Here is a 72089-nt window from a genome sequence, read left to right as displayed (position 1 = left end):
TGAAGAGACGTTGAGTATCACGAGGTTCTCAGTCTAGGTCTTTCTCTTTCCAGTAAAGCATGCGCGGTAGTTGCTGATCGCTTGCCTGCTTCACGAAGTTCTGAAAAAGTCTGGAATCGCAGATTCTCCGGCAAGGCTCTGTAGATTGGGATCATTCCGTTGTGTTCATTCTCTCCTCATACCTCCATGAATCGACAAACTGTTCTCGAGCGTTCCTTGTTCCGTTGTAGTGTGGACGTTGGGTAAGTGTATCCCTTCGGGAGAGGAATTCTTTGTGTAGCAGCAAGATATGGAAGTTGATGACGACGAATCGGTGTCTTGTCTTTTCATCGATCCTCCATAAAGCATTCCAGGACTTCATGGGTGATGAATCCTGCAGGTTCCTTCATTGGTGGATTGTCTGCAGCCTTGTGGACTTCATCATCGTCTATTACATGGATCGGAGTGGCTTCAGGACCAGCAGTCGAAGATGTTTCTTCGGATTTTCTCTTCTCCTGAGTTTTCTCTGACATCTTATCAGTGAGAGTTTTGAGATGATTGCACATCTCTTTTTGTGTTGCAGCCATGTCAATCTGGTTTTTGGCGAGAGTCTCTTGCACCTTCATGAGATAAGCTTTCCTCTGGTTTCTTCAGGAGATTTGCTAGGAGGTGAATTGTTGATAGTGCTAGTAGCATTGCTTGCAGCATTGACAAGAGTGATCACTGGAGCACCAACACTCGTAAGAGTGGTAGTAACATGTGGCGTGACATTGCTGTCCTGAGGAATGGTATTAGCGGTACTACTGGAGCCTGCAACGTTGAGAGCATTAGTACTTGCGGTGGCAGTACCACTAGAACTTGCGATGTTAGAGTCGGGTGTTGAACCCGGATTGGTAACTGAAACAGACCTAAGATCGACCATCTTTGTGAGAATTGAGATTGCAACCGATAGAATGATCTCCCACTGTGGTCGCCAATCTGTGGATGGGGAAAAACAATTTGCTGGTTTTTAGGGAAGCGAAGAGCCGAGCGTGAGTCGAGACTCCTCAACCGAGCAAAATGTTAATCCTCACACAGATGCACCGCTTCAAAGGGGGTGCTTAGATTCGGGAAATCAATTTGTATAACTCCGGCTTAAACCAAGACAATGGTTGTTCCAGAGTCAATTCGGTCGCAAAGAGGGAAATGGGTTGATCTGTAGGAGGGAAGCTGAAAATTGTGTGGGATCAATGATGATCAAGGATTGTGAGTGCGTTGAAGGTTTCTGTAATATTGATGAACTGGTAAGTTCGAATAAGTTCTGATGGATTGATGAATTCTTGAGAGTAGTTACTCGAGAAATTCTGTGTAGACAATTGCTGATAGCTGATGATCATTCGTTGTCTGTTGTTCTCAATCATGGATTCAGAGACTTATTTATATTGTCAAAGTAGTGAACACATTGATCCCTGTAAGTGTGACGGTTTCTTGAGTGAAAGAGTGGGAAAGTGGAAGATCGTGGTAAATTCAGTTCCATGCTGTGTGGAGACTTGACTGATCGTGCACCCACTACTTTGCTAACTCCTTCAACCGTTTGCATGACTTACGCACATTTCTCGTCGTGGATGAATCCACGTGTCGTAGACCGCCATACCAAAACCATGAGTCATATCCCCCATTTGTGACGTGATTGATGTCTCACGAATCGTGGAGTCTGAGTGGCAGACGTGTATTTAGTTAGTCAGTTGTTGACTGATTAGACAGTGAGTCTAGGTTTTGTTGAATCGATCATAAGTGATAAATGCTCAGCGATTCAAGGATCGAACATGTAGTTCTCTGAAATGGTGTCAATATTATAAGTTCAGTGATGAATTACTGACCCGACTAAGCAAGTATTTCTCAATTCGTCGAATTGCTGAATATTAGGAATTTGATAAGAAACTGAGGAAGTATTGCTCAATTCGACAAATTGATAATTTTGACGTGCAACTGAGCAAGTATTGCTCAATTAGACAAATTACTGATAAATTATTAAATATTGAAAACTGAACATTATTTTAGCAACTGAGCAAGTATTGCTCGATTCGACGAAATATTTATTGGTGGCGTGACCCAATAAAATATTACAATATTGGTAGAATACCAAATATTATATGATTAATTCATATGTTAGTTGCTGAATTAATACAAATCCATTAGTTCTTGAATCTTGCTCAAAATGATGATTTGTAGAACATTTATTTGAAACCCTGATTTCAGATCATGGTTGATGAATAGCTGAAAATAGGTTATGAGTGATAGAGGGACCGAACACATGGGATGATGGGCGTCCATGTGGTGCCCGGTGCTCGAGTGAGCACGCACAGGTTCTCAGTTTGATAGTTGGTGAAAGAATGATGATTAAATGTCGGTTTAATCATTTACTGAAATATTGTTGGGTTCAGTATTAGGTGATAAAACCTAGGTATGAAAGATGGGGACCGACCAAGAGAGCATGGGACCGGCTCTTTGTGGGCACGTGACCAGTTGTTGGCCGTTTGAGCAATCCACAGGTTGGTTGGAGAGAGTTTGGGCCTAATATGAGCAATTGAGCAAATTAGGTCAGAATTATGAAAACGTATGGGACCGGCTTTGTGCAAGCCCTAGGGATGACTCTGGTCGGTTATGAAGGCATGCACATGTTGTCGTGGTGTCAGTGTCTCCGTACTGAGAGTTTCAGTATTTTCTGATGTGCGTTCGAGCAACATTGTGAATTTTCAGAAGAGTTTCATCTTGACTGAAATTCTTGATTTTTGTTGGAATGAGCATGTATGCTCAATTCATCAATATTTTGAAAATATTAAAATAAAAGTGTTTTAATATTAAAAATTGTCGTGAGAGGCTAGCCAGTCGTGTAACCATGTTGGCTTTTGGATTTCATGATTTGAGCAATATATGAGAAAATATGAAGAAATCATGAATTTTGCTCAAACCCAGGAGTTTCATGAATTGAGGAAAGAATAATTATGAAAAGTTAGGGTTTGCAAGGTGTGGGACCGGCCACGGCTTGGGCATGGCCGGCCGGCTAGGTTGCCCGGTCCCTCACACCTTTCCCTATTTTATAATATTATTCTTCATGGATCCTTGAAATTATGGAGAATCTTTGAAGTTATGGAGAATCCATGAGTTTTTGTTGAAACAAGGGAGTTTCATGAGTTAAGGGAAATAATAATTATGAAAAGTTAAGGTTTGCAAGGTGTGGGACCGGCCACGGCTTGGGCATGGCCAGCCGGCTATGTTGCCCGGTCCCGCACACCTTTCCCTAATTTTATATTATTTTCCATGTGTTCATCAAAATATGGAGAAACCGTGAGTTTTGCTCAAACAAGGAAAGTTGCTGGGATGAGGGAGTTTTCATGAGTTCATGAATATGATAAAATAAGAAAAATAATGGGAGAGGCATGGGACCGGCCATGGCTAGGGCACGGCCGGACGGCCGGTGTGCTCGGCCCATGGGCGCCTTTCCATTATTTTATTATTATTATTTGTTTATCTCTCCTGTTTTGTGTAGGATTCCTCGTTTTCCATATTTTTGAATACTCGTTTGTGCATCCGGGTGCTCAGTCATGCATCATTGTCGAGTACACTTGCACCATTTTATGGGGCTTACTCAGTGGTGGTCCAGATGCCCGATTGTTGAGTATTTATCACTAATTTGTGAAATTCAGTGGAGAATGATTCATGAAACTGAGTAATAAAAGTGAGTAGTTTTTTATTATCAATCCATAGGATCAGCCGTGGATTCGACCATGAATTCAGAATAATAAAATAGGTATTACCATTCAATGAGATCGTGGATTCGACCATGAAATCGGAGTAATAAAATAAGTGGTGATATTACCATTTTATGAGACCAGCCGTGGGTTCGACCATGAAATCGGAGTAATATCTATTACCATTTCATGAGATCAGCCGCGGATTCGATCATGAAATCGGAGTAATACATTTATCTATCACCATTTCGATCATGAAATAAGAGTAATGAGATAAGATAGATTATCTTCTAGGAACTCAGTGGTGAATATGACATAGAATTTAATCTCTTGCGTATAGTCAGTGAATCAACGAGTGTTGCCAATGTCCCGAAGACGTTTTGCCCTCTCAACATTTCATGTATGGAGGACCGCCTGAGTCTATACACGGACACTCTACATAGTCAGGGAACAGTGAGTGTCACCGGCCTCCTGAAGGCGTTGTTGCTCTCAATCTTACGGAGAACCGCCCAATCGTTCTTCTATGTAGAGGCGAATTCCTCTATGTAGTCAGGGAACAGTGAGTGTCACCGACATCCTGAAGGCGTTAAGCTCTCAATCTTACGGAGAACCGCCCAATTACATTATTCTACATAGAGGCTATGATGACATGCCCGGTGTCGAACGCTCCGGAGAGGCCTTTCAAGCGGCATATGCATCATACTTCGTAAAACACGAATCGTCACATGGATTTCTGAAGCCGTGTCAGAAACATGCAGTATCATGATTTTACGGTTTTGACCTTTGTTGAAAATCCACCATCAACACCGTCGACCCTCAAAAAAAAAAGTTTTTCTTTCTAGATGGTGATGTTCCCCTACCATTGGCTCTTTTTACATAACTATGTCCTTTTGCTGTCAATATTTTTTTACAGTTGGGTTTCATATTAGGTCCTAGAGCCGGAACCGAATCAACCGATTCGGGTTTGGTTGGAAGATATACCGAACGACAACTAATCCCATGTCAAAATGATAAAAATGCCCTTAATTTTCCTTGGGCAAAACCTCCATAACAAGATCGAGTCGGCAATAATCGTCTCTCTCTCAAAAGGTAAAGAAAAAAAATGGCACCACCACCAAAGGGTGTAATGATTTCAGTACCAGTCTTGGTAGCTTCAGTAGCTGCCTCCGCCATTTTCATCTTCTTCCTCATTCCTTTCCTCTCATCTTGCTCCACCACCCCCTGCAATTGTCCCACTTCTACCATAAAAACAATCACCACCGCCCCTACCAGTACCAATAACTACCAGAGATCATCAACCAATCAAATCTCTCCTACTCAAGAAGACATCGACTGGTGGAAAAATCAAATCCAAAAGAACCAATTACAGGATTACATGGAAACACGTAATAAGCTTCGTAAAGGGATTAATCCTCGTACTCGTGCTCAACAACTCCAAGATCTCATCCAGTAAGTGCAAGATCTAGGTTTTTTTTTAAATAAAATGGCCAAACATACCCTTGATTCTAACACTCTTGTTTTTGTGTGTGTGTGTTTTCCTCGTAGGTTTAAAGGAATTTCACATTATGAAGGTGAGGAATCTGAGAATCACACTGTTTTATCATGTCCTGGTGAGTTACTAGTAGAGGAACACCATAGTAATTATGGAGAACCGTGGGCAGGTGGTAGAGATGTATTTGAATTTCTAGCTGAATCGAGTAAGTTAATTCCGGGTTCTCGAGTTCTTGAAATTGGGTGTGGTACTCTTCGTGTTGGTTTACATTTTATTAGGTACTTAGATTCCCAACATTTTCATTGTTTAGAAAGAGATGAATTGTCATTGATAGCTGCATTTAGGTATGAACTACCATCCCAAGGTTTATTACACAAACGGCCCTTAATTTTGAAAGGGGAAGATATGGATTTTACTAGATTTGGATCGGATGTTGTTTACGACTTAATTTATGCTAGTGCTGTTTTCTTACATATGCCGGATAATCTTGTGTGGATTGGATTAGAGAGATTAAGTGGTAAATTGAAACCATCTGATGGAAGGATTTTTGTTTCACATAACATTAAGTTTTGTTCGAGATTAGGTAGTGATGAATGTACTAAACGGTTGTCGCGTTTAGGTCTTGAATATGTTGGAAAACATACTCATGATAGTTTGTTGTTTAATCATTATGAGATATGGTTCGAGTTTAGAAGATCTATGCTGTAGGATTGTAGGTAATTTGTCATTTGTGAATATAATTGGAGTTGTAACTCGGAAAAACATGGGAAGAAACTCAAGTAACTTCAATGTGCTTGTTGTGTTGCGGCTCGGCCTGTGTTCTTGCAAGATCTACAAGGGTGAACTGTTCCACGAGTGATGTTTATTTTCTTTATGAGGAAGAGAGGGACAATTTTGAAGATCACTCTGCCAATGTGTTGTGAATTTGGAAGAATCGAAAACCTTCTGTGTATTATCAGGAATTTGGACGGTTTTGCCACTTGGGTATAGAAGGTTGGAATGATTTTTTTGAAGTGTCATTTGCTTTGTGAAAGAAGTACTCATTTGTTCTGTAAAAACTGATTATATATCGATTCTATTTTAATTTTTAAATTGATTGCTACACTTCCCATGTTCAAGTGCAGCAAGTGAATGTGAAGTGTAATAGCCATTTTAAACTTAAAGCTGGTTGACTAGCCTCTGTGCTAGGATAGAAGACATGGTGAGCATTTTTAACTGGCAACTGTTGTGGAACATCTAACATAGACTGATTGCTATTGATAAAAATAACTGTGTGCGACACTTCAGTTTTGACTTGTAGTGATAGTCCATGACAAACTTGATAACATCCCTTTAGCCTTTAGGCCTTAAGAATCCATGTTTACAGCACTTTGTTCTATCTACAGTAGTCATCTTGACACTGGGTTTTGAGTTATAAGGGACTAGATAGGTTACTCGTATTGGACGAAGTCTTTAATATTGTCAGGAACTTGAACCGTGTTGATGCTTTATTTCTCTGAACAATTATGTCATGAACTAATTGTTAACATATTTTTCAATGATTGTTTTTTATGTATATGCTGGTCTTTCTGCAATTGAGTATGAAATATGAAAGCCATATATTAAGTATTCGATCAAGTTTTCAGTTTTTATGTGAGCAGAATGTTTGGTTGCCGATGAGTAGGACCGGATTCTTCTTGGTTTGGTTGTCTTCCTTCAAGCTTGTTTGGACATATTCTTTTAGTCAGTCACTTTATGCCTTATATCTGTGCGTTGGCTCTAGGCTCAGGGCTAGCCTTAATGTACAGCCTATACCGTATTTGGTTGATTTATTCATAAGGACAATGATGCCCATATGTTCGGAGAAGCTAGTAAGACCTGTCTACCACCAAAATCGAATGACAAGCCACTCTTACTCTTATCTGTTATGCAGGTTCAGTCAGAATCACTTCCTTCATTCAAAATGTATGAAACAAGGGTTTGGTGCCCTTTGAATGCCTTGGCTTGGACGATTGGACCATCCTTTCCTTGCTCTTCATAACAACTCTCTGTATCACAATGGCCATTTTGATCATTTCTTTTCACGATTGCTGAAGGTGGTTACTAATATTGCTAGGGTGGGTACCAAGATCCAGTGGTCGGGTTTGTTTGTAAGGATAGTACCGTCCCAAGGAATACAAGTACCCGGCCTTTAACAATCATGTTTCTTTTCATTTTGACTATATTTTCTTTTTCAGTTGCATATAATCCAAATTTCCTATTTGGAGCACATAACTGCAGGCTATGCTTCAGAGGCAAACATAGTCTAGTGGCTGGTTTCTCCAAGCGGATGATATCAGATGTGCACACCCTCGAAATCTTTATTTATTTTCTCTTCTTTTTGTAGGAAATAGATTTTATTAAAAACTTCAAAATTGCATTTGTCCGATGGAAAGTAGTTAAAATGGCCATCCATTTACAAGTGCCTTTTATTTAATCGTAAGTTCCCAAGCAGTGGAAGGATCCTGGGTTCTGACCGCGTGCCTGTTGAAGAATGCTCATATCTCTCATCAAAAGGTGCTATTATGTCTGTCTAGCAAATCCAAGTGCCTTTTACAGAAATTAGTTGTTTTATCTGTTATCTATAATCATGTTAGATTATTTATTGAAAAGAATTTATTTGTCAAATTATTCTGGACTTTGAAACAGAAGCCCAGAGAACATGAGCTTTTATATACATGGGAAATCATTTTGTAAATACCAATCCATTGTCAAATTATAACGTGTAATCTGAATAATCTTACAAGTTTATCTCTAAGTTTATCTATTAAGATAAAATCAAAATTCTATTTCCACAAAGTCTAAACAAATAGAAACGAAAAAATAGGTTCTTGAGAAAATCTCACCTTTCTAGGCCAAAAAGTTGTGAATAGATTGAAACTCCGAATAGCCAAATTTTCATAATCTAACTAATCACAAGATACAGGCACCCCTAAATTCAAACCATGATGTAATTTTAATCAATAAGGTTATCTTTGAAAATGTACACTTCAGCTTAATATACAACAAATGGTATTTAAGAAAATGATGGAAACCCTAAAAATATGAAACAATGTAAAAAAGAAAGGATTTTCTCAAATGTTGTTAGCTCAGAGTAGTTTAACTGGATGGATGAAGACTGAGAGAAAATTGAAAGAAGATTGAGCGGAACTATGCTCTTGGATTTGAGTTTTTTTTCTCTTCGCAATCTATCTCCCTTCCCAACTTTATTTCTGATTTTCGTTTTTTCCAAAGTAAGGAATTATAGTTTTCAAATCCACTCATCCTACCAAATGTGAGCTAGAAATCAATTGTTCAGTTTTTTGGGAAGGTAGGTTTGTTATTTCAATTGATCAATTTTTTCCATTTTGATTTAGACTTTTGAGATGGAAATAAGAGAATATGTAATGAATTTTTCTCAACTAAAGCATGTATTCATGGGATCGACCGAAACTACGAATTTACCAATTGGGAGGAAAAATCAGGACTTGTCTTTATCTTTGCTAACTTAGCAAATCTTCATTTTTATAATACAGTACAAAGAAATAGGCAAAAAAGTATGCATAGCTAGGGTACAACCCTTACCATAACGACACATCTCAATAATAAGTAATTTTTTTGTATTGATTTTGAGTTGTGCCTGTTTGTTTGTAATAATTATATAACGTCACATTTTGTGGTTTATTTTATTTTTTTGATCTTTCATGTATTTTAACCAGGTTTATGCTACTAATAAGACGATCAACCACAACTTTTAATTTATAATGTTACCCATTTTGTAGCGACAGAAAATTAACATAACCTATTGCTACTCATCAACCGTCACCACCCTACAAAGCCGTCTAATACCATTTATTTTTCCATCACAACCGTCACCTATCTCCCGTTGGCCGTTTGTCATACTTCTAATTTTGAATCACAAACATCATGAGTAAAGTTTTGGCTGAACCACAAAATTAATATAGCCTATTGCTACTCACCAACCGTCGCCACCACTACAAAGCCATCTAATACCATTTATTTTTCCACCACAACCGCTACCTACCTCCCGTTGGTTGTCTGCCATTAATTAATTTATTCCATTATATTTTTTATTGTTATAATCGGTTGTATTGCAATCAATTTTATTTTAGTGATTAAAAGCATGATTTATACAACCGGGTACTAAAGGTATGAGGTTACCGTTTAGGTGATCCGACAGTTATGATCATTTTTTTCTAAATGGTATGGTATCATCCTCAAAATATGATATACGTTTTTTTCAATCGTGATGAATAAATACATCTTTCATGGTACAATGTTGCCAGTGTTTCAAATATACAGAACTAACAATGTCCACGACTATTCACCAACATCACCATCATAAAACCACCATCGACATTATTTTTTCTATCACCACTGGTATTATCGCCTCCACCGCCACCGCTTCTAACAACCACTACTTCTTCCACTACTAACCACTAATTTCTATCTTATATACTAATATAAAGAAAAGAGCTCTTTTTGGTAAGAGAACCCCTAAATTACTTAGTTGTCCCTATTTTTTACATATTTGCATAAATACCATTGTTTTAAAAATAGATCAAAAATTTTAAAAACTTAATATCTTCCAAAATATACACCGGATTTTTAGAAAATTTATATATTTGAAAATTGCTTTCAATTATCTGCATAATGAGTACAAATAAGAATAGTAAATTTTTGTTTTAGGAAAAAAAATTCATGGCTTTCAAATTTAGTATTGCTGGATTAGTAAAAATTCAAGCATGTGCATTGCACATGTGTCCTTACTAGTTGATATAATTAAAATTATTTATTAGCGTCAAAATACATATTTATTTGATTAATTAAGAGGACATTTAATGATGAAAACCTAATAAATTATTCATTATGAGAGATTAATGAGATACTAATTAATAAAACACTCATAATGATTAATTTTAATTAGAGCAAACCACAACCATGGATTTAGCATTCCTCTGAATGCATCCTGACCGCTCTTTATCTAGGCTAAGTTGTCCATGCTATGCTTTATAAACTAGACTAGGGCTTAACCTGTGCCGTAACGGCAAAAACATGAATTTAAGTTGAACTCGATCTTCCTATATTGTTCAAGAGTCGTCTATTCTGAGGAAATCACCCACTTTTTGAGTTTACACGGTGCCTAAATTATCTGCTGGATTTTCCTTCCATCTAACATATATAGTCAAAGTTTAAAATTTTAGTTGTCCTATTTGATAGGAATAATATAAATTCCAATGTGATTTTTTCCGGAAAAATGTCGTTATTTACTACATATAGGTGATTTTGTTAAGAATAAAATAGCGAAAATAGGCTATTTATGGAATCAAGAAGATATTTTAATCTAAAGATTATAATTCTTCCTATATATATTGGACGGAAGGAGTAATATATTTCGGTAATATTTTTTATTATTATTGCGGACAAACTTGTCGATTGGTAAGCTCTTCATAATCAAATAGTCAGAGTAATTATGTCACATGTCTCCAAACTTTAAATTACGTAGCATGTTTTCATATTTTTTCCCAAAAAAACTTGTACATAGTTTCTAAATGATGCTCTCAGGTAATGTTTTTCTTCTTATTGATTTAAACTAAGTGGTTGTGTTAAAGTTTTATATTAACTGGGCCAAAAACTTAGCACCTATCAAATCATAAGGGTAATCAGTATGTCATAGAGGATCCTCATATGTCATAGAGAATCTCCATGGTGGTTGTTTATTCACATAGATAAAACTTGGCGAGAAATCTTAATTATAAATAAGCGTTCACAATCCAAAATGCTTGCTCGAATGAATCGAACGGCTTGCTTAATAATACGAAATAAAGTCGACATAAGAAACATTTATTTTATGAGCAAGGAGAATACAACAGCCGAATACCAAACACATACACCTAACACACGGGAACCATCAAAATGTAAAACACTGTCCAACCAAAGAAAAATTCATAATTTTATTAACTCGACATGACACGGAATTATAAAAAAAACCCAGCTCTAAAATAAGATGTCATTTCCTTCTCCATATCCCGGTGTCAGTCAAAGTCCTCCCATTGATTCTGGGACCAGAGCATCCGTTTCATTTACATTTGTATATTTGGTTAAACTTATGAGCCACAATTTCAATTTCAATTTCAATTTATTTATTTTTTTGAAAATCATTGCTTACATTTTTTTTGTTTTGTTTTGCAGTATGTTATCATTTCCAGGCTTCATGTTTTTCTATTCCAATTAGAGTACCTTGTAATTTATAATGCTCCCTTATTTGGAAGGGAGTTGAATTTTCCTAGTTATCCAAATGATCTTGCACCTATATAGTGATTTTAAAATTGGTCATGGAAGTTTCATTGGAATAGTAAAATAGACTCTATACATAACGTTCTTGCATAAGCTTAGTGATGAATGGGTAAAATAGACTCAATAAAATATGTACTTCACAAGATTGATTTCAATGTATTGTATGCATAAAAGGTCACAAATAAGTACCCATATATTTAAAAGATATCCAAACATCTTAAGAAATATAATAATCAAACAAAAATTGTATTTTCTTTTTTCATGACTTTATGCTAGAATTTTAAATGTAAGATGACCATATATAGATGGCATTTTTCAATGTTAACATCTTAGATATATCATATCTCATTTCAAGTAAACATAACTACGCTAGAAACATATTCCATGGATAGGAAAAAAAACACGAAGTGGATGTACCAAAATAAGTATTGGCTTTGCAACAGATATAATTTATTCATCTATGTCTAGGCTATTAAATATTAATGGATATGAAATTGAATGAGTATAAGTAAAAATATCAATTACACTTTCGGATCTCTTGAGAAAATTTCGAAAACGTATGATTCTGATGAAAAAGTTTCCTCTCCGAAAATGCTCCGTCCGGAAAAAATAAAAGAAAAAGAGTTCGTATAAAAAATTTCCACATAAATTATTAAATTAGGAATCACTGAGAAAAAATAGAGTTAGGGTTTGGTTTTCCTCCATGAAACATCGATGGATACTTAGAAACACCCAAATATATAAAAATATAAAAGGAAAAACGTAAAACAGTGTTATACCGAGAAACTAAAAATAGATGGGAATTCCATTTCTCAACATTATACGAACTTTTTTATGGTTCTTAAAAAAATGTGAGTCAAAATTTAGTGAACTTAATTGAAATAGGTATTTTTAGCTTATCAATTAAAATTGTTTGGTCCCGGATTACTTATCAGAATAGTTGGGTAACGATACAAACGGCTGAAAGTGAAAACCTTCTTCTAGCGGGAAACTCAAGAAATTGTGAATAGATTGAAACCCTGACGACCTGTGATAGCCAAATTTTCATAATCTGGCTCATCATAGAATACATGCACCCCTAAATTCAAACCACGAGATTATTGTAATCAATAAGGTCATCTTTGAAAATGTATATTTCCGCTGAATATACAACAAATGATATTTAAGAAAATTATGGAAACCCCAAAAATATGAAACAATGTAAAAAAAAAAAAGACAGGATGTTTTCAGATGTTGTTAGCTCAGAGTAGTTTAACTGATCACAGATGTACATTTTGGTGGATGAAGATTAAGAGAAAATTGAAAGAAGATTGAACAGAACTATACTCTTGGATTTGAGTTTTTCCTCTCCGCAATCTATCTCTCTTCCCAACTTTATTTCTGATTTTTGTTTGCTCCAAAGTAAGGAATTAGAGTTATCAAACCCACTCATCCTACCGAATGCGAGTGAGAGAATCAATTGTTCAGTTTTACGGGAAGGTAGGTTTGTTATTTTCAGTTGATCAGATTTTTCCATTTTGATTTAGACTTTTGAGATGGAAATAAGAGAATATGTAATGAATTTTTCTCAATTAAAGAATGTATCCATGAGATCGACCGAAACCGTGAATTTACCAATTGGGAAGAAAAATCAGGACTGGTTTTTATCTTTGCTAACTTAGCGAAGCTTCATTTTATAATACAGTACAAAGAAATAGGCAAAAAAAATTATACATAGCCAGGGTACAACCCTTACCATAACGACACATCTTGATAATAAGTAATTTTTGTATATTGATTTTAACTTGTGCCGGTTGTTAGTGATATTTTCGATGGATCAACTGAAGTTGTAGGTGGTAACCGTGAAATTCATCTCGGAATATGCAGAATGTTTGAAGGTTGTCCAGTGAGTTCTCATGCACTATAGGGCTTTGAAATGCCTTATCCTCACTGCTACTAACTTTTTTACTCTTTGTGATTGAAGGTCTACTTCAGCAACTTCTTTCTCTGAAATGGACTGAGCCAACACTTGCGGAATTACTTGCACAATATATAGAAGCATTGGGACCTTTCCTAAAATACTTCCCTGATGCAGTTGCTGGGGTCATCAATAAAATTTTTGAACTTCTGACTTCACTTCCTATTGTTCTTAAGGTGGTCCCTGGTTTTTCCTCTATTTCCTTACTGTTTTTCCTGCTTTGGTTTACGTTCCATCACATGCAAGTCAAAGCATTGCATTCTTATCTACTCTATCGTGATTATTATCTATTGCCTGATTGCTTAGCAGGAACCTTCAGTGAATAGTGCTCGGCATGCACGATTGCAAATTTGTACCTCATTTGTACGCATTGCCTTAACTGCTGACAAAGGTCTCCTTCCTCATATGAAGGTGAGATGGTATTTTCCATGCCAATATCCAGCAATGGACAATGTGAAGTTACTCTCGATAGTATGACGGCTTGATTGGTACTAAACAGTTGCACAGTGAATAGTAGAATTCATGGAGTATCATATATTTGTGAAATGATTAGGAATAATATGATGTCACAGATTCACAGTTGTGTGATTTATGAAAAAAAAAACTTTTCGAGTTCGATAATGTAAACCTATGACAACTGATGCAAATTTTGTTACGTAAACCTGTGGATTTAACCATTATTCCATTATCTATAAAGGTTATTGTTAGAAACTTGCTTTTGTTACATCGTCCATCAGTTTGATCAAAATGTAAGCAATCATTATACTCTGTTTTTTTTTTCTTCTTTAGGGAATTGCTGAAACCATGGATCATTTACAAAAAGAAGGGCGTCTGTTGCGTGGGGAGCATAATATTCTAGGTGAAGCACTACTTGTCATGGCTTCTGCTGCTGGGTTAGTACTAGATTGTGGAAACTTTAGAGTTTTAAGTTCATGTTGTGTGCTTTGCCTTTATTGGTAATTCCTGTTTTATCATGGAATTCGTTGGAGTTGATATTTTTTGGATTACTGATATCTGATGCAGGATCCAACAACAGCAAGAAGCATTGGTTTGGTTACTTGAACCTATGATGAAGCAGTGGACTCAGATGGAATGGCAAAGTGCTTATTTATCCGATCCTTCAGGTCTTGTCCGCCTGTGCTCTGATACACAATTTATGTGGTCGCTTTTTCATAGTGTGACATTCTTTGAGAAGGCTCTTAAAAGGAGTGGATCAAGAAAGAGCAGCTTGACTTTGCAAAATGGCTCCTTACAATGTGACAATCCCATGTCTTCACATCCTCTGGCATCTCATCTAGAATGGATGCTGCCTCCTCTCCTAAGGGTATGTAATCACATGTAGGGAGGGCCAGTAAGTTGTTTTTGTTTGTTGACAGTTGTGCTCCTTCCAAACTTGATTAAGTTGTATTGGGTTAGCGAAATGTGTGTATATATCTTTTAATTGACATGATAGATGAGTTTCATACTGCACCCACATCGTACTAATCTGGAGTTTTAATTTTTTGACTGTAGCTGCTCCGTGCTTTACATTCACTTTGGTCTCCACCTGTAATGCAACTGTTACCAGTGGAGTTGAAGGCAGCAATGAGTATAAGTGACGTAGAGCGAACTAGTCTTCTTGGGGAAGGAAACGTTAAGGTGTCAAAGGGAACATTGACTTTTACAGAGGGTGCTCAGAACGATGTGAATGAGAATGATGTTAGAAACTGGTTAAAGGGTATCAGAGATAGTGGGTAAGTACACCCTTAGAGATGATTATATGTCTATTCGTCAAACAACTAAGGCCATTCCCGCAGAGTACTGTTGTTAATTCTTTGGAATTAAACTTTCATCTGCGTCTATCACGTAAAGTAGATTTTGGAACAAGAATTTGGGTGCTCCTACTTCTACATCAATGTTCTGGTGTTTCTTCTCTACGATCTCATTATTTAGACCAAAATTTTTCTTTGTAATCAGCTTGCAGTTTTAGCAAAAGAAGCTTTGTGTCTAATGAATGTTTTAGCAGAATATTATTCTTTGTTTCCTACTCATATATTTTCCATGATGTTTTAAAGGTTTTCTCTGTTACTGACAATCAACATGTTTTCGTTGACTGAAGGTATAATGTCTTGGGCATGTCAATAACTCTCGGGGATTCCTTTTTTAAATGCGTGGAAAGTCAGTTTGTCGCTGAAGCTCTTCTAGAGAACATACAGTCAATGGAGTACAGGCATACAAGGCAGCTAATCCACTTGGTTCTTGTGCCCTTGGTCAAGTTTTGTCCTTCTAATTTGTGGGAGGTGTGGATAGATAAAATCCTGCATCCATTACTTCTCCATTGCCAGCAGGCTCTCAGTTGTTCGTGGTCTACCCTTCTACGTGAAGGTAGAGCAAATGTACCAGATATACCCAGAAATCTCTCCGGTTTAGACTTAAAGGTGGAAGTTATGGAGGAAAAGTTGCTTCGAGATCTAACTCGGGAAGTCAGTTATCTTCTTTCAGGTATAGCTTCTCCTGGATTAAATCATGGGATTCCTTCAATAGAACACCTTGGACATAGTAACCGTGGGGAGATGTCTACTCTCAATGACTTGGATGCATTCTCTAATGGGGTAAATCTGGAACACCCTGGACATCATATACTTCAGCCATAAATATTAACCTTTAACTTGATTTATTCTGGAGCCTCATTTCTCCTGTGAAATTTCCGTAGTCGATCAACAAAGAGGTTAGCAAATATGAAGATGATTTTCATGTTTACTTTATGCTTAATAACTTCGATTTTGTTTGCAGCTTTCTCTTAAAGCATCAAGGTCCAGCCCTTCCTGCCTTACAAATAAGCATAGAAGCGTTTAAGTGGACTGATGGGGAATCTGTGGTTAAAATTTCATCTTTCTGCGGAGCGCTGGTGCTTCTTGCTATATCATCAAATAATTCAGAACTCCTACAATTTGTTTCCAAAGATTTGTTTTGTGCAATTATTGAAGGCCATTAGCCCTCGAGTCAAATGCTTTTGCTAGTGCAGATCTTGTTGGTATCTGTCGCGAAATTTTTGTATTTCTTGCTGATAGAAATCCGTCTCCCAGACAGGTTAGCATCCAGAATGAAATTATTATGTCATATTACGTAAATTTTATTAGTACGAACCTTCTAACCATGCTTGTGAGCTGTACAGTATATTGGTTTCTAAAAAAATTTGCCGCTTTTACTTGGAATCTTACATAACACGAGTGCAAATTTGTGCACTCCCTAAAAAATGGGGTGCATAAGTACCCCTCTTTTCATTGGGTAGTTTATGTAGAAAACCACTATGTTGTTTTCATTTCTCCCATTTCCAATGCTAATACAAGTTAAAGCATGGTGATTTTTAAAATGAATTACCCAATTGAAAGATGAGTACTTGTGCACCCTAGTTTTTGAGGGTGCACAAATTTGGATTTATAGCATGTCAGGGGGTTTGTACTCTATAGCCTTTTACCATTGCTATGGTTTCCGTGGGTTCTCAGATGCATGAAATAAAATAACGACAACTTGGAGGTTACAGGAGGTTACCTGTAATTTTAGCAATCCCTGTTCGGTAGTCTTTACTTATTAACCTGACGTGCTTGAGAAAATGAACAAGATAAACTGATCTCAGTTTTATTTTAACTTCTAGATACATCTGAAAACCTAACAAACATGAGGAAAAATCAGTTGGTTGTGCCCATGACGTATTTATGTAACTAAGATGGTGCAGTGTTTTCATTTGTTACCCTCAAATGATGGGTTTTATCTCACTACTCGATTTGTATCGAAATAGAGGGAGCGGGGATAGTTTCAGCAGTATTGTCCGCATATGAAACAATATGTCCGCATTAATGGCTCTAAAGATATAGCTGTATTTGTCTCGGTTTTGGTGCTCAATTCTTTTCTATTGTTTACGACTGTCTGATATTCGACCTACTCATTTATTTTTTTATAATTATATTGACATAAAGAATAATTTTCTCGCTTACAAGATGTGTGAGCACACACAAATCACGAAGGCATCCGAATGCTCACAACCAATCATCGTAATCTAGAGTGATTTGTGTTGATGATATCCTAGTGTTGATTCCTTGGCTCAAAACCTTCGGGTTTATCATATCCTCATCTAACAATTCCATGCGAGGCGTTTGTGCACGGGATATAGGTAAAAACAAAGAAAGCAAAACGTACAAGTAAAGATCCATGGGGTTAGACAAGTATAAAGTGTTGAAATGTAAACAAGACCGAGGTTTACGTGGTTCAGCACTAAGGCCTACGTCCACGGGGTTTGTTGTTTCACTATATTCTTCACGGTTACAAGAGTAGTCGAATGACTTTTGGGTTTACATGTTTTTCTCTTCTAAAGGATTACCTTACACTCGCAATCTCTCTCTCTTTCCCTTCCTGATTTTTCCGATCCCCCTTCCTCTTGGTGGAGAGGGGGTATTTATAGGGTTAGAGTGTGGGACCCATCTCTGGAGGCCGTTGGAACCTTATCTTCTAGTTTCTTGTGTCCATCACGCAGAGGTCTGTGTTTGCCACTTGATCACGCAGAGACATCCTCGCTCGTCCCACGGGTTGATCGACACGTATACTGCTCAGAGTGTTTAATGAGGGTAGTTGAGATGCCTGCTCGTGTCATACAAGTGTCTTCTGCCCCTGTCACGTCCGTGTCAGCTAACTTTCTCTCCACCGTTGATCTTAGCTTCTTTTGGGATGAGATAAAGTAACTCCTTGGGGTTTATTTGGTGTTCCGTAGTGCATCGTATTTTGATGTCCTGGCCTGCATGCTTTCCACGTATTTTTCTATATACACGTGTCTGATGGTGAGATATATGTATACACAATTTGCCCCTTTTCTTCGGGCTTGAATGTTTTAATGGGTGCCCTGAAGAAAACAGTCGTTGCATATTCTTCTATCTCTCCTAATAACTTTTCCTAGATACTTGGGCACGTCTTTTATTTGTGCATTAACTGCTCATGTAACGGGCACGTTTCCCATTCCTTCATTAATTTCCTTCTCTTTATTTCGGGTATATTAAGGAGAGAGAATTAATTTCATTCTTCCTAAACATTCTCTCAATTTTAGTTCTTCGTTCTTCAGCCTTTAAATTCTCTGTCAGTCTTCATTCTTCAGCCCTTAAATTCTCTATCAGTCTTCATTCTTCAGCCCTTAAATTCTCTGTCAGTCTTCATTCTTCAGCCCTTAAATTCTTTCCATTGAGCATTAATCACGCTTGCCTCCTCTTTATTTCTGATTTGTTCTTTCTGCTGTTGTTCTTGCTGGTAAGTTTTTCTTTTCTTTGTTTCCATGGTTTTACGCTATGTTGATTTGTAAATTTTCTGCTACTGTTGTTCCTTGTTTGTGATGAAGAAGTTCTTTCAATGCTTGCATGCTAGTTTGTCCCTGTTCTTCGTCTTAAATCAAGGAGGCCATTGTTAGGGTAGGGATTTTATGGAATTTTGATCATGTATGCTAATTTTAGGGTTTCTGCGTTATCGTGTGTGGGTTTCTATTTATGTGTTTTTTTGATCGTTGGTAATGTCCTTGAGTTTGTTTTTGACTTGTTTATGATTAATCTTTTTGCAGCCATGTCTGACCGTCCGCGGCTTCCTTATCAGACTCCTGGTTCTGGTCTATCGAGATCTCCTCCGCATAGAGAGTCTCAAGATGATGTTCGTAGAAGTCGAGTTTCTTCTGGGGCGAAGGCCTCATCTTCTAGGGAAGAGGTTCCTTCGACCAATCTTTCTGGGTCTCGAAGGGTTGTTGATCGCGCGGTGTCTCGTCCGCGGGATGGTATTAGGAGTACGCAGTCACCGACCCGTGTTGTCTGTTTTGATGTTCCTCCCTTACGTTCTGTAGAGCCCGAGCGTCTGCCGCCCCCTCCTACAACTTCTTTTAAGGGAAGAATACAAAGGTGTGTTCCGAGGGTGAATCTTCAAAAATCCTTCTTTGAAGAGAAAGGCTTCCGAGGCGTTCATTGGTTCATCCTCCCCCGAGGAGGATGAGGCTGCCCCATTGATACGCAGCGTTTCGGTCAGCAAGAAAAAAGTAACGTTCAAGCATATTGATCTCGAGATTTTCAAGGAAAAGCATGAGCTTCAAGCCTTCGAGGTTCGTTTCTATGCCCCTGAGGATGATATTACTTATGAGCTTATCTCAAAGTATGAGTTCGATGAATTTCATTTGTTGACCACGGTTGGTGCGTTCGAAGCTGGTCTTATGCTGCCGTTGTACAAGTCAGGTGATTCCTTCTACTATGATGTGCTTGCTAGTCGTGAAGGCTCTTCCACCAATACTCACAGCCGTTCTGTATCGCAACTATCGGGGAATTATCTCCGCGCCCTGAAGGAATGCTATCTGCGGAGTAAGGGAGACGACAATGACTTGTTACGTTCCCAATCCCGCGGAGAAGGAATGGTATACTCCTGAGAATTTCAATAACTCCTTCGGTGATTACGTCAACAGTAGGAACCGTAAGCCGTGGAGTGTCAGCCTCCGGAATCTCGCTGCTCCTCGGGGCGAAATTCGTTTGTTAAATGAGGTCAGCGATGCCAAGCTGAAGTATGTTCCCGGCACGGAGGGGTCTAGTCAGCGGAAACTTTTCCCGGCCCGCGAGAGGATCAAGCGCGACCATGACTACGAGTGGCACGCTACCGTTATCGAAGTGGTTGGTCCATGGGCGTACGGTTGGATCCTGGTCCCCGCGGTTGGCGTCCTACTGAGAGTAGCAAGCCGCGTGAATCTCCTCCTGCTCGTTATGGAGATTTCTGTCCCTGGCGTTTAAACTTCGCAGGTATGAATTTTCCTTATGCCCTTGACGTTGTGGAGGGAGACGAGGAGGAAGGTTCTGGTGCTATACTTCCACCGAGGAGTGCCTCGACTGCTCAGGTACGCGGATTCTAGCTGCGCTTCTCTTCTTTAGAAATTCAACTGTTCGGGAAAAATAATTCTTTTTGTGTGTTTTAGGTGTCGAAGAAGAAAAAGATTAAGCCGAAGCAGTCTTCTACCATTGTGATGGGTGAGGCTGAGGCCCATGAAGAAGTTACAAGTCCGGTGAACGAAGAGTTTGCTGAGGATGAGGAGATTACAGATGGGGAGGAACGTACTGGTACTTCCCCTATCAATGTCGAAGAAGAGGTCTGTGGGGTCAAGATGGTGATGAAGGGAGAAACAACGCCGGTGTTATTGGTGATATTTCTGTCCCTGTTGGGGATGCCACGGAGACTCTCCCCACCCTTTCTCAAGAGTTTTCTTTTGATCGGCTGTATTCTACAGGGGAGTTTATGGATGATGCCCTCGATTTTCCTGAGGACTTCTCTCTACTGTCCCCCAATGATGATTGGGATGTCCTCGGGGTGCTAGTAACGGAGACGCTGCTGTTCAAGATGGTGGCGCGGAGGAGCATGGTGCGCATGTGGGTGCCGACATTTGTGCTGATGGGGCCGTGTCAGAAAAGGGGAAGTCGGTGATTGATTCGCCTGCTGCGGATCTCCCTCATTCGCCGACATCTGAGGGTGAGGACGCCATAATGGATTGGCTCAAGGAAAAGAATCTGCTATTTGTCCCTCATCCCGCCCCTGTTGTTGCTGGTGAAAAGGATTCTGATGCGTATACCCGTCGTATGATGGAAATGTCTTCCAAGGCGCGGGTGTCTGAGGCCTGGGGAAGAAATTTGAGTGTTCCCGAAGCTACCCTTGTGTCGGAGCCTCCTACTTCCGTTGCAGATATGATGGCCATAGCCGACGGGTATCAATATGGCTTTCCTCAGCAGCGTGTCTTGGAGGTAAATTTTCGTACGTACTTCTACGTGACGATCCAATTCTTCGGTGAAATAATGTTTTTCGTCTTGATGTGTAGATGATGAGGAGTGAGCATTGTAACCACGTGCTGTATCAGTTCTTCAAAGCGAAATCTCTGAAGCTCGAGGCTAAGCTTCGTCACAGAGAAAAGGAATTATCTGCGGCTGAGGTGGAAATAGAAGCTGAAGAAAAGCCTCAAGGAGAAAGAAAAGCTGGGTGAAGCGGAGGCCAGTCTTCGTTCAGAGCTTGTTGTGTTCGCGCTGAGTTAGAGCAAACTCGCGGCCAAGTTTCAGCTTTCACAGGTTTGGTTCTTTTTTTTCTCTTTTTCCCTCGCAGTGTGTCGTCATTCCTCTATTTCTTAGTTGTTCTGTCTGAGTCTCCCCACCCTATCTCCAGTGGGTGGTGTCCCCGAGCTGATATGGCTTCGAAACGAAAGGGCACGGCAGAAATCTCGTATTAAAGAACTTGTTCAGAAAATTAAAAGTGAAGCCAAGAAATGGGATGCTCGGGCTGAGGTATGGCGCGCAAGGCATGTTCAGATGGTCGACATGCAAAATCTGTATAACCATGACCGTGCTTTATTTAATGGTACGCTGCTGTGGACACGTGATAGTCTGCGGGAATCCCGTGAGCGTACTTCTTTGTTGGAGTCTAGGATACAACTTCTGGAAGAGGAATTACAAAAGGCTCGATCCCTCCCTTTTCCAGGAGTTGAGGATAGTGCGCGGTGTCTTCAGAGAAAGGGACAATGCCCGTGCCGAAGCCAATGCTCTAAGCAAGGCCCTTGCCGCGTCCCGCGTTGAAGTAGCTCGTCAGGCTGAGTCTGAGAGGAATCTTGAAGTGTGTATGTACAGATTGAGCAAGGGGGTATCAGAGATAAACAAAGAAGTCGACCACCTTCGTCACATGGATTCGATGAAGCAGGTAGAATTAGATGCCAGTCAATTTACTCTCACCAACCTTCAACTAGATTATAAGAAATTATCCGCGGAATATGATCATCTTGATGAAGCGCGAGATGCGGTTGTTAATGAGTATGAAGAGCTTCGGCTTGTGTCGAAGGTATAACCCTATTCCATCGAGTGTGATTGTGTCTTTTCTGTGCTAACTCCCTGGTGTTGTCTTTTTCAGAACTCGAGGGACAACTTCGCGTTGCAAATGAAAAACTTGAAAAGGCTCAATCTTCCTTAGCGCAGCAGGAAGAACAGACTAAGCATTTTAAGAGTTTGGCGGCATCCCGCGAAGAGGCCGTCGGTGCTGCTTCTAAAGAAGTGAGTCGTCTGTCTTCATTGTTATCCCAGCCCAACAGCGGACGACAGTTATTAAGCACAAGGCTCGGTGTCAATTGGCTGAGGAGACGAACAAGATGCTAGAGAAGATAGAACTTGGCCTAAAGAACGAGCATGGTCTTGTGAAGAATTATCCGCGTCGTCCAGTTCCTGCTGCCTTGCCTGGCTCCTCGGGACCCTCATCTGGTGGGAGCGTCCCTTCAAGTCTTCGGAACGATCCTGCTGATGGGGCGGCATCATCTAGGTAGAGACCGCTGCATTTTGTAGAGACCGCAGCGTCATTATCCTTCCACTTTTTGTAATCATGTAAAAAGAATATTTTTTGCTAGTATCATGTAAAAGGAATATTTTTTGATGTGTACTCTTCCTTGAATTGGCCTTCCACTTTTTGTAATCGTCCTTTATGAAATGGATCCTTTTCTTGATATACCTGCAATGTTGGTTTGTTTTTATTTTAAGCATTGTGATGAAAGACTCTAAAAATAAAAAAGGATTTTAAGTGTTTGGGTGCGATCCCGAAGGGAGGTACCTTCGTGATCGGCTTGAGACCTGTCTCCCCGCTGGCGAACCCTTGGCCAGAGGATTCCCAGACGGTGGGGGCCGAGGCAACGTTCTAGGATATGGGGTTAAAAAATTTACATACACCCATTCCGTCGACCCGTTGCCTTAAGATTGGTTGGGTATCTCTTTCTGCTGGGTGCCTTCCCCCTGGTCTTACACTTATGGACACTGACGGGGGAGCCCTGAGAGATTGTAGATTAACTACTTTCCCCAATATTGTCGATAGGTTTAGTGGATACATAGAAAGCTTGTTTGATTGATAGGTTGAGGCCTGCAATTCCTCGTCCAGAGATAGAAACATGTAGAGTGGTCACACTCCCTTCTTCTTCTGGTACCCTTCACGCAGTTGCAAGGCTGCGTTGCCCTATGGGAAGTATGGTTTGAGCCACTTAGCATTCCAAGGATGTCGGAGGACTTCGCCTTTCAGATTACGAAGGTAGTAGGAACCGCTTCCCGCAATATCATGTATTATAAAAGGTCCTCCCCACGTAGGTGCTAACTTTCCCCATCTCTTCTCTCGTTGATACTGTGGGATTGTTCTTAACACATACTGCCCTTCTACAAAATTCCGAGCTTTACCTTTTTGTTGTACTCCCTTGCAAGTCTTCGTTGGTAATTTTCCATCTTCTGCAATGCTGCTTCCCTTCTTTCTTCTAGGTCGTCCAATCTCTCTAACATCATGTCTGTTGTGAGATTTTTCTCCCACGCTTCGGTCTTTGTGGTTGGCATGAGTATCTCTGTAGGGATGACTGCTTCAGCTCCATAAGTGAGAAGAAACGGGGATTCCCCCGTGGCGGATCTTCGTGTTGTCCTGTATGCCCATAACACATTGTGCAGCTGTTCACACCATCTCCCTTTATGCTCGTCTAATTGTTTTTTGAGTATAAGGGCGAGGGTCTTATTGGTAGCTTCCGTGGCATGGATCATCACTCTCCAGTCATCTTCGTTGCTGAAGTCTTCGTCTTGATTTGCTCTTGCCAGGATATCTTCTTCGTCAAAGTCGTTATGGATGTCTTCTCCTACCTGGTCTTCGATATTTTCTTCCACTGTATCTTGATTGGTAGCGAAGGAGAATTGAGATGCAATCGAAGACTCATATACCCTTGCTATTTTAATAGCTTCGGCGCTTTTATCCCTCAGCATGGATGATATATATGCTAGGGCATCCGCGTGCCTGATGTCCCTTCTGCATAAGTGCCGGAACTTGATGTTCGGGATTTGTGATGCCAATGTTTGGACCAAGGCCATGTAAGCTGAGAGGGTGTCATCGTACACATTATACTCGAGCCCTATTTGCCGTATGACAAGCTGTGAATCACTTGTCAGTCTTACATCGGTTACCCCCATCTCTATTATTATACGGAGAGCATGTACGACAGCTTTGTATTCAACGATGTTGTTGGTAACCTAAGTGCCTGTATAATCCTTTCTCCGGTTGGGGTGATGATGACAATGCCTATTCCTGCTCCTTCCTTATTTTTGGATCCGTCGACGAAGACTTCCCATTGTCTTTGACTCGCAGGTTCGAGGATATCCATTGGATCCTTGTTTTCTTCCTCGGCTTCTGGTATTCCCTTAATCTCTTCGTCGTTGTCAAGGGGGAGGTATGCTAAGAAATCCTCCAGAACTTGGGACTTCCGAGAATGTTGAATTTCATGAATGATGTTGAATTGGTCCATATGGGTGTTCCATTTGGCTATTCGGCCCACTTTTCCCGTGCTTTTGAGGACTGCTTCCAATGGTGCTTTGCATGGGACCCTGACGAGTTGAGTTAGGAAGTAGGTTCTCAGCTTTTGAGTAGCCCATACCAATGCGAGGATGAGCTGTTCGATCTTGGTATAGTTCATTTCCGCAGAATTGAGGGTCTTGCTGACGTAATAAATGGGTTGTTCTATCTTTGTATTGGTTTTGACCAACACTGCGCTGACTGCGTCTTCTGTTGCTGCTATGTACAATGCCAAAACCTCACCAGGATCTGGCTTCTGCAGGATCGGGATTGAGGCTAGGTGTTCTTTGATTTTTTGGAATGATTCCTCGCATTCAGCGGTCCATTCGAACCTGCTCCCTTTTTTGAGAATATTGAAGAAATGTTTGCATTTGTCCGAGGATCGGGCAATAAATCTGCCCAAAGCTGCTATGGATCCATTGAGTTTCTGTACTTCCCTTAAATTCTTCGGGGACGGCATCTCTACTATGGCCTGAATCTTTGCTGGGTCTACCTCGATGCCCCTTTTTGTTACTAGATACCCGAGGAATTTCCCCGAGGTGACACCGAAAGTACATTTCTCCGGATTCACTTTCATGTGATGTTTTCTCATTGCTTCGAAGATATTTCTCAGATCCTGGTGGTGATCTTTGCGCAGCTTGCTTTTGACGAGCATGTCGTCAATGTAGACTTCTAAGGTTCCCCCAATCCATGGCTTGAAGATAGCATCGACCATTCTTTGGTAGGTTGCCCCTGCGTTTCGAAGTCCGAAGGGCATTCTAGTGTAGCAATACAGGCCATGTGGGGTGTAGAACGCTGTGTGTGGATGATCTTCTTCTGCCAGGGCCACTTGGTTGTAGCCAGAATGTCCATCCATGAATGACAGTTCTTCATATCCTTCTACTGCCTCTACCAGCTGATCTATGCTCGGCAGGGGATAGCTGTCCTTTGGACATGCCTTGTTGAGATTAGTAAAGTCGATGCATATTCTAACCCCTCCATTTTTCTTAGGAACAATGACCATGTTGGAGATCCAGGTAGGGTACTTGACTTTCTTGATAAATCCTGCATCTAGTAGCTTCCGAAGTTCTGTTTCTACCGCCTCATGATGTTCTTGAGCCACTTTTCGTATTTTCTGCCTGAACGGGGGCGTGCCCGGTTTGATGCGTAGTTCATGTTGGATTACTTTTGGGTCAATCCCCGGCATATCTCCTAACTTCCAGGCGAACACATCCGCATATTCCATGATGGTCCCAATTTTGACCATCTTCGGGTCTTCTTCCGTTCCTATGTTGATTTCCTTTATGGGTTCTACTGGTGTGAACACAGGCTTCGGGTTTCCGAGGACTGGGGCGCTCTTTAATTGCTATTTAGCGTGTTTCTGCTCTTCGCTGGTTGTTGAGGTACTTGTCTCTGTGCTTGGGACATTATCATCTTTCATCAAGCCCTTCCCTGTAGTTTCCTTGAGGAACAGGTCTATGGCTTTCTCTTTCGTGGTTTCTTTATTTTTTACTCTTCGGATTTTTCGCTGCTCTTCTTGCTCGTTGTTGATATGATCCTGAGTGGCCTGGCACTCTCTCGTAATGACCCGATCTCCCTTGATTTCCATTACTCCTTCAGGTGTTGGGAATCTAAGACATTGGTGGTACGTTGCCGCAACTCCTTTGAGTTTATGTATCCATTTTCTTCCAATGATGGCGTTGTAGGGGGATGGGGTGTCCACCACACTGAATCGGGTTTCTAGTTTCATGGGCCCTGCGTCGACCTGCAACACGATGTCTCCCAAGGGCTTCGTGGGTGTTCCATTGAATCCGTAGATGGTGTAATAAGAGGTCATTAATTGTTCATCATGGAGCTTCATCCGTTTGAAAGCATCGTAAAATAGGACGTTTACGGAGCTTGCCCCGTCTATGAGGATCTTTTTGAGGTTACATCCAGCTACTGGTAGTGTTAGGACCAAGGGATCGTTATGGTATTCCATATCTTCTTCGATATCTTCGGCATCGAAGATGATAGGAGAGTCCATCCACTCTTCGTGATCGTCCACTTCTATCCCATCGACCTTATACAATTCGCAGCGGTCTTCGAATTGCTTCCGTAACCTCTTTCCTATCTGCGCTGTAAGTGAGGGCCCGGTGGCTTCGGAACACGAGATGGTGTTGATTGTGCGGTTTCCTTCCGGAAGTTGGACTGGTTTGATTCGCTTGGATCTATCCTCGGTAATATCCTTTCGTACGTAATGTTTGAGCTCTCCCGCATCAATTAATTTTTGGATCATTATTTTAAGGTTCTTGCACTTTTCGGTTTGGTGTCCGTTGAAACAATGATATTCACAGTAATCTTTGGACTTCTCAGATCTCGGGGGCTGCTTTCCCTTAGACCATGGCCATTCCAGGTTTTCCCTCCCCTTGATCTCTCGTAGGATACGAGCATAGCTAGCGTGAGTTTCGTGTAAACTTGATCTTCGAATTTTCGGTCACCTGTTGTTTGTTCATCCCTTCGTTCCTTCCTATCTTCGTGAGGTCTCTCCAATGAGCCACTCCTTTTGGCCCCATTGGTTTGTTCCGCTGAATTGGTGCGGTGAGATCTCTGCGGATATGCCCTCGGGTTTTCCCGTTGAATTTCTTCAAGTCGAGCGTGCTTTTCGATAAAGATTCGAAGATCTCCCTCTGTCTTAGGCGCGCTTCCATGAATCTCAACAAATAGGGGACTCATTCGGTCTAATCCCCATTTGTAGCAATTGATGCTTACCACTGGGTCCACGCTCCCAATGGCTTGGCAGATCTTGTGCCATCTGTTAGTGTATTCCCTCGTGGTTTCCTTGTAGCCAATCGCTAGTGAAAAGAGCTTATCCATTCCGGTGTTTACAGTCTTGTTATACATGTATGTTCTTAAGAATTTCTCTGCGAGTTGGTCGTATGAGTGGATGGAGTCTGGTGGAAGATTATCAAACCATGATAATGCTGATCCCTTCAGGCTTGACGGGAAGTATCTGCAGAGTACGGCGTCGTTCTGACCCCATCTAGCTAAGACACGGTTGTAATACCGAATATGTGCAGCAGGGTCGCTGGATCCATCATAGCATTCGAACGTTGGGACAGGGAATTTCAGTGGAATAGGGGTGTTGGCCAAGCGCTGATTTAAAGGCGTAGAGTTAGCTTCTCTCATGACCTCTTCTAACCTCCCCCCGCCTTGTCTATTTTTTAATTGCCTGATCTCGGCCATCATCTCATCTCGTAGCTCTTCCATCGCGCGGTGGTGCCCTAAGTTCTTCTGCTCGTTACCGTCTGATTCTCCATCGTCATAATCCGGGTCGGATACGCTACTTCCCCTAGTCGCGTCTCCATTAACTGCTATGACGACTCTACGGTCTCGGTTGGGCTCTGGTGCTTTGGAATTTGCTTCATCAATTTGTTGGCTGGTCTTCGTGCTTAGAGCAATCCGCTCCTTTAAATCTTGATTTTCTCTGGCCAATAGGGCTACAGCATCTGCGTAAACCTGCTGGCTCTTCTTCAATTCTTCAAGCTCAGCCATCAGTCGATGTGATTGGTTGGACCCTTGATTGGGATTCCCAGCGCGTGCCACTACGGCCATGGTGCCACCTTCCTCTACGGTCTGCACTAAGGGTGGCAGAGGTTCGTCTTCGATTGCTGGCATTTCCAAATCGGGGTGAGTGCCCCTCTGCGGTGCTAGAGCCGCCGGTATGATTTGATTTTGATCATTTATTGGTGGCATTCCAAAAGTTGGAAGGTGCACGGGTTGGAATGTTCTGGATTCATCCACCCTTTCTCTTGGTTGATGAAGTTGATTCATAGCGCAAGTTTTGCTAGCCTCTGCAGCCTTCGGGACTACCGCAGCCGCACCGTACTTTGTCGCCGCTGCTCTGAGAGCCGCTGCTGCAACTGAATTAGCGTTCATAGGTGAAGTGATTTCCGCAGTATCTTGCCTTTGACTGGTCATTTTAGCTTTGTCTCCTTTCTGCTTGCTTCGGGTGATAACCGGGGTTGTCCTGGGTGTATCCTTTGACAAAGCTTTGGATTTTCCTGCCTCCTGCGTCTTTTCCATCACGGGTCCTTTTGTCGACAATGAAATCTCGCAGAAACTCGCCTTCTTTACTCACAATACGTTCTTTCTGCACAAGGAATTTCAAACAACGAAAAACGGGAATATCCGCGTGAATCGGGTTAGTTGGCGAAATATCTTCTTCCAGGAGAGGATTAATACATACGAGTTATAATACACGGGTTAAAGTTTTATTAAAAGAGATCCTTTTTAAAAATGCAAGTAGATTCTTTTTTTTAAAAAACTACGAAAACCCCCCCGAGAGACGGGTTCGCACGAGATCTAAAGAAAAACGTAAATCCACGGATCAAAACAATAAATCTTATCGAAGATAATTGGTGAGTTTTTGAATCTAATAAAGTTAACAAATGATCTATACGGTCCGAGCTAATAAATCAGAGCAATCATATGCCAATCTAAAATGAAATCACAGGACAAGATAAATCTTTTACCGGGACGAAGTCCCTGTTTCTAGCGCCAAATTGTGAGCACACAAATCACGAAGGCATCCGAATGCTCACAACCAATCATCGTAATCTAGAGTGATTTGTGTTGATGATATCCTAATGTTGATTCCTTGGCTCAAAACCTTCGGGTTTATCATAGCCTCATCTAACAACTCCATGCGAGGCGTTTGCGCACGGGATATAGGTAAAAACAAAGAAAACAAAACGTACAAGTAAAGATCCATGGGGTTAGACAAGTATAAAGTGTTGAAATGTAAACAAGACTGAGGTTTACGTGGTTCAGCACTAAGGCCTACGTCCACGGGGTTTGTTGTTTCACTATATTCTTCACGGTTACAAGAGTAGTCGAATGACTTTTGGGTTTACATGTTTTTCTCTTCTAAAGGATTACCTTACACTCGCAATCTCTCTCTCTTTCTCTTACTGATTTTTCCGATCCCCCTTCCTCTTGGTGGAGAGGGGGTATTTATAGGGTTAGAGTGTGGGACCCATCTCTGGAGGCCGTTGGAACCTTATCTTCTAGTGTCTTGTGTCCATCACGCAGAGGTCTGCGTTTGCCACTTGATCACGCAGAGACATCCTCGCTCGTCCCACGGGTTGATCGACACGTATACTGCTCAGAGTGTTTAATGAGGGTAGTTGAGATGCCTGCGCGTGTCAGACAAGTGTCTTCTGCCCCTGTCACGTCCGTGTCAGCTAACTTTCTCTCCACCGTTGATCTTAGCTTCTTTTGGGGATGAGATAAAGTAACTCCTTGGGGTTTATTTGGTGTTCTGTAGTGCATCGTATTTTGATGTCCTGGCATGCATGCTTTCCACGTATTTTTCTATATACACGTGTCTGATGGTGAGATATATGTATACACAAGATGTGCTCTTATCATATGTTTCAGTAAGAACTCGCAATCCAATATCAGCTTCAGAATCTAACACAAATGAAGGTGATTTTGGATTATCAGCGCTACTTCAATGATGTAACAGAAAAGCTGAGCTTTCATGTTTGCACTGTAACGAAAGCTTCTTAAAGAGGAAACTCCGGAAAACTCCCATATGCATACAGCTTCGGGGTTAAAAAAGTCACAAAATTGGTCAAAAAGACCAAAACATAAAATTCCTGGGTGAAATAGATTCTTAGCTTTTGATACCGTTTATATAGCCAAACATCAGAAATATACTGTTTATATAGCCAATTTGGATATTTGGCCCAGGAAAATTAAAATAAAAAAATGTCTTACCTAAAATACCCCTAACCTTCTAAACTTTTCTTTTCAAAGAGAATTTATTTCTCTTTTCAAAACCTCCCCGTCCCGGCAGAGCTCGTTTATTCCTCACCTGCAGAATTCGATCAAAGTTTCAGAGCTCGTGTCTTTTTCAGATCTGGTTGATCAATCATGGTGATTAATGATTGTTGAATAGTTTGTTGAATCGAAGTTTCAATTGGAGTTTCAACTGTTGAATCGAAGTTTCATCTAATAGCGTCGAACGGTAAATTTCAATTGAAATAATTTTGATTTGGTTTTTGTCCAATTGAAGTTTCTCTGTCGATTTTGAAGTAATTTTTAGTTGTTGATGATTTTTTATGAATTTGAAGATTAATCTTTGTTAATTTTTGATTTTAGTTGTTGATTTGGAATATCCAGGGTTTAGTTGATTATGTGACATTATTTGGGTTTGTCTCGAATCATGTTTTCTAGGGTTTAGTAATCTTATTTTTAATGCAATATACACAGATGCAAACCAATTTTGGGTTTAGGTTATTATTAGGATTTCTCCTTTACGTTACACAACCACAGAGATGTTATTGAAAGACCTAGAGATGTTATTGTGAGCAATTGGAATCAAAAATACCTTACACAACCACAAATTATGCATGCAGTTGTTGATGCTTATGTTACTTTCAATATTGGTGATGAACTCTGGATTGATTGATTGGTTCTTGTTTTTTTGGGTATTTACTGATGATAACTTGGTTGAGTGTTAGAGGCTTAAGGGAAATAGAACTTTGCTAGTAAGTACATAGTAACTTGCTGAAGGAGAAAGTATTATATGGAACTGTTTAGAGCAGTACTCGTAGTCGTAGAAGTACATAGTAATTTATGACAGCTTCTTTGGTGGTACATTGTGCCAAAATGGTACTTTGATGGTACACAGATGCAAACCATTTTTGGTTTTAGTTAATTTATAGGGAATTGTACACAGATGTTCGTTTATTCGTGATGAGCAAATCTGGATTCCAGGGAGGAGAACATCTGCGTTAGGAGATGTTGCTGTAGCGAGATTATAATGGTTGTTGAGAGAGTGGAAGAGATGTTGGAGTATGGGTTGTATGAATGCAGTAAGATGTTATGCAGTTAAACAATGTTTGTATTTTAACTGCATAAGCAGTTATGCATAATAAGTTATGCAGTTCACCATGTTTGCTTTTACTGCATAACCAGTTATGCATAATAAGCTACGCAGTTCAGCATAGTTGCTTTTACTGCATAAGCAGTTATGCATAATAAGCTACGCAGTTATGCATAGTTGCTTTACTGCATAACCAGTTATGCATAACAAGTTACGCAGTTATGCATAGCTGCTCTTACTGCATAAGCAGTTATGCATAACGTTATGCATAGCTGTTTTTACTGCATAACCAGTTATGCATAACAAGTTATGCAGATACTCTAAACAATGCATAACAAATCATGCAGTTAATTTTGGATCTGCATAACAAGCTACGCAGTTATGGTTGCTTTTACTGCATAAGCAGTTATGCATAATAAGCTACGCAGTTATGCATAGTTGCTTTTACCACATAACCAGTTATGCATAGATGCTCTTACTGCATAAGCAGTTATGCATAACGTTATGCATAGTTGTTTTTACTGCATAACAAGTTATGCAGATACTCTAAACAATGCATAACAAATCATGCAGTTAATTTTGGATCTGCATAACAAGCTACGCAGTTATGGTTGCTTTTACTGCATAAGCAGTTATGCATAATAAGCTACGCAGTTATGCATAGTTGCTTTTACTGCATAACCAGTTATGCATAACAAGTTACGCAGTTATGCATAGCTGCTCTTACTGCATAAGCAGTTATGCATAACGCTATGCATAGCTGTTTTTACTGCATAACCAGTTATGCATAACAAGTTATGCAGATACTCTAAACAATGCATAACAAATCATGCAGTTAATTTTGGATCTGCCTAAGATGTTATGCAGGATAGATATGATTTGATTTTTTAAATTTGATCTTTGTTGTTGTTGATTTGATATTTTAATTTTGAGTAAGAATTTTTTTTCTGAAGCAACATGCAGGATAGATATGCATAACAAGCAACATGCAGGATAGATAATAAGTTATGCAGTTCACCATGTTTGCTTTTACTGCATAACCAGTTATGCATAATAAGCTATGTAGTTATGCATAGTTGCTTTTACTGCATAAGCAGTTATGCATAACAAGCTACGCAGTTATGCATAGTTGCTTTTACTGCATAAGCAGTTATGCATAACAAGTATTGCAGGAAACTTATTTTCGGATGGTTTTCTGATGAATCTGCTACTGTTGATGGTTAGGAGACGGTGGAGGAAATCGATTTCTGATGGTTTTTGGTTTAGGGAAACAGTGGACGAATTTGTTCCTCTTCTAGTTTGTGAGAAGATGAAGAAGAAGGATGTTGGCGGTTTTCATCTGAAGAGAGAAGGAGAACGTGGTTTTGTTGAGGAGACGGAGAACGTGCAGTTACAAAAGGGTAATTGGGTCAGTTTCAATTAAAAAGTTGAACTGTCCATTTGACCCAGACGAAACTTCTACCAGTCCATATGACCCAGAAAACTTGTGTTTTTGGCTATATAGCCCATTTCATGTAAAAAAGTTGGTAAATCACTCAACCTCTTCAACTAATCTACTAGACATCATTCTGTCTACTGATCTTCCTTGTGAAAAAAAGATTTTGTATAACTAAACAGTACGTCATGTAATTTCTAAACTTTATTTTATAAAATTGGTCATATAGCAGTAAAGCACATAACGGTTCCAATCTTGTGAAGCTCGAATGCTTTCGAGTTATCCAATGAGTAACTAACATGCGAGTGCTCTTCTGGTCCTATTCGAAACAAATGTTGGAGCATTTTATATTGAGAGCCCTGGTGAAATTTACAAACTGAAACTTGAATCATATTTACATTCTGCTTCTTTGTAAGATACTTGTAGCAGCAGGTGTGAAATCTTGATATTTTTGTGGTATTTTAATTTCGGCTTCATGTTGGGTGAACCCCAATCTGAAAATTTTCAGCTATCCAGGATTCTTATGCATAGTTTTTTCTTTTCTTTTTTCATTCTTTCTCTTAGAATAGTGAGCAGAATTTTTTGTGCTGGACTGGATATGTCAGTCACAAGCTCTTACTTATTTGAGGTGGTGTTTGTTTTCCAGTTACTCGTGTCTGATTCACATGTTTCAGAGTGCTGACTTGGTTGTTCCCCCAGTTTGGGTCCGAGTCAGATAATCCTGAAACGTGGTTCACTGAATCAGATAGAGAACAATCAGTGTATGCAAACAAAAACATGTTACTATTAACATTTAAATGGTTTTGTCAGTGTTGGGTAACTGTCTGTTGTCCACATAACTGTTAACTTCTTTGTTACTTTTTTGTCCTCACTTTTTTTTTTCCTTCCTTTTTGTGTTTTGTTGTGTCATGTAAAGACTGGTGAGAGAGGTATAAGAGTCTCTTGATCACTCCCGAGGTCATGTGTGAGACATAAGTAAAAGTTGTGGTCAGGGTGTAATATCTATGCTTGGATATATCTATCTATCTATTCTGTTCTGTTCTCTTTAGTAATAACTTGGCACAACATTCAAGGCTGAGACATACACACACCATCTCTGTTCTCTCTTTGTTTTCTTTAGTTTGGCAGGCTTGTCTATTATTGTCAAAAGAGATGATTCTACTCAAAAACTAGGATCTGTTTTTCTTTACTTGCTTCTTTTTACTGTGAGAAGTGGGTTTTATTATCATATTCAAAGGTAAGCTTTTCAGAGAACACTCAACTTTTTGCCTTTTGTAATGGCTTTTCCAGCTAAATTTGACCTGCTAGTAGTAAGAATGTAAGATCACTCTTGTTCCAACTCACTGGACACTAGCGATTGGTTCAGAGTTCACCCTAGAGCTACATTTATGATTAGTGCATTGAGTTTCTGTTTCCAGAAAATTGTGTCTCCACTCGCCATTGCATTGAAGTCTTATGTTCGTCGTATACTTGTTTAAGAAATAACCCTTCATTCCTTACTGTGGACCGGACCAAGTGCACGCTAAGCTTAATAAACTGCATGGGCCCGAAAAACTAGTCCAAAGCTCTAATCGATGGTCTTACAAGCCGGTCGTTTCTCTATCTATTTTTTATTTTTAGAATCCCATTATTTGGGGTGTACCATTTTGAGGACCGCATACGATTCAAATGTCTAAAAACAGGACATAAGGGGAGACCATTTCATATAAATATCAAAATTACCCTTCTTCCATAACTAAACCTAAATCTAATGGTAACGAATCGATCCCACAACAAAGAGAAGAATTAATTAATCAAGAGAAAATCCTCTAGCAACGACTTTTTTGAGTTAAGGTTCGATAGACTCACCATTTTTTCATGTTTCTGATAAATAGGTTAGATCTGATGAGTATAGACTTCAATTTTAAACTACCTACGATTAGGAATGGATGAACCTCTAACCGTACACAATAAATTATGGATGGGAGTTCATTTTTGTAGTTAAGGATGGGAATTGATAAACTTCCAGTCGTAAGTTGGATATTGTCAACTTAGTTCGGTTAGGAAATGAAGAACTCCTAACAGTATGTTAATATGAAAAACAAAACTCCTAGCTGTATAAGCATTTTCTTAGACGTAGACTATGTATTGCAAACCGGATTCCCAACTGATGCTAGTATTTTCTAGCCATAAGTTCATTTACAGATAGCTCGATACCTTTATTGCTGGTCATAGGTGAGTCTGAAATTTATTTAAAAATTTGAAACTTCATTTTTTAGTTATATTTTTGAGCTTTGTTGTGGTTGGGAGTTTTAAGTTCTCGGTTGTAGAAGTAATTTACGAAGTTCGAGTTCCTAGCCGTAAACATTATATACATTTTTTTAAAGAGAAAGGCTAAAATCGTTGATAGAAAATAAAAATAAGAACCTAAGCGAGTCAAAATAGAAAGCAAAAGCCTTAATCCAGAAAAAATAAATAATACATTCAGTAAGGAGAGAATTAGTGTCATCCTCTAACCTAATTAAACTAGACCTCAACCAAACACAAACTAAATTGACAAAACAACAAAATAGTCACGACTATCTCTTTTTACTTGAGATTTTTGGCCTCTCCCCAAATTTTCTTGGTTTTCTTTTTTTTTTCAAATCTTTTATACTTTCATTCCATTTGAGCTTGCAAAGCTTTTTTGTTTTCTCTTCGACTATCTCTCATTTCTTCTTGTGAGCTTGTCTTCACTGGACAAGAAATTAAGATTTTCTTCAAAAGCACAGTCATCCATCTCATCGCTATCTTCTTCCATATTTTCTATAGTAACCTTTCTTTCATCAGACCCCCATATTGAAGCAGTGTCAGATAACCTTCATAGGGGATCTAACATTTCCTTTAGCTGCAATCTAGTCTTCCAGGGAACCAGAAACCCCATCTCCACTACCAAAACCAATTTGTTGTACAACTTGAGGTTTCTACTTGACAAAAATTATCTTTTTTTCCTAGGGCATTACTAACCCATTAAACTTTACTGTCTGCAGTTCTTTTGTCATTCAGAGCCCTTGCATTTTTACCACCGACTGATCCAGCTGCTTTTTCAACACCTATGATATTTATTTTCCCTGTTTTTTCCTTGGAAACCATACCAAGATGTCCCCTTCTGTTAAGATAACAACTTATGCATCAATCTGAGATTTTCCTGCCCGGTTTAACACTTCAATGTCTAATTTACTTACTGCCCCTATTCCATCAGTTTTGTTACTTTCGGTTAAAATAGAAATAATAGTTGCTTCACAAGAATTGGCTGCAACATTCAAAACCTGATGAGTTCCTTCAATCTCATTCTCATTATTCGTTTCCGGTGACCCCAATCAGAAGATAACTGATGAGTGCTAAAAAGTGCATATTTCTATATATTTTTCTTGGCATTTAACTCATCTTTTGTGCATTAATTCTACATTTTATCCCATATTCTGTATTTTCATTGTTTTCAAGAATAAATATTTTTCTTAATTAATTTTGCATTTTTAGGTAATAAATAAAGTTCGGATGAGTCGCGGAGCGAAAAGAGCAGAAAAGTAGTGAAAAGCCGGGAGAAATTACGCAAGGAAGCCGCGAAGAATGGTGCGCACAACCTCATTTTCTACACACAAAAGCGCCTCCGTTCTCAGCCATCAGATCAGTTCTCAGAAGCATCCGACGGTCGCTCCTTCATAGAGCATCAAAATCTGAAGTCTCTGCCGAGCACCACAGCGCTGAAATTCCAAGCCTTCAGATTAGATGGTAGCTGAATCCAACGGTTGCTCCCTTGCTGTGCATCGAAGTTTGATATCTCCGCCTTACACTACAGCACCTAACTCCATCTTGAGCCGTCAGTTTCGTTGTATTTTTGCATCCAACGGTCGCTCATGATCTGTCTCAATTTCTCCGTTAGATCCGTTTCAGAAGTTATCATCCCACGGTTTTGCTTTGCGATACTTCAAACTTCGATGATCCCGCTCAACACTCAAACACCTAAGTTTATATCCCACAAACCAAACAACCCCTAGCCAAAACCTAATCGAGCTCACCCCATCTTCTTCCCCCCTCACCTCTGCAGAGACACCATGTCCTGCCACCACCAGAACACCACCTCTGCCACTGCCGCTTCATCACCCAACACCATAGCCACCCTACATCAAAGACATCGAAACCCATCCATCCTATTAGCCTATTTCGCTAGTTTCACAAACCCTCTCAAATTTAGGGTTTTGAAATGAGGGAAATAGAGTTATAGGCATGACAGAGATGGAAGAAGAAGCAATAGAAGCATGGGAAGAGCAGGAGGAACAAGAAGAGAGCATGGGTCGTCGACGTGGGTGAAGAATTTTAGGTAAACCCTAACCCTAGTTTTCTCGGTTTTGGGAATTAGGGTTCGTCATTTCTTTTTTGTATAAATTGAGGGCTGGGTATTACTGTTGAGGTGTTCTTGGTTAGCCGAGATACCCCCTAATTGGGTTAATTTCAGTTTAATTCCAATGTCAATTTACTGTTAATTTAGGGTTAATTTTTAATTTGCAATTCCAATTAATCTTTATGTTTATCATGTCATCAATTACTGTCAACATGTTCTAGATCATCAGTTGGGTCTTAGATGAAGCCTGAAGACCTTGTTGGGTAGAAAAAAACTTAGTGAACACTCTTGTAGGTATAACTGAATTAGGATGTTAGTGTTCTTGGTGATTGAAGTCACCTGTGATTGAGTGTGCTGTAAGAAGACACTCAATGCTAGGGGTGAACTAGAGAATTTAGGGACTTAACCATCCACATTTCACTGAAATAGGGAAGTAATGAAGTTAGGGAACAAACATCACCTGTGATTGAGTGTGCCTTAAACAGACACTCAATGCTAGGGGTGATGCTAGTGAATTAAGCTAATTATCTTCCACTAATGCAGCCCTGGACCATAGGCAGGCTTGAACCTTAACCTAGGTCCATTAGGGACAAGATTTTAGTTCACAAGTAACACTGCCTAGATAGGTTAGATGGTGGAATCAAATCCCTAGTGTTCTTTAGTATTTTACCTCATCTTTGTTTAATTCTCTTTCACTGCCTTTGGTTATTTGCTCACTGTCTCTGCCCTTGGCTCACTGCCTTGGTCTTTCTCTTTGCTTCATTTTTATTGCTTCTGTAAATACCATCTTCACTGCCTGTCACTAGCTCAAACTAGCTAGAGAACTTCAATAGCTCCCTCCAAGTCCCTGTGGACAAACCTTTTCTTCCCATCACTAGCTACAACTGACCCTGTGCACTTGCAGGTCAATTTGTAGGTTCTTTCAAAACCCCACCAAGTTTTTGGCGCCGCTGCCGGGGACTCGGTTAGCGGCGCTGTTGTTGTTTCTTTTTTGAATTTTGGTTTTTTCTTTGTTCTACCTTAGTTTGCTTGTTTTCTGCTTGTTTCCTGTTTTCTGTCTTGTTTTTGCTTCACTACCTTGCACTGCTGCAAGTGCTTGTTTGCTGCTGTTGGTGTGCAAGTGCTTGTTTGCTGCTGCTTGTTTTCTGCTGTTGGTGTGCACTACCTTGCACTGCTGCAAGTGCAAGTGCTGCTGCTGTGCTGCTGCAAGTGTTGCTGAAGCTGCTGCTGTGAAGCTGCAGTTTCTGCTGGTGCTGTTGCTGTGCAGCTGCTGCCAAAGCCAAAGCCAAAGCCTGCTTTCTCTGCTGCTGGGCTTGTGCCAACTCTCTGCTGCTGGACTTGTGCCAACTCTCTGCTGCTGGGCTCTGAACCAATTAAGCTGGCCTTGAACCAACTGAGCTGGGCTTCGCTGCAGATTCTGCTGGGCTCTGCTCCACCTTTGCTGCTGGGCTTGAACCAACTGAGCTGCTTAGGACGATCCTAAAGCCCAACTGGGCCTGTGCAACTAAAAAGGGATAAAAAGCCCAAATTTGGGCTCCCTCCAAAATCAAGTAAGCCTAACCCATGAGCTAACCCAACTGGGCCTCATTAAATTTATCTGGGCTTGTATTTAAGTGTTTATATTTGGGCCTGTAATAATTTTATTTTTCTTTTTCTTTATTTTCTATTTGGGCTTGTAATAATTTTTATTTTTCTTTTTCTTTTTCTTTTATATGCTTGTAATTATTTGTTTGTTATTTTTCTTTTCTTTTGTGGGCTTGCATTTTATTTTGGACTATAGGTTTATACCCCAATCATTGGGCTCCTAACCTTACAAAAAAAAAAAAAAAAATTTACTTGCTCCCAAATTCAAAAACCAAATTTTATTCTGCTCCCACATTAAAAACCAAAATTTTTCCCAAAAACCAAATGTCTCCCGCCAAAACCAAATTTTTCCCAACAAAACCAAATTTTTCCAAAAAGTCCAATCCCTTAAAAACCAAATTTTGAGCTTTGTAAACTCTTTACTTAGCCTTTGAGCCCAATCATGTCTAGATCTTTTTCTACAGTTGGGGAATACAACGAATCCCTTAGAGAACTTGCGTATGGACAAACTTCACGTTATGAACCTCCCACAGACCATGATGTCAATAGTTATAGGAATTATTATGGACATTTTCAAAGTCCCGAGCTTCAATACATGAACCCTACTGACTATTCGCACATGCATCGTTTGCCACAACGTGAAAATGAACATTTTGCTAGTGCCTCACTCACACAATCATCACTGATCGATCAATTAGAAGCTCGAATCACAGCTTTAGAAATGCAATCACATGAGGAATCTGTCACATCTAATTTTCTTAGGCAACCTAAAATCTATGCATGTCCTGCATGTGGTAGTTTAGACCACCCTGTTGAGAATTGTCATATTTTGCATAATTTTAGGCAATCTAGAGAAAATCCAAGGTATGAAATGCCCATAAATTGTGAGAATGGTAGTCATTGGGACCGTAATCAATCCTTTGAGGGTTGCGATCAATCTTTTATAAACCCTAATGACCATGCACACATGTACCAATCACCACAATTTGAACATGAAGAATTTTGTACTCCCATGAATTTAGACTCCACCACAGAAGCTTTCAGACTCAGTGAGCAAAACTTCGATAGATCTACATCACGAATTCAGGCATATTTAGATCAGATTTTGCTTCACCTACAAAAGGAGGAAATTCATGAGGAAATGTATGTTGTCCCTAATGAAGTGTCTAGTCCCATTCATGTAAATGATGTTGAATATGAACCTAATTTAGAGGAACATGAATCGACTAACGACACCACCACTTTTAATGAGGATCAATATGCATGCTACCATGATGATGATTATGATGATATGTTAGAAGAACATGAAAATATTGTGGAACCTGTTGGTTCAATAACATATGGCTTCTCTCCCTCGACCTTCATGCATGTTGTTCTTTCTAATACTCATTGTAATTCATATGATTTTGATATTGACATGGGATTCGTACAATTATTCTGTGAAGATGAGCATGACATAGGAATAGTTGAATCTTCTGTAGACACTAATATGCATGAAAATATATTTGATGTGTCTGATTCTCTACCTAGGTCACATTGTGATATTTCTCCTGATTTGCCGATGCATGAGAATGAATCTGTTGATGATGTTGATGATTCTGAGTGTGAACTTGCTAATTTGATTGATGATTGTGAGCATGATGTGACATGTGTAGATGATTTAGGAGATTTTGATTTGATTAATAATGATGTGCCTATCGTCCTACATAAGTCACAATCTGATGGCCTTCCACCCAACCTAGATTTGGTTTGTACCCATATTGTCAAACCGACTTTTCTGAGAGTCCCTAATCTAGGTTTGGAACTGTGTGCTTCCCAAGTCCTCTTGGACTATTTTGCTTCTAAGTATAATACATTTGAGGAACCACAGTTGGAATTAGCATGTTTGCCCGTCCCTAGCAAAGTTCACTTTGAGCTAGACCTTGTACATGATGAACCCCCAAAACTGCGAGATTTTGTTTCCAAAATTTTATCCGTTGAAAAATCCAGGTTTGGGGGTAGCTCATTTTGTTTCACAGTTTCACTTGCGTTTCTATCATATTATTATTGTGTGAAGCTGTTGAAATGTCTACACTTTGTCTTTTGGGTTGATCCTCAACTCTTTAGATTGTTAGTGTATGGTGAATTTTTTTGTATATAATCCAGTAGAAAAATTTTAAAAACCCTTTTGTTCCTTTTGTATATATTTTACTAATCCAATATGATCTCGGCTGAAATATGTTGGATTTTTGCCTTGAATAACGGAGTTTTAATTCTGCTTTCGCCAAAATCGGGTATTCTCTCTCCTTTTACTCTACTCAGCATGTCCCTTTCCATATGTTGCATTTTAATTCTTTCCATATTTTGAAACATTGAGGACAATGTTTAGTTTAGGTTTGGGGGTATAGAGTAGATGCCACGATAATATGCTATAATTGAAAACGAACTCCTTCTTCTTTTTGAAAAAAATTGAAAAATTCCAAAAATAAAAATTGAAAAATAAAAATTAAAAAAAATTAAAAAATGAAAAATCATAAAAATGGAGCTCATTTACCTTGAAATGTTGACTCTTTTGCAAATATGTATTTTTATTAGGAGTCTTAGTCTAGATATTTAGGCACCCTGATTCTAGCACAATTCACATAGTGATAAGAAATTTGCACGCGCACGATCTACCAATACATGTATGGCCTCGATCTTCAAGGTGTTTGATAGGAAGTTACGATTGCCAATCACTTTAGAATACTGAACGAAACTTGACTAGCTTGTTCTTTGGTTGGTTGGGATAGAAGGTGGAGGTTACATTAAGAAAGACAACCATCGAATTTAACTGGGTGCATCAAAAAGGGCTACCTCTTGCAAAGTGTCATGTAATTTTTTGTTTCTTTTTGTTATGTATCAAAAGTGCTACCTTATGTAAAAATCAGTATCATTTGTCAAAAAAAAAAAAAAAAAATCAAGTATTTATCAATTCCATCATCTCTTGTTCCAAAAATAAAAAGAGAATAGTCAATGTAAATAAGAGTCATGTAATTTGTCATCTTTTGTTGTTTCATTGTAATAAGCAAGGAGGGTGTATGCCATTGATGTACAACGCGAGTAATTGTGAAATACCTCCAACTCATTCACAATTCTCGTAAAGTCCGGACAGCTAGCTAGATTTCGACCTTGGTTCTTAGCCTGAGAAACTATCTCTTGGTGATTAGTAGTCATAACATCCGATCTTTCTTTACACATGTGTAGATACACTTTACACTCTTATCACATGTCTTTATTTGTTATCAGTGTTAGGATTGTGCCTTGGATAGCTAGATTGACATCTCCATTTTGCTGTGAGCTTAAACTGACTTGCACATGTCACATTTGATGGAATCTGAGCTTATATTTTGACCTAGAACTTTGTAGGTACGTTCTAAGCAAACCTTCACGAGACTTCAACTCGTCCACTAGGGACACTTAGTGGTTTAAAAGGCTTAGTGCATACGCTAAATGCATTCGAGAGACCAGCGACAGTGGTATAGGTAGGATTTCCTTAGTTTTGTTTTACTTGAGGACAAGTAAAATTCAGGTTTGGGGGTATTTGATGAGTGCTAAAAAGTGCATATTTCTATATATTTTTCTTGGCATTTAACTCATCTTTTGTGCATTAATTCTACATTTTATCCCATATTCTGTATTTTCATTGTTTTCAAGAATAAATATTTTTCTTAATTAATTTTGCATTTTTAGGTAATAAATAAAGTTCGGATGAGTCGCGGAGCGAAAAGAGCAGAAAAGTAGTGAAAAGCCGGGAGAAATTACGCAAGGAAGCCGCGAAGAATGGTGCGCACAACCTCATTTTCTACACACAAAAGCGCCTCCGTTCTCAGCCATCAGATCAGTTCTCAGAAGCATCCGACGGTCGCTCCTTCATAGAGCATCAAAATCTGAAGTCTCTGCCGAGCACCACAGCGCTGAAATTCCAAGCCTTCAGATTAGATGGTAGCTGAATCCAACGGTTGCTCCCTTGCTGTGCATCGAAGTTTGATATCTCCGCCTTACACTACAGCACCTAACTCCATCTTGAGCCGTCAGTTTCGTTGTATTTTTGCATCCAACGGTCGCTCATGATCTGTCTCAATTTCTCCGTTAGATCCGTTTCAGAAGTTATCATCCCACGGTTTTGCTTTGCGATACTTCAAACTTCGATGATCCCGCTCAACACTCAAACACCTAAGTTTATATCCCACAAACCAAACAACCCCTAGCCAAAACCTAATCGAGCTCACCCCATCTTCTTCCCCCATCACCTCTGCAGAGACACCATGTCCTGCCACCACCAGAACACCACCTCTGCCACTGCCGCTTCATCACCCAACACCATAGCCACCCTACATCAAAGACATCGAAACCCATCCATCCTATTAGCCTATTTCGCTAGTTTCACAAACCCTCTCAAATTTAGGGTTTTGAAATGAGGGAAATAGAGTTATAGGCATGACAGAGATGGAAGAAGAAGCAATAGAAGCATGGGAAGAGCAGGAGGAACAAGAAGAGAGCATGGGTCGTCGACGTGGGTGAAGAATTTTAGGTAAACCCTAACCCTAGTTTTCTCGGTTTTGGGAATTAGGGTTCGTCATTTCTTTTTTGTATAAATTGAGGTATGGGTATTACTGTTGAGGTGTTCTTGGTTAGCCGAGATACCCCCTAATTGGGTTAATTTCAGTTTAATTCCAATGTCAATTTACTGTTAATTTAGGGTTAATTTTTAATTTGCAATTCCAATTAATCTTTATGTTTATCATGTCATCAATTACTGTCAACATGTTCTAGATCATCAGTTGGGGCTTAGATGAAGCCTGAAGACCTTGTTGGGTAGAAAAAAACTTAGTGAACACTCTTGTAGGTATAACTGAATTAGGATGTTAGTGTTCTTGGTGATTGAAGTCACCTGTGATTGAGTGTGCTGTAAGAAGACACTCAATGCTAGGGGTGAACTAGAGAATTTAGGGACTTAACCATCCACATTTCACTGAAATAGGGAAGTAATGAAGTTAGGGAACAAACATCACCTGTGATTGAGTGTGCCTTAAACAGACACTCAATGCTAGGGGTGATGCTAGTGAATTAAGCTAATTATCTTCCACTAATGCAGCCCTGGACCATAGGCAGGCTTGAACCTTAACCTAGGTCCATTAGGGACAAGATTTTAGTTCACAAGTAACACTGCCTAGATAGGTTAGATGGTGGAATCAAATCCCTAGTGTTCTTTAGTATTTTACCTCATCTTTGTTTAATTCTCTTTCACTGCCTTTGGTTATTTGCTCACTGTCTCTGCCCTTGGCTCACTGCCTTGGTCTTTCTCTTTGCTTCATTTTTATTGCTTCTGTAAATACCATCTTCACTGCCTGTCACTAGCTCAGACTAGCTAGAGAACTTCAATAGCTCCCTCCAAGTCCCTGTGGACAAACCTTTTCTTCCCATCACTAGCTACAACTGACCCTGTGCACTTGCAGGTCAATTTGTAGGTTCTTTCAAAACCCCACCAATAACCTTTTTAGAAATCCATCTGGTCTTTCTTGTTGGAGTGACCAAAAACTCTGCACACCTCATATTCTGGAGGCTTACATTGATATTCGACTGGAAGATCCATGGCATGCTTACCATCTATTAGCAATGAAATACTAGTAGGGTAACGAAAATCATAATTTAAACCTGCACATGCTAAGCTATCATTTTTTGTTGAATCGTGAAATCGTCAGCAAATAATGAATTCCCTAAGAGCAAGTCCAATGGGACTTGTATATCAACAAATTTGCCAGTTTTACACTTACAGAGGTACTGGCAAACCATTAAAATGGATGGACAAACCCCCAATTAAAAGGTTTTGTTCATTGAAGCTCAAATCGAATCGAACGAATTAAACAGAGATGATCGGCGTAACCTGGAGCGACTGGATCACATTGAGTCGAGCCTCGGTTCCAATTGAGATGATGGTTGTCTCAACCTGAGCCGGTTGGTTGAGACTGAGCCGACAACGGCTAGTGGATCCAACGGCTACCAATCCCATACCTAAATTTGATTTGATTTCAACTCCAAAATCACACCTCCTCCACCTACAAATTCTTCATATTTCCACTTTGATCTTCATCACTCAATCTCAAAAAATGACTATCAGAGTTCGTGCTTCTAGGTTTTCTCTGAAAAAGATTTAGCAATTTTCACAGCTTATGTTTTTCAAACTAGAAATAATATCAATGGTAGTCTGAATTTTTCGCAAACGACTTTCTGGCAACAAGTTTTTACAATGTTCGCTGCAGAAACGGGAAACCTGAGACACCGTAATGCTTATGGATTGTCTCATCGTTTTGCTTCAATTGCTCATGTTGTCAACCAATTTCTTGGTATGATAATGCAAGTTAACCGAAATAGGTTTAACGGCGAAACTGAAGTTGAATTGATCCAAAGAGCCGCAGTACTGTGGCAGGAAACTTACGAAAGACCTTTTCAATATTTAGCATGTTTCAATATCCGTAGATTACTTCACAAGTTTAACTTCTTCTGCCTTCTAGATGCTCCACCAGCTGATCTACAAGTCGCTCCACCAGCCGCTCCATGAAGGAGGATGTTTTATTACCTTGTTTTTATGATTTAGTAATTAAGTTTAAATTTAATGTTTAATGAAAGTTAATGTGAGACTAATGTAACGTTCAATGGAATCTAATATTATTTGATATAAACATAAGAGTGGTGCAAATACAAAGAAATTTCCATTAATTAATCTAATGACAACATAACGATGGTGGAATCAGTTCATACACTTAATCAATCCACTCCAACTTAAAACACGAAGGATATTCCAAAAAGTATTTTCCGTATGTGTCTTCTTCTGTAGAAGTTTGCAAATGCATAAAAAAAATTGCAGCCAGGGCTTGAGCATTCACCAATCATCTATTTTGTAAACTCTACTTCTCCAAAGTGGTCATACCGTGGCTTCTTCAACCTGAATTTAAACTTCAAGTTTTTCCACGATGTTGTCTCTCCGCAATGGTCGTGTTGTGGATTCTTCAACCTGGCTTTAGGTTTCAAGTTTTTTCACGTATCTTCTACCTTTTCATCTTCTTGCTCATTCATAACATCAGCTGATGTTTGCGGTTCTTCACGACAGTTAGGATCTTGACATTGCAAATACCTGAGCTTTTCTGGTTATGATTCAATGACCATCATGTTAGCTGAACAACCAACTTGTGGAAATTTTGAATACATCCAAGGAAATTGCATCAAACAATGGTCATCCGTAAAAAATAATGGGAAACCTCTTTTCCTTCGACACATACTATTTATTTTTCTTTGCTTTTAAAAAACATGGTATTGGTTGAGAATCTTTGTGACCGTGTTTGGAAAATATTGGTTACAGTATATGATTTATATAAGGAAATATATGACCGTCATAATTAATTAAGTGTCATCCAACGACTCTTATTCCACTCTGTTATATTGGTCACATTGAGTCGATCGGCCTTGGATGAGCCGGCAACGGCTGGTCTCATCCAACGACTCTTATTCCACTCCTTATAAAATTCAAACGATTTAATCTCCAAAACCACACATTCTCTATCTTAACCTTTCATTATCAAACTTTTGTACCAAAAAATTTCAAAAAAATGTCTACTAGGATTCGTGGTCCTATATTTACTGAAAAAACGATTCAACCATATGTAGAGCCTAAGTTTTCATAGGTTACAAAATGTTGTGCGCGATCAAGACATGTCAGACACGTCTTTTTGGCAGAATATTTTCACAATGTTCGTTTCAGAAACGGGGAACGCAGGAAACCGAGTTGCTGGTGGTTTGTATGGTTGTTTTTAATCAATTAATCGCGAGGTCACGCGATTCCTTGAACGAGTAAGGGAAATTGATCGATAAAATTTAACAGTGTAACTAAAGATGAAGTGATCCAAATAGCTCTGAATAAATGGCAGGAAACTCACGGGAAACCTTTTCCTTACGAAGCTTGTTTCAACATACTTAGATTTGGTCCATCTCAATCACATCTTTACTTCTCCCGAAGGGCTCTCCCTTTATTTACTATGGAAGAAGATGTTACTCTTATTCAATGTTGGAAACATATTGTATCGAGAAATATGACCAGTGACTATTTCTGGAAAAAGTGTTGCAAAGTTTTGTAGCGTGGCGAAATGAATATCTAAGAAATAGCAAGAGTCTAGAATTAATACTTGCATTCATCAGTAAGGATGTCAAACGTTATACTGAAATTTTATGGATGGTTCAACGTAATAATTCTGTATTGTCCAACGAATAACTGGTGACTATTTTAATATGTTTTCCCTCGTTGAGCAATTGCATCATAGTTTAATTAAAATCATATTAACTAAGTTGTTGTTTATCTGTTTTTCAGAAAACCATAGCTCAAGCCCAGTTTATTGAAGAAAATGAAAGAGAGTTTAGCTAGTCAACTTTTTCGGTCTAAATATTTCATTAATTAATAATTACTGCCATTTCTTTTACAAAGATATAAACTTAGACATAATAAGAACTTAAATAATTACATCGATAAAAATCTAGTACAATCTTTGGCCTTCTGGTTTTCTTCATTTGACGTAGCATCCATTCAACGCGTACATGAACTGTTTCTCCTTTGTTTTTGAAACTTCGGTTGTTAACTTTCAAAAATAGAGTTTTTCTTTGCTTTTTAACGGAACATTTTCCTGGTTTAACTTCTAAAACTTGCACTGCTCTTTCCTTTTTACCATTTTGATTTTTTTTAAATTACCGCATATCTTATTCACAACAGCCTCAAGTTTTGCTTCACAGAAAAGAGAAATTTCCTTATGAGACATTTCAAGTGAAAAATTAGTGGAAAAAATTCAACAGAAGATTGCTTTTTGGTGTGAGTTTAATGTTTGAATTGGTTGAATATTTAAAGGGGGAAAATAGTCGTTGGAAATGCGATCATTGCCGGTGCAGTTGGAGAAGAGACTCGGCTCAATGTGGGTCGGTCGTCTCCAACTGCATCGGTCGACTTATTTTGCTTCGATAAACCCTTTTGCCACTGCACAAAACTCAATTTTTCCATCCACCTGGACATGCATATCAATAAATTAGATGGTGCACGTTGGAGTTTCTCTAAGTAACTAGCAATCAAGCCTAGTCCATCATTATTCCACATATGAAGAGGTGCCCCATATATTAACACCCAAATTTCAATTAACTTAATGTCATAAATTGATTTTTCTATAAGATGTGTCCAAGGTCTCAAGGTAAAAATGTTGTTTGATATGTATATATGACCAGTATCAAGGACTAGTTACGATCTTCATTATTGCTGGGTTCCAAAATAAAAGCTACATCTCCATTGAGCTTAATACTTACCTCCTTCTTGAATTTCTAAAATTTGCTGACTGCAACTTGAACTGCTGAGAATGAGAGTCTTTTCACATTGAAAAAAACAACCACCATCTTTTCATATTTTCTCAAGCCTTAGGTGAAGTTTTCGAATTGAGCAGAGACTACTAATTCCCCGTTGATATCAATCGGAGAAGTGAACTTCATAGAAGATTGTTTGGGTACTGCTCTAGGCATTGGATATAAAGTTCTATAGTCTTTAGAAATATGGATAGGGATGATACTACCGCCATCTGATTCTTTTGGGAAAGGGATGAAATTCTTCTCCAAACCCCATGAATGATAATACCCAAGTTGTTTTGATTACTTTTTGAACCAGCCCCATCAGAAGAAGATTGAGATGAAGTTCCAGTTAAATAATTAAATGAACTACCTTCATTTGCACCATATGATTCCACAAGAGAGGGAAAATTAGATCTCAGATTTAAATCTTCACTAATCGGATATATTAGGACTAATTTTCCTTGCAAAACGCTTGAAGAATGATGAAATTTGACCTCCATGATGAAGAAGATGAAGAAATTTTAACCTAAAATTTTTGCAACTGAAATTGCCTGCATGTCATCACTTTTTATACCTCTTCTGAAGTATATTCCATGTACACAAACTCGTAAACGGTAACTTACAGCTATGAGCTTATGAGTTCCCAACTGTAAAGTGAAAATAAAAAGAAAATTAACTTTGATTTACTAAATCCATATATTAATCACTTTTATTAATCTAATCTAATTCCTAACACTTTTTTTTATTAAGAAATAAGGTTTATTAATTGAGAATGATAGTTACATAAGGAGCTTCACAGTGAACTAGAGCTTTAATATCACAGGGTAAAGTCCCCAAATACTCAAAGTCGGTTCTAAAAGTTCTGGCCTTTTTGGCTAGTTTATCCGCAACACCATTACCTTATCTTTCAGTAGACTTAAATTCCATTGACTAGTTTTACTTAAAAGAAATCTAATATCATGGATTAACCTCTGAATGTTCCAATGAACATAAAAAGTTTGCTCATTGATAGACTTTATTAAAACTTTATGGTTAGAGAAATTGTATTGAACATGTAAAATAATCCTATTACAAAAAGGATAAGAGTACATACTTATATAATGAGAGTACATCTGTAAAAACAGAGTAACTATCTATTACAACATTTTGGAGCAATATCAAAGTTGGTTTCTTCTTAGAAGACCAAGAAATAAGTCCTGAACCAAAGAAAACACAATAACTACTTGTAAATCTTATATCATCAGGATTTCCAACCTAAATCAAAATCATAGTAAGAAGATATAACAGTTAAATCTTTAATCAAAATAATACCATAATCAATTGTAGACTTCAAATATCTCATCATTCTTTTGGATGCAATAAAGGAACATCTATGGGATTGCTCATGTGCTGACATACTTGGTTAATTGCATAAAAAAATTAATGCCCAGTCCAAGTAATATACTGCAGATGTCCTACTATAGATCTATATTCAGTATCACCGGGAAAATATGTACCATCATTTTTACTCATCTTTATATTAGCAATAGCATTTGTGGAGCATGGTTTAGAAGTGATCATGTTGGTTTTCTTAAAAAGATCCATAATGTACTGAAGTCCCTGCAATATTGACATCTTCAATCCACTAGGATTATGTTTGATCTTAAATAACTATTTACAACCAACCAGATTGTGAGCTTTAGATGGATTAACTGAAGTCCATGTACCAGCTGTCTAAAGTTTAGTACGTTCAGTCACCATGAAACTAAGCCGTTTTGGATGCTTCATTGCTTGTTTATATAAAGTTGGAGTGGATTCAGATATTTGGTAAAGTAAAGTAGTGGGTAAATGATATCTAGTAGAGAAATAAGATTTAGTCCTACAAATTCCACTTTTACCCCTGGTCTGCGTGGAATGAGATGAAACAAATTACCGAGGAGGTGGTTGAACAATATCTGTGGATGACATAGGAGAATCGGTAGGAGAAGACGATGAAGGAGATGATGGTGTAGGAATAGAAGAACCTGAAGGAGATATACTTTAGTAGATGAATAAGTAGGTAACCGAAGCAGTAACGTCTGACATAAGTGAAGCAAATGAAGTAGATTGCGGTGTAGAAATATCTAGAGTAATTGGTGATGTACATTTATCTCTATGAAATAAAGAATGTTCAGAATCAATCTTTATGTATGAAATAATTAATTTGCAAGCAAGAGCAGGAAAATGTTCTTCATCAAAAGTGACATACTTTGAAATGTAAACTTTCTTTGCATAGGGGTCAAAACACCTATATCGTTTTGAGATGCAACATAAACAAGACAGATACATAACTTGCTTCTAGGTTCTAGTTTAGAGTGAGTGTATGGCTTAAGCCAGGGATAACATGCAAAATCAAACACCCTCAAATCCTGATAATTTAGTTTGACGTTATAAAGCTTTTCATAAGGAGAAATAAATTACAATGAAGTTATAGCTAATCTATTAGCCAAAAAAATTGCAGTCTTGATCGTATCTACCCAAAATGAATTAGCCAAGTTAAATTTAACAGAAGGGTTCTACATAATCCAACAAGATACTTATGGTTAGAATCTTCTACACCATTTTGTTCAGGTGAATAAGGACGTGTATATTGATGTTAGAATGCACAATGAGCCATAAAAGTACTTAACTCATTGTTAATATATTCAACACCATAATCAATTCTAATAATCTTGATACTGAGTTCAAAGAAATTCTCTACTTGGAGCTTGAAGGATTGAAAGGCAATGATAAAATCTGATTTTCTCATTAAAGGAAAAATCCAGTAATACTTACTATAGTCATCAATAATGTTACAATAGTAAGAATATCCACCCGTGGATATTACCGAACATGGTCCTGATAAATCTATAAGCAACAACTGTAACGGTTTATTTGATACGGAACTAGACAAACTAAAAGGAAGATTATGAGCTCTTCCCAAGTGGAAACCTCTCTAACCACTACAAAAGAGAGGTTTACTAGACAAATCTAAAGATGATGAGTGACAAATTCGTTGTAGAAACTGAAAAGAAGGATGTCCCAGCCTTTTATGAAGTAGATGAGCATTTCTAGTCTGAGCGGAGAAAATAGTAGGTCCAACGGAAGCAACTTGAATTGATGTTGATGAAAAATTGAGAGGATATACTTCATTGCTATCCTTCCCTTGAAAAAATTTCTTCCCAAAATACATATCCTTCACAAAAAACTTATCACTTTCAAACGTAATACTATAATTATTTTCACTTGTAAACCTATATACTGAAAGTAACTTTTGTGAAGCAGAAGGAACGTGAAGTATTCTAGGTGACGTAACTTGATTATGCATTAATAACTTAGTAGAATTACCTACGTCAAATTCATTACTTCACCATTTGTTGTTTGAATTCGCTCATTACTATTATAGGATTGATAATCTGAAAGATATGAAATGTCAATGGTCAGGCCCGGTCCTGCATTTCCAGAGGCCTAAAGGCAAAAAAACTTCTTGTGACCCCTTGTTAAGCAGAAAGTTTTTAAATAACAAAATACCAATTTTATTTTGGTCCCTCAAAAATCCATTTTTTATTGGTAACCCCTAGCAAGTTTGTTTTTCCCATTGTGCCCCATGTATGCTATAAGTTTGACATAATATCCTTTTTCTACCATTTGAAATATAAAATGTATATTTTCATATTTGTAGCCTCCTTCTTGGTGTGACCTTAAGCGTGGCTTATCCCGCTTCTTGGTGTGGACTCAACCCTGTCAGTAGTAGTGTGTTGAGTAGCACCCGAGTCTGCATACCAAGGATATGGCCCATGAATTTTTGCAGTAACAAGCATAGCATGTATGTTCCCTTCCTTGATAAAAAAAAATCATCATGTGAGTGCATTCTATAGATGAATGACCTGCTTTGAAACAGATCTGACATAGAGGACATGAGTTTTCGAAATTAGAAGTATTTGATGAATTACCAGACTTTTGACCATTAGCGAAAGGATTTAAAGTTACACTCCCCATGAGAAAAAAAAACTGGGAATGTAGATGGGTAATGCTGGTATGGAGGTCTATATGAGTTATTGTTTATGATGGAAAGTGTTGAGAAAGGGGATTGTATCACCAGCTGAGTTTAAAGAAAGGTGGTCTTGATTGAGACCTATAAGCAGCAAAGGCTTTGGATTCTTCAGGTTAAGTAATCTGCTTATGGTTTATTCCCTCAGTAAAAGATGATGAAGCTCTCCTAATTAATATAACTGGTGGATTCCTAATTCTAGTAGAAGTAGAAAATGAATCAAAAGATGGTCCAAGACCATTAAGAACAGTCACAACCATTTCACTGTCATTAATAGAAGATCCGTCAACAGATAGTAGATCCGAATCTTGATCTCATTAAGAAAAAAAAGATATAATCGAAGAATTACCTTGTTTGAGGTTAGACAACTTAGTATACATTTGGATTAATGAGTCGATGAAGTTGCATCAAACCTTTTTTATATTGATCTCCGTAATTCATAAGATGTAAATGGACCAACAATATATGAGATAACACTTTCAGAAATTGTGAATTGAATCCAGAGAACTAGAGTTTGATCTTCTTCATACCAACAAGTATAATCAGGATTAATAGTTTCCTCATCATCAACACCTCATGTTGCATATACATATTTGATACGAAAAGGTTTAGAGCCATCAATGTAACTTGAAACATTATAACATTTGAATAAAGGAAGTAAGCGAGCTTTTCAGGTTATGTAATTGTGATCTTGAAGCTTTGAAGTAACAATATTAGCGATTGTATTTAGAGAAACTTTAGTAATACTTGAATCCATGAAGAATCGATAAAAGAAAATTAAGAAAAAGTGCAAAGTGTTAATTGCGGAAGCTGAGAAAAAAGAAAGTGATCAGGCTTAGATCAGCTCTGATACCATAAACAAATGGTATTGAAAAGGTAAAGGAATCTTATTACAAAAAGAATAAGAATACAAACTTATATAGTGAGAGTATAGATGTAAAGACAGTTACATGAGGTGAAGAACCGACTATAACTTGTAACAGAATATCAAATAGAGCAACTATATGTTACAACAGTCTGTTAGAACCAAAAACATTAAATACCCCTAGATATAGGGGCTACCAACATGTATGAGAAATGATAATCAGGTCTACCATTCATCATTCACTCTTACTAATTTTCGTATTCAAATCTACCTTATTCAGATTCTTGTAGATTTCCCATTTGATATCACTAACTAATCGAAGGTAATTTAGTCATTATAAAAAAAGCTATGGAGCATATGATATTTGATGACCTTATTTTGTCATATTTCCATCTCTTAAAATTCCCCTCTACAGTCCCAATAATAAGATTTTTATTTTATTTGTTTCTATCGCCAATCTTAGAAATTTTACCAACCCTTCTAAACAGACCAAGGGAAAAAAACACCAATAAAATAAAATTTTCACGGATTTTGAAATGAGTCCTATTAGGCACTATCCCTTAACCCCAAAATTAGTAGGGAGTCCACTTTTAATGTAAGTTGGTTATTTTTGGTGTTCTTCCCCCGATCTATAAAGCGTTTTTGGAGACTACTCAATAACATAAAATAGGGTTCTTATATTAGACATGGTTTTTCATGATTTTTCAGTGCCGGCATGAACAGTAAAATATCCCCTATTTGATGCTCGCATCTCCCAATTGTTCGTTTTAGATTATAGGTAGACTAGTTAGAGTCGCTGATTATATCAGGATGGAAGAATTTGATTATGTTATGATGGAAAAATAGTTAAATGATCCAAAATAAATTCAAAAGTTAACTCAGAATCAACAAGATCAAAGTCTTGTATTTCCTGATTTTTCTTGTAGCTCACAAATTATTGGAGAGTAATCTTCCGTACGATATTGAACACCTGCTGATTTTAGGCAAAAATCGGTTAAGTTTAACGAAAACAATCGGCAGATATAAAATAAACCTGAGGAATTTGAGGCCCATCATTTTATTCCCCCAACCTAGAGAAGGGCATATGGGGTGTCTAAATTGGTTGAAAATACCAGATTACTCTCGACACTAAATTAAATACTAAAACACAAATCATTTCTATTTTCATTTATAACATTATTTTCTTAAACAGAGTCAAAAAAATAAAAACAAAACTCTCATATCTTTTCTATTTTCATCCAAATCAAATCATACATTTTAATATAAAAGATAATTCCATTTTTTTTAAACATATCCTTGTATGATTGTAGAATCGAGTTCAACAAACAACTTTTTGTATCAAACTATTCCACTTACTAAGGAAACTTAATGAGTTATATATTAAGTTTCCATCGATCTAATTTTTTGAGAATACATATGAAACATATGCGTTCTTAAAAACGAATATATAATTTCCATAATCAAATAATCGGTTAATAATTCGTATCCACCGATTTCTAGTGTTTTTCGTGAACAATGAAAATCAATCCAGAACTAGTCTGCACGGACGTGAACATAAACTAATTTTTGGTTGATTTCTTTTTGTAATAACGGAATACTTTGATGATCAACTAAATAAAATTAAATATCTACTGATCGGCCAAATTAGCACCTACTAATCAGGAATAACGAAAATAATTGGATAGGGAATTTTATTTTTATTTTACTCGAGAAACAATACTATTTATCTTTTAACGGTAGGACTCATATTAGCAAGCATAAATAAACTTGAAAAGACCATGTTAATGAGTCAGCAAGAAATGCAGAGGTCTGACTGTAGATTGAGACTTTCAGAGAATCCCATTCAATCAGTGGTCACTTATCCACTTTTTGGAGGGACCATCACCATATATACATAAGAACTTTGATTTCTCTGGAGCCTAGTTAGCAATTCGTGATTCGGCAAACGTACGGAACGGAAAACGTACGAGTATTATACGGTTTTGTAAAATCCAGATTCGGTCCAAAATTCGGTCAACGGGACGTGATTCGTCAGTAATTCGGAACGGCATACGTACGTGTATAATTCGATTTATAAATGTGAGTTCGGCTCTGAAAATTCGGTATCTATATATAACAAATAATTTGTATTTATAAGGTCATAGACCAATTTTTATGCATATGTGTGAGTTATTTAAAGAAAAAATAAACTTAATATGATGATATTAATAATATATACAACATTAGTTATCCAAGAGGACGTCGTATGGTGGTTTAGATGCTTGGTTAGTGAGTTTGAGATCTCTCTCACCTTCACCTTCAAATCTCTTCAGTCGTTTTTGTTTCATAAAAATTACAACACTTTTAATATTCGGTCGTGTATGCTCGGGAGGCAGTAAAGCCCAAAAAGTGGAGTCTTTGAAAAGTAAAAGCTAAAGAATTTATGGCGAATTAAGCGGACGTATCATTCGGGATACGTAAAATTCGTGAACGGTTCGCGAATAATCCGGGAATGCCACATAATACGCGATTTGGGTTCGGAGTTGCAAACGTACGCGAATAAAACGGTAAAATTCGTGATACGGAAAAATTCGCGAATGATTCGTGAATCATTCGCGAACTTACTAACTAGGCTCTGGAGTCTCTGGAGAAAACAATCAATTGATAAAATCGTGGGAGGTGGTACTGATGACGTTAAAGGGTGCCCACACTTATTGGGCTAAGTAAGTTGAGTACGTCATCACCTTTTAGCAAACTATTTCTCTTTTTGTTAATTGATGGGTAACAATTCATATAGGACAAAGTAATCTCAGCCGTTGGATCCTGGATTGGTACCCGTCCCTAGTAGAAGTGGTATCAGACTTTAGCAATCATGCTTTTTTTCTGATTGGACCACTCAAAAAGAATTCAATGCCTAATTATAAGAGATGATTCACTTGATCGAATCAGCAGGACATTGTTGACAGAAGCAGAGCATAATTCAGGTGTCTGTGCAAATTCCGGCTCATCTCCGTCTGCTTGCCGTATATTTCTTCCCACAGCAGCAGCACTAACACATGCTTGTACTTGTGCCATTTTATCACGAAATTGCCCCACCATAAAATTCAAAAAAATCAAAAGAAGAAAACAAGATTCACATCAGGACATGGACCTTATCCATTTCCAAAAGTAATGTGGGGTTCAAATAAGATTGCTCCATTCCTAACTCTTTAAAAGTTGGCTGAAGAATGAAGACATTAGAACATGATTCCACTTGTTATTGTTGGGAAAAACATAGTTAAGATTCAGATGTAACAAAGGATTAGTACTCTTTCCTCTCTTCTTTTCACATCAACTGTAATACTGAAAATTAACAGCAAAAGAGACCATAACCACCATGTACATTTTCAGCATTCAACAGCAGAGAAATTATTGTTTCCATTACCTGAATTTATTTCTTAAAATGCATGGGAAATTTCATTGTGTTTAAGAACAAGAACTCAAATTATGTTGTTGTTCCAACCAAGGAAAGAACAGGAGAAAGTTTACAAATATTTGCTTCACTTGGGTGAATGAAAAAATAAATAAAAACCTACTCTCACGGTATACAACAAAGTTGATGTGCATATGAAGTACCCCTCATTCCGGTCTGTTACAGATTCTGTACATCAAACCTGAATCTCTTCTTCCCTTCTGTCTTATTTCTTATTTATCACACCATTCTCGGCCAACTGAAGAAAAAGAAGAGGTAACCCAAACTTCTCAGCGGTGTATACCCTCCCTTCTAACTATCCACTTACCATCTACTCCTATCTGCAGTTATATTACTAAGCTTATGAACTGTAAATCAAACTGACGATGGAGAAACTATACCTCTTAATCTTCGATTACCATGTAAAACTCACAGTTTGATTATGGACATGCTGCAGGATTTACTTTTAAGCCAGCTGCCGAAAAGCCGAGGAATCATCATCTATCATCCAAACGAAGTCCGGGGAATCGAACCGAGGACCTGCTACTGTCCTATAAGCGTACAACCTCTCAACAGGGTAGTCATCTGGTCTTGAATCCGGTGTTCCTCTCTCATCAATAACTTCGACATTAAGCCTCCGCATCTTCTGACCAAGAAGTTTACATGCTCCAAAACTCACTGAGCAAGAAGACATCCAAAGGGATCGCATTGTTTCCAGCTTCCCTGCATTGGCCAGGAGAGCCTTGTCACCAAAGGGGCAATCTCGAATCTCCAACTTTCGGAGGCTTTTGCACCCTGACAGCACATGATGGAGGCCCAGATCACTATCACCTGCAAAAGCCACTGATAGCATTTCAAGCCTTTTGGCATGTGCTCCAATGCATTCGAAGACACGGTCTGTTAAAAGACCAGAAAGAGAAAGCCGCCGAAGATCCTTGCAGTGTTCCACGACAGCCCCAAAACCATCATCAAGTGGTTGAAAGGTTAAGTAATCGGGTGTTCGGGGCTCTATGATGCAAAGACGGAAACGCGTCATGTTGGGCCTGTTCCTGGCAACGGTTATCAGTGCCGCATTGGACATCTGGCGACAAAAGTAAAGCACTGATTCAAGCTTGGGGCAGCCCTCGGAAACAGAAACAAGACCTTGCTCTGTTAGTGAGACATTCTGGTCCACGTCATATGGTTCGGACGGGAACACCCTCAGTTCTTGCAAGTCCTTGCAGGATTCAGAAATGGCTTCAAGACCTCTATCTTCTATGTAATCCAATACCTGTGTATAGAGGTACCAAATTATTTAGACTGCAAAAACTACACATAAGAGAACGCTTAATAAAAGAAGAGAAGGTTTAAAAATTGATTATCTTAAAAGACAATTCAAGTTAAGTAGAAGTTCGCTAAAGAAAAAAGTGACAACACCATTTCATAGACAGTTCAGTGGTAACATACCCATAACCGCTGCAGATTCCGACATTGGCTAACCAGCTTGATGAGCTCGGGACTTTGGATACTAGCATAGCTCAAGTTCAAAGATGTAAGTCCGGTGCAAATTGAATAGATGGCTGGGACATATGCAGGGGCCACCTCCCATAACCCAGACAAACTCTTCAACCCCCTGCAGCTTCCAAAGGCACCAGCAAGCTTCGAATAGACTTCTGGGCGAAAATCTGCCGAAAAAACACCCGTACCAACATCCACAAGTTGTGGAGCCCGAGCAAGAAGGCTGGGAAGCTTATCAAGAGGCACTGCGTGGTTCAGCCGGAGAGTCCTCAAATTGGTACATCTACTAACCAAGCGTTCTAGAGCAGAGAAGCTGACCTCCCCATCAAGGCATGCAAAATTGAGGGAGACTAATGAAGTACACGACTCCGGAAAATGACAAAGCCAGTTACCACGACGATCATCAACTTCACATTCTCTCAAGTCCAGCTCTCTCAGATTCCTTCATTAGCAAAAAGATGAGCTGATTAAAAACAACACAATGCTAGTTTGTAGCAGAAAAATCAACGTAATACTTTAATGATTAGCTAAACACGCTAAATTTTTCCCCACACAACATACAGGCCTAGCAAGTCTAAGTATCAAACACAGATTGGATGTGGTATCATAAGTATCTTCGATACATATGGAAGTCCTACTAGGCTCTAATCACCCTAAGGACACACATAATTTGCATCTTTTCTTCAAATCAGCACCCTACACAGAATTTCTCTTTATTTTAGAATCAAGATTACTTGCTCAATTTAATCCTCCAAAATGAGTAAGAAATTGAAAGACAGTGGCAAAGAGTTTACAATATTCTAAAGAACACTAAAAAAGAGTGTGGTAAAAACAACAACTTCAACTCTTCATCTGTAGATAATACAAATTACTCAAAAGTGAATAGAGTCCATGCAAACTCAATAGCGAACCCCACATGATAAGTTTGCAGAATAAAACACAAGCAAAGATGGAGTGTATGATAGAACTTCCTCTATAAGACTTGCACTTCATACCCAATCTCTAAAGCAGCAAAAAACAAAAGGAACCCAGGGCTTCAGAACCATGAGTCCTACAACTAAGGATGGCAGGTTCTTTAGGTTACAAATGAACAAAAATTAACCAAGAATGAGCATGAAAAGTTAGTATCCCCTAAAACTTTCAAAAAAAAAAAATCAACTCTTTTCACATAAAACAAAGACCAAAACTAAAAACCAATTATCAAATAAATCAATGTTTTACCACCACATTAGCAACAAAAAAAAATCTGTGATAATGACTAGTATGAGCATCAAAATACTAGAAAAATGGAAGAGAAAAAGACTAGAATAAAGACCTGCAATTCGCAGCAATGGCAGCTAATCCATCAGTAGTGAAACCCTCACAAGAAGAAAGAACCAAAACCCTAAAATTCTTAAAAGACTTAGAAATCAACTCTAAGCTTTCATCAGTTACAACCATTCTTTTCAATCTCAACTCTTCTAACCAAGGATAAGCTTCAGACATAGCTAAGATCCATGGATACGCATAACCACCCCAACCTTCAGGTACTAAATTAAAATCAGCAAAATGAGGTTTTCCTTTCAATGATACAGATCTAACTTCTGGAAATCTTCTTATCAATATCCTTGGACTAACTGCATAACAATTACCAATAAAGATCCTTCTTCTGCACCATCTTTCTAATGCATACCAAGATTTACAAACTAATGATATTGTATTCCTATCTCTATCTGTTTTCACAAATGAAAATACATGTTCTAATACTTCTTCTGGAAATGAATTCGCCATTAAAAAAAAAAAAATCGTTCCTTCACTCAGACAATTTATCAAACACTTTCTAGTAAACGATTTCGGTAACCAAAATGAAAATTTCGAAATCTTGGGGCTCCTCTAAATGTATGATTTAGTTAAGATCTGAGTTGAAATCTCCATTAACAATGGTTTAGATCGAAGAACTCGATAGAGCTTTTTGCAGAGAGAGAAAAAAAAAAGGTTTCTTTTTTTGTAATGACACGTTTGGGAGAGAAGATAAGGTTTTATTATGTAGAGTTAAAATTTTAACTGTGGTTAAGTTAAACAGTTTGAAAAAGGTTAGTTAATTATAGTTAAATTAACATTCGCAACCTCTTCTGACACGTGTTATAGATTTTTATGATGACCGTCGGATCCTATTTTATTTAGACGGCGTTCTTATCCGTGAGGACGGTAACGAAACTCAGCCGCAAAAAACAGAGAAATGTATGCTGTGCGTACGTACAACGGAGTCTAATTTATCGTTTCGTGATATTTTGGTTAGTTAGTTAATGTCATCTCGCAACGACTTTTAGTTGTGAAATTTCCAAAAAGGAATAAAAGGAAAAGAAATTTGTTGATCAAGGGACACGGCTTTAGTTCAATAAAATTTCGGATGTCATAAAACCGTAACACTGGAAATGCACACCTCTTTAGTTCACGAAAAAGGATACTTTACTTCACTAAATTTTTCCATTAACAAAAAAGGATAATTAAGCTCTTTTGAGTGTTTTCGGTCACTATTAGTCAATTCAGATTTATATAGAATTTCATAGATTTTTTATTTGAGTGACCCCGGAGATTTTCTAAAAATATAGAGATTTCTAGTGATTCTTTGAGAGTATTATTATAGAGTGATATTCGTAAAGAGTTTCTGTAATTTGTAAAAACAAAAAAATGTATAATATCTAATCAATAATTCAAAACATCTAACGATTACTTTGTTATACAAGTTATAATCTAAATAAAAGTACCATGAATACCTGGTAAAATACGTGTTTGTTGTCAAAATAAATCTCGTTGTTGCCTTATGCGTATGTTTTCATTTTCTTTATTTCACTCATCCCACATTCATTTTATTTTTTATGCAATCTCACCACTGGTTTACTCCGCAAATGGCCCGTTGCTTGGTCATCGGCTCAACAAAAAAAGAAAGAAGGTCATACTCCCAAAACAAATATCCCCCAAGTCTCCAGAAATATCATCTCTTGAGGAGAGATTTCTACCATGCCTATTTTCCTAAAAAAGTCTCTCCAAATATCTGAAAACAATAAATCAATGACTTTAAATTCTCATTCGAATAACAGGGATGTTGGAGTGACTCTTATGAAATCCTAATCCAATAACATGGAGTTTCAGAAAATTTCAATAACTTAAAAAAAGTCTTTAACCAATAACAAGAGACATTATGAGACTCATCAAAAGTCTCAACGGACTAACAATGGATTTGAGAACTCTCTGAAAGTCGTTTAAAATCTCATTTGACTAACCCCCTGTTAGGAGGACATCACAATAATCCCTCCGGCAAGGGTGCAACCAGATGCATGCGATACTAATCTGGTACTGTCCGTATTCGAACCGAAAATTTCATACACTACTCGGACAGGATTCCAAATCCAAATGGATATAGTATTTTCTACTTCAAATTCGATTCCCAACATTTATCCGATCCGAAATTATAAAAGAAAAATAATAAATTTTTATCTTTTTTATAATAAATTAATATTATATCATAAACGTTAATTAGGATGAAGATATTTGTAAATGACTTTTTCATAAACATAAAGAAAAATAAAATGTGATATAAGATATCTGAATACGAAAATTATATTCAAATATATTTGACATTTCGAATGCGAATTCGAACAGATATCAGAGTTTCCAGACGTCCATTGACACCCTTACCCTCTTGCCATATATGATATTTGAAGACCACCTATTTTAGACCTTATCTTTACAAAGTTACTTGATTGATGTTAGAGTCCCAGAAGATGAAAAAAACGGTGATTTACATGGGTCAATCTTAAAGATATCCGTCTATGGAGTTTATGGTGTCATCAATATGAGTTTGGAACATCCGTATTTTTTTACATGATGCATGTTCAAAGATGCGTTATTGAATAAGATGAAGCTTCATCTCAAGCTTGTAATGCGCTTGCACGACACGTTCAACCCATAACTAAAATTGTATTATCATGGTGCATCATGAAAGTGAGATGCTGCCCAGAGCTAAAACACATGATTTTGGTGCATTTTACACGTTGAGCATTGGCCGAGAAATGGAAATGCATCATAATGGCGTCCATAATTCGTTGTCGCGTAAGCAGGTGGACTTGGAATATGACCATCTACTCCTCTTTTTCTATTTGTAAAAATTTCAATAAGGCATACATAGGGAATGAGAGTTGGTTGAAAGTGAATTAAGGGAAAACACATCCTTAGGCTATAAAGTTTGGTCAGTATAGCATATATGATGCGAAATCATTATCATGTCTCAACTTAATTGAAAGAGCTTCATGATGTGTAGGCATCCTCGTTGTTACATTGCTAAAAAGATAATGCATCGAAATGATGCAATACAAAGGAAGGATCAATTATGTACGGTCTCGTACATATCTTGCGAAAGACCCTTTGGCTGATACATACTAGGCTTTGCTTGGGATTTGGCCTTGCAATACGCGTTGGATTTAGGTCCTAGTTCCGAAGTCCATGAATCAGGATCTGTGCTTGATCAGTTCGAGCTAGTGATGAGGGTACGCGGGCAGTCGCAATTAGTTACAGCATTAGTGGTCCATCACTTTATCGCTCATATCATCTAATATGAGGTGATTGCAACATTTTGGTAACTCATATCATCTCACTCAGCAAGGATATGCGAGGAAAACGATTGTTTCCATACTTGATGAGGCAGTTGAGATCCGATTATTGGATACTCGTACTTCCTATCAAGCTACTTGATGTAGGCATGCATTGCGTATTGGGCATGGTCAGTAAAGAAAGCTATCTGGAACACAAGTTAGGGGAGATTGCATAAGTCATTTGAATCAATAGATAATGCAAGAAAAGAATGACATGATCTCGGCTGATGCACCCTTGACACGATCTCGACCAGTGCACGCGTTTAAATCAATATCGAAATGGAGTAAAAAAAAGAATTAGTCTTGCAATGGTCTGTGCGCAAGTCCAAAGCATGCCTTATGTTTGGACATGATTCAGAACTCAGTGATGTGTTAAAACGCATCAGCAGTGGCCTTTATGGTCTTACAACTATAACATGACAAGGGTAAGTCGGAACTGTGTGGATCTAGGTATAGAAACTACGTTTCGACTATCATGCTTGGAAAGGCAAACCAACATGCATTTTCCTGGCGAAAAGTGAAGCTTTACGGACCGGTCACTATGTTTAAGAGTAGCGCATCGGTGAGTATCGGCCTGCTGGGCACATACCTAGAGGCGGAATTTCCTAGTTCGTCAAAAAATATATGCGGCAAAACATCAATCAGAAAGTCTTAAGAATTCTACATAGATTTTGTGTTATAAAACAAAGCATGAAAATTTAGGCAAGATAAAATAGTGGTTTGGATTTGTCTCAAGGTATTAATCCACAGATGTGGTCGAAATTCTTGTCATCTACAATACGATAAGTGGAGGTTGTGATTTATCCTCTCAAAAGACCTCTGACGGTATTAATTTGCATAATCCAATTTTATTTTATAATTGACAGTTGTGATTGAGTCTAGAAATACATCTTAAGGTCAAAGTTTTCTCGTCGTTCATATCATAAATATTTTATTAATTTATGATAATAAATATACTCTTATCAGCTGATTGTAAATTTTCTAATAATTATATCATTGGACATGAATAGTGGTTTTAATGGTGCTAGTGAATGATGATGGAGTTGATGGCAATAGAGGTGGTGTGTGTTGGTGAATAGCAGTGAACAATGTTAATTCAGTGTAGTTACGATAAGGGTAACCTTATGAATAGGATAAAAGTATACCACGAAGCAATCATCACTTTATATAGTAACAACAATCGGACGACACCTGTAAAAACTAATACCTAAATGGTTACTCCTTAATGTCGAGTGTATGTCGTTACGCCATGGGTCAAGCTTTAGCTTGTTATATTATTGGTTTTCGAGGTTCTTACGGGGTTGAAGTTGAACTTAAATAATAACTTCATTACTAGTGAGGGTGTCCATCATGTTATTGGGAAATTAGCTTTCGAGTTGGGTTATTAAATATCATAACTCCTTATATCCCATCTCAACTGTTTAAATATTTTTCCATTCCGTTTTAATATATGTTAGTTAAAAATTCTTTCCATTATTTCAGCTAAAAATTACGAAAATTTTGGGAAGAAAAATACTAAGCAGGTTTACGAATGCTTTCAAAAAAATATTTAATTAAATAACAAATGAATGTGTATTTTGCAAATAAGATGTGAAATGAAAATCATATTTTCATCGGGCATGAGAAATTCTATTGTCTTAAGAACTAATTTCTTTCTACAGTTTTTGGGAAACAACTTTGAAAATTAACTAGAAAATAAAATTAATTATCAAAATGAATCAAGAGAATGATAACCTAAAATTGACAGAACCTAAAATTGATGAAATACCATATAGATGAAGACTAGAAATTTTTCCTCCATAATGACTAGTAATACCACTTAAGGGAGGATAGATCGTCCATCCAGTACCACTTGGGGGCAATAACCAGAAAGAGATATTGTTTAGTCATGAGAATATCCTGTCAGGTGCACCTATCATAATGAGAACAAACTGATTCTAACATCCACATATCACCGCTGGCATAACTAAAGCCCTGAATCTGGTCCACCGAATAAATTCTTCGGCAAAAAAATGCCCCAGGAGGGCAAGTGTAATATGTTCAAGCACAAAAGAATCCTTAAACTCTCTTTCTTTTTGGCCCCCGCTTGCAGAATTTCCTATATGATCGAAACAATTAAGAAAAAAACAACTCCTCGGGAAAAGTAATAAGGAATGCATGTAGTCTAAAGCCAAATTCTAGGTGAAGAATGAAAGTGCAAATACTTTTTACATATTTTGAGATCTATAAAGTTCCATGGCGTTACCAATATATTCCTTCGAGAGCCTTGAATTGTCTTTATTCTCTAATCCTAGTATTAAATCCCCGGCTAGACAGGAGGATATATTCTAGTTGTAGGGGTAGGTCGATTTACCATATGATTGTTGTCTTTCACTCTTCAAAAGCCTACCTTAGGGGAAAAGGGGTTGAAATCCAGGCGCCTGGTTCTGCAAATGATTGACTAGTAGCCGATGCGTCAGGGTCCTGAGGACTTATCCTGACTTAAAAGAGGGGTGGGTCTTTTCCCATTTCAAACGAAAAACAAGGCTTAAATTCTTTATTCAAAACTCATGAACGTAAGGTTGTAAATTTATCCATAGCTTCGGTTAGGTCTCGATCGACTTATTTAGTAAGATTGGTAGTATGAGCCACCAAGAAAGGCAAAAGTATAATTTGACATAACTCTGGGTAGATTTCCAAGTGCTAGCTTTATAGTCATCTATGTCCTGATTGGCGATACATATAATGCTAGCCTTCGTACTTTAAGATAGTATATTACTTTTGCTCGAGACCCCTTTCTATAGACTTAGGTTATTTCCTTTGATTAAATAGTACCATCAATGGAGGTCCCACACCTGAGTAATTAAGGGATTTTTAAAAGTAGTGCATATGCGTAGTCATCAGATGTGTTCTATCTACCTTATGAAGAGATAAAAACTTAAGAAGAAATAAAGGAGTATGCGCGTTCTTCTGGTTTATATGAACGACAAAAAATATATTCTTTAAGACTCTAATTAACCAAAACGAGTCTTCTGTTATCAACATATACATGTAATCTGCCTCAAAATGACCTATGATACGTTTATTTAATAATCAATGAAGCACTAGGGGATGTGGACTTATCCGAAGCCCAACGACTGGTCTCCGCGAGCAAGATAGACTCCTGTACCGCACAAAGATTCAAGAGATGCAACAATTCTTATCTAGTCTATGACAATAACAGAGGAGTAAGCTCGCATAACCATGAAGAAGTGTTTTCCAACAAGGCTCATATGTCTGACATGTAAGGGAGAGTGGACTCGCTAGAAAGAGGGCGAGGCTTGCAATAGGGATAGGTCATGTAAGAATGACATGGAACTAATGAAGACATCTTGCACGAGAATCAAGACAACCTTGATACTTCTAAACCAATCATCTCAGTACTACAGGCCCACATCATGGAATATTCTGACTTCTTTGTCCAAAGGTTTCTGGCCCGCTAGGATTATCCGACTAAGTGAAGTAGGGTTAAAAGCTCTTTGCTTTTTAGGGTTCTTTCTTCCACACATTCAGATTTAGGAATTAGAGCTGTTTTGATCTTCATTTATCTCGAACCCCAGATCGCTATAATAATGGTAGAATAAGGGTTGTCCCCAGGATTTCAACGATGATATGATTGATCGAAGCTCTAGTGGGAAATTTATTCTTGTAATGTTATTAGACTACGTCAATAATAAGAAAGATGCAACTGTTCATGAAGTTACAAAAGAGTATCTTTTGTATTTTGTACTATAATAGTTTAGACGATATTATTCAAATATTATAGTAATTTTAGATAATCCACAAATGGTAAAATAGATTCCGATTTTTTGATTTTACTTATATACTCTCACAATCAATATGTATGTTTTGACTTTTGCCTTGGATACACAGTAAAGCCAGTTTATTACAGGGTTTGCCGAGTTTGCCTAATTATTGTTTGACCAACACAATTATGTTAAAACATGAAAAGTGTATTAATCATGATTAGCTTGGATCTAAAGATAAATTTTGAAGATGATTTTACCTGTACGAATAACGTTGGATTAAAACCTCTCTCTGGTATCCATTATTTTCATTTCAAGTGTTATCGTATCTAAAACCTTTGTCCAAAATATCCCAAACCAAGAAGATTATGCTTTACATAGACAATGTATGGTATGACACGATACAAGAAGTTGTTTCTTGATTTTAAATATTAGCGAAGGGTATATTTGACAATGTAAATGAGTAATTGTTATGGTACTTATTAAGTATTTTTCATAATTTGCAGCTTGGATTTCCATTTTCTATATTGCATTATTGAGGTTTTACCCATAATTATCTTAATTATTAAAGCGATTTAAAATACATAATTAAACCTTATTGGGCGACCAGAAAAGAGACCTTTTAGTATGACCATGAGAGACCAAAATGTGATACGTTTTTTTTCTTCAAAAAAGAGGACGAACCTCAAACATTTGATTTATTGAGGATTATTCGCAGTTACAAAATTTATACAATTATACAGGTTAGGCATAACTGCTAAAAGGCTATCCCCTTTCCATATGTGTTTAACGGCATTACGGTTACAAAAAACAAAAATATTTGCTGCTTTTACAACGTTATATGTAGTAGTTGATACAAAAATAGTAACTTTAAAGTTAATATAAGAGATTATTTGATTTCCAGAGTCTAGACTAATGTTGCATCTATGTTGTTGGCTTCGACATATCTTCCCATTAGCAGTTTTAGAGTTGGTAGTAAATCATTTTGAAATGCAGCTTCAGCTCCTTCTTTTTTTTACTTCTCTTTTGTTGTGCAGTCAGGATATGTTCCCTTGCTTAAACCGTGGTTCATGTATAATCGTTCAGCGTAAGTCCAATGCTCGAGGAGGTTGTACGAATAAAAGACGCTTCCTTATTTGGTTCCTCGTCAATACTTTTTAGATCCTTATCCTGCAATAGGTTATAATACAATATTTTCGTAATAGTGTAACTTGGGTTATTAACATTCATGTAACTGTTTATGAACCTAACTACAATTTTTTCCGTAATCAAAATATTTTGCAGTTTTTCTGGAAAGTAGCCTCGTATCTAGCTTTCCGTATGTACTATGTTATTTTCTCATTCTAAAAACATAATAATCATTAGTATGTTATTTTCGATCGAGTCTAATTATTTAGTATCAAAGTTCTTTGAATACAAACATTACCATTACCCAAATTTTCAAACAACTCAAAAGATCGGGACAATATATCTATTTGTTCTTCAATTCTTTTTTCATTTTCTTCCAATTCCCAAATAACCTCAAATATCAATCAAATTTCTTCAAATCATCTCCAAATTTTAATAAAAACTCCAATAATTTGTTTCAATTTTACTACAATTTGCTTCAAATGATGATCGAATTCACCCGTTGTAAAACCAAATTGAAGAATAAATATATGCTCTATAAATTCAATTCATACTATCATGTTGTTCGGACAATAAGACTAGGTTAACATCACCACATTTGTCTAAGATCATTACGTCGTCCGCTCCATATTGTTGCACGGTCATCCAGTCGATCCATAAGGGTCATACGATTTTACCATTGAAATTTTTAAAGGGTGAGCTCCATCTCAACCAGTGTTAATTTCCAGGAGGATTAATGTAGAAAACAACATCGATCCACTAGAAAGAAAAAAAATGTGTGGGATAATGATTTTCTAAAATTTATTTGTACCTCTGTATACTTTATTTTAGTTGTATTATGGTTCATAAATTTTACTGGATGCGAATAGAATAAAAATGTACGCGTAATGATAGGTTGGCTAATATGATCCAATTAGTCGACACAGGTTAGCTCCAAGTACAAAATACGTAAGAACCTATATCTATAAATCGTGTATTATTTGTTTAATTAATTAAAAACGTCACAATAATTTTTTTCTTCTCATTTCCGGTTTAGCATTTTTTGATAAGTGTAACATAGAAAAAAATATTTTAAATTAATGAAGTTTTAAATAATGATTAGGTGAGCTGGTTAGCACGTAAACACGTATTATATTAACATCAAAAATCGGGATTAATAAGAATAAAAATATTACGAAATTAATGAAAAAATTAATTTGAATAGGAATAAATAATTACACCCACACGCACGGCTTTCCGGGATTCTCTCTTCATCGCTGTGAGAAGGGATCTGTAAATGTACTATGTTTTGTAAATTTGTAATACATTCTAAGGCGTACTTTATAATAACTAGTACATTTATGCTATTGTACGCTAAGCTGGAGTATTAATTAAATAGAGTTATTGATCAGATTAGTTAACTCATATTGGCGATGATAATGTTGAGAAGTGTTTTGGGTTTGCAGTCTGCACGTGATAGAAAGGTTGTGTTAAATCAGACTCTATTTCGCACTATTACTTGTTTTATTTTTAAAAACTTTCTTTTAAATTAATTAATTAATCATTCAGGATCTTAATTATTAATCAATACAGTAAGAGAGAAGGGAAATCATCCATCTGCAAGTGTTGAAGTGTTAAAAACTGATGAAGGGTTACGACAAAGATTTAAAGAAAAAAAATATTAAAGAGGACTTATTATTAGTTAGGGTGTTCCAACTCCAAGACGTGATAGAACATGTAAGCCACTTTGAGATTAATTTGCAAGCAAGTTGGTGTTGGTGCAATCTACAAAAAAAAAACAAAAAAATTGTCAAAAGATTAATTTTCGAAGATTAATTTTAGCAGAGTTTAAGAGTTTTCCAATATATGCATGGGTAGTATATAATTTAATTAAACGTAGGGTGTATATATATATATAGATTGGTATTGGAATTGAGATTAAGGTAAGAATAAATTAGAAAAGTAGGAGGAAATTTATAAAAACAATTTTATTTTTTTATGAGAATATCCAAAAATTACAATGTGGTTATAACGGTGATTATAAATGTACCACGTGATGTAAAATTATCATATAAGATACAACATTTACCTCGTGGCACAAGGTTTGTTGCATGTCCAATTTTTTTTTTTTTGCCATATGAATGCTTTGTGAACAAGATTCAACTCTCGACCTGAAATCTAGATCATCGCTCAAAAACTACACTTGCAATGCAAATTGTTGTTGCGATCTTAATAAGATTAATTTTCGGATATTGGACAAAAAGTTCCAGCACACCTAGCTTAACAAATTTATTTTTGATTTTTTGAACTTTAATCCTTGAAATGATGAGGTTACCGAGTATACTATCAGTTTTTTTTGTAATAACTTATATCAGACATAACCTGTGTAGTCTTAACTAGACAATAATTAACGACACAAGATTATTTCAACAATATTATCTTGAATATAATCTACAAACCACTTAGATTATAGATTATGGGATCGGTCCTAGATGATCTTAAATATAATCTAAAAAACCACTTAGTGTATAGAATATGGGATCGATCCAAGATGTTTGTTACCATACAGGTGAATTACTTTAATTATAGTTATGCGGAGAAATAAAGTAAATCACATGAAACACAAGAATTTGTTAACGGGGAAAACTGTCTGGCGGAATGTATATGTAGTTACCTAAAATCGGTGAGAGGATAAAGTGGGATTCTCGGGTTTCTGAAAGTGAGTTACATGAGGTTGAGCACGAACAGTCTCTGCCTAAACCACGCACAGTGGCCGTTCAAAGGCTTCTTCAGTCACAGGGAAGAGGCTTAGGGGCTGGACTTAGGGAGGGAAGTAGATGAAGAGAAAGATAAGAGAATTCTAGGGTTTGAAGAAGAATTGCTCTGAGAGTTTATGATAAAGTTGTGTGGTTAGCTTGGAGAAATAGATAGCCTATTTATAGCTGAATTCTCTAATCTCAGGTCGGTGAAGATAGAGATTGCTTGCCGTGTCGTGCGGAGAACTTCTCCCGTCTTTTCAGGAATAAATAAAGATAAACTAGGTTGAGTTTATCTCATTATTCCACCGCCTTTACTCTATTATACAGTGAGAAATAGTCCCGGTATTTCTCACACGTGCCATAGACCGCACCCCATGTGTGAGGCTGAGTCAGCCTTTGTAATGATGTGTTGAGAGATAAAAATATTATCTTTAGCCGAGTTGCCAAGATAAAGAGATATTCTTTGTTTTGTGAGAATGACTAGGATGAGTCACATGAAAAGCATGAAATGCCTCAGAAATCGTGTGTAGAGTGTGAGAGAAGATGGGGTTGATCTCCTTCTCTCTATATCCGATCACATATTTCATGTGGAGACCGTATTATTGCTTGTGGGTCCTTTAGTTGAGAATGCGGAGCTCAAGAGAAGTTATCCACGTTTTTGGATAGACGTGTATAGTTCAGACCCAATTTACTAGCCGTGAGTATGTATGAGATGTTGAGAAAGAGGCATGAGGCCTATATGGCTTGTGCCTAAGTATTATACTTGCATAAGACTCTTCAAAAGAGATGGATCGGCTCGGATGAGGCCATCTGAGATTTGGCCGATACAACTGGGGTTGTCTGAAATTTAGCCGACGCGTCTGAAATTGTCTGAGATTTGGCCGACTCATCTGAAGTTGTCTGAAATTTAGCCGCGTCTGGAACTATATGAGATTTGGCGGACACTTCTGAGGCCGTCTGATATTTGGATGATGCGATAGAGTCTGTTCAAGACTTGTCAACGAGATGGAATCTCTCCGAAGTCAGGTGGGACATGTTTGAGACAGAAAAGAAGGCTTGCATTCCTGATAATGTCTTTGCGAGACTTCGGCTCACTTTTCTTTGACCATCGTATCTTGCAGGGATGTTCTAGTGTAGATGGGGAAAAACGATTTGCTGGTTTTTTATGGAATTGAAGAGACGAGCGTGTTGTCGAGACTCCTATACCGAGCAAACTGTTCAACCTCACACAGATGCACTGCAAAGGGAGTGCTTAGATTCGAGAGATCAATATGTAGGACTCCGGCCTAAACCAAGTAAATGGCCGTTCCAGAGTCAATTCGGTCACAAAGAGGTTGATGGGTTGATCTGTAGGAGGGAAGCTGAGAATTGTGTGGGATCAATGATGATCAAGGATTGTGGATGTGTTAAAGGCTTCTGCAAAATTGATGAACTGCTGAATGTTGAGTTCGAATAAGTTCTGGTCGATTGATGGAATTTCTGAGAATGATTTCTCGAAAAAATTGTTGTTTCAATCATGGATCCAAAGACT

The 72089-nt window shown here is 37.9% G+C and overlaps 2 protein-coding genes and 1 pseudogene across 2 annotated transcripts; 2 read left to right on the top strand and 1 right to left on the bottom strand.

The window, feature by feature from the left end:
- Positions 1-4744: 4744 nt before the first annotated feature.
- On the top strand, positions 4745-6399 carry LOC113349587. Its single transcript, XM_026593559.1, has 2 exons — positions 4745-5159; positions 5256-6399. The coding sequence occupies exons 1-2, from the start codon at positions 4813-4815 to the stop codon at positions 5908-5910; spliced, it is 1002 nt and encodes a 333-aa protein (XP_026449344.1). The 5' UTR covers positions 4745-4812; the 3' UTR covers positions 5911-6399.
- A 6901-nt stretch (positions 6400-13300) lies between these two features.
- On the top strand, positions 13301-21651 carry LOC113352359 (annotated as a pseudogene).
- A 35094-nt stretch (positions 21652-56745) lies between these two features.
- LOC113349586 (protein TRANSPORT INHIBITOR RESPONSE 1-like) lies at positions 56746-60273 on the bottom strand. The gene is made up of 3 exons (XM_026593558.1): positions 59613-60273; positions 58247-58739; positions 56746-58070 (listed from the first exon to the last, which is right to left on the bottom strand). The coding sequence occupies exons 1-3, from the start codon at positions 60065-60067 to the stop codon at positions 57267-57269; spliced, it is 1752 nt and encodes a 583-aa protein (XP_026449343.1). The 5' UTR covers positions 60068-60273; the 3' UTR covers positions 56746-57266.
- Positions 60274-72089: the final 11816 nt, after the last annotated feature.

This window comes from Papaver somniferum, chromosome 2, assembly GCF_003573695.1.
Source record: "Papaver somniferum cultivar HN1 chromosome 2, ASM357369v1, whole genome shotgun sequence".
Lineage (NCBI taxonomy): Eukaryota > Viridiplantae > Streptophyta > Magnoliopsida > Ranunculales > Papaveraceae > Papaver > Papaver somniferum.
The sequence above is the reverse complement of the archived record's forward strand: the minus strand, read 5'-3'. Positions and strand labels throughout refer to the sequence as shown.

What these genes read in the sequence shown, in the direction of transcription:
- LOC113349586 (XM_026593558.1), bottom strand. Translation starts at nt 60,067, where the DNA reads ATGGCGAATTCATTTCCAGAAGAAGTATTAGAACATGTATTTTCATTT. An exon ending in GCCATTGCTGCGAATTGCAG is followed by an intron (nt 58,740 to 59,612) that starts GTCTTTATTCTA and finishes TTGCTAATGAAG; the next exon opens with GAATCTGAGAGAGCTGGACT. An exon ending in GGAATCTGCAGCGGTTATGG is followed by an intron (nt 58,071 to 58,246) that starts GTATGTTACCAC and finishes CTCTATACACAG; the next exon opens with GTATTGGATTACATAGAAGA.
- LOC113349587 (XM_026593559.1), top strand. Translation starts at nt 4,813, where the DNA reads ATGGCACCACCACCAAAGGGTGTAATGATTTCAGTACCAGTCTTGGTA. An exon ending in CAACTCCAAGATCTCATCCA is followed by an intron (nt 5,160 to 5,255) that starts GTAAGTGCAAGA and finishes TTTTCCTCGTAG; the next exon opens with GTTTAAAGGAATTTCACATT.